Source organism: Sciurus vulgaris (assembly GCF_902686455.1).
Source record: "Sciurus vulgaris genome assembly, chromosome: 4".
Classification (NCBI taxonomy): Eukaryota; Metazoa; Chordata; class Mammalia; order Rodentia; family Sciuridae; genus Sciurus; species Sciurus vulgaris.
The window spans coordinates 138,414,043-138,474,990 of NC_136464.1; the positions used below are offsets into that span (position 1 = coordinate 138,414,043).

The 60,948-nt window shown below is 40.7% G+C and overlaps 1 protein-coding gene across 1 annotated transcript; it reads left to right on the forward strand.

The window, feature by feature from the left end:
• Nucleotides 1–31,804: 31,804 nt before the first annotated feature.
• Nucleotides 31,805–57,977, forward strand: CNMD (chondromodulin). The gene is made up of 7 exons (XM_079136864.1): nucleotides 31,805–32,028; nucleotides 32,490–32,630; nucleotides 38,630–38,770; nucleotides 44,863–44,976; nucleotides 48,496–48,649; nucleotides 53,434–53,600; nucleotides 57,032–57,977. The coding sequence occupies exons 1-7, from the start codon at nucleotides 31,876–31,878 to the stop codon at nucleotides 57,245–57,247; spliced, it is 1,086 nt and encodes a 361-aa protein (XP_078992990.1). The 5' UTR covers nucleotides 31,805–31,875; the 3' UTR covers nucleotides 57,248–57,977.
• Nucleotides 57,978–60,948: the final 2,971 nt, after the last annotated feature.

Here is a 60,948-nt window from a genome sequence, read left to right on the forward strand (position 1 = left end):
ATGTCTCCTCCCTTAGTCCCCAACACCTAAAAATATCCTAAAGAGCTTTGGGAAAATAAACAATCTCTAAGGTCCCTCTAGTTCTAATGTTCTGAAATATTCTGATTAAAGTTACTTAAAAATAACTTTACAAAGCCTGTTCAGAGGTGAATTGTCCTTCTGTTTCTCAGCCTTGACTCTACTCTCTGCCCTTACCATGTGCTAGGCAAGGCTGGCCTCCTGCCAGGACTGGGGAGAAGACAGTCTATCCAGGCATCACAGTTGGGATGTCTCAGGGACCCACTCTCTGCTTCTGTCCCTCTCATGCCTCAGATCCATGGGTCTATGTCTCAGGCTTCCTCCAGAGGTGAAGACACCATCTGTGAAAATTTGGCATGTTCCTTTAAAAAAGAGAGATTTTTTTCTAGGTTTTTTTCTCAGTTTGCATATTTGATTTTTGTTTTCCAGCTGTATATTTGATTTTTTATTTTCCACCTTTTTATAGTCCTCTCTTTATTGTGTTCAAAAAGAGAACCGTAAGAGCTGGGGGTGTAGTTCAGTGGTAGAGCATTTGCCTAGCACATGCAAGGCCTTTGGATTCAATCCCCAGTACTGAAAGAAAAAAAAAAGTTTGGGGGAGAACTCTGGTCTGAGTCTGTGGAAAACTGAAAGACAGAAACCAATCAAGTCTAATATCACACCTGTTTGTAATGAAGAAAAGAAAGAAGTTCCAGCAACTCAGGGGCGCTGAGGTAGGAGGATTGCAAGTTCAAAGCCAGCATCGGCAACTTAGCAAGACTCTCGAAATGAAAAATTTTAAATTTTAAGAGAAAATGGGCTGGGGATGTAATTCAGTGGCAAAGTATCTCTGGTTTCAGTCCCCAGTGCTGTGGGGAAAAAAAAAAGAAAAAGAAAAAGAAAAAAGAATAGGACAAATCCTTAGCCAAGAAACTTGAACAGTCCCTCCAGACAAATGGGCTGTCTTTAAAGAAGTCACAGACTGACAAAGAGTCAGCCCCAACCGACGTGGCCATCATCGTTCTCTCTCGGAGCCCAGTGCTGTGAAGGCTTCCTTTGGGTGGAAAAAAAATTACACTGGCCTTGGTTCAAGCCTCCTCACTCTCTTTTAGCTGACAAGTCTTAAAAAGAAATCAAGAACCAGAAAGAATTAGAGGTTTGCCTATTTTTCCTCAGTCAGAAGCTGTACGGCTTCTAGAATTCATCTTGAAGTCCCATTTTCAATCTCTTTCTCACTGCACAAACATATCAATGACTGTCCCATTATACACACACCTGAACTATATTTACAAAATGTGAGTATAAATTATCCTGCAAATTATATTAACACTGTGAATAAATTTAAAGATGTTTGTGTGAGATAGCAAACCAGCCTGTTTCTAAACACCAAGGCCAACATGATATCAATGCCAAGTTAGTTCAGCCGGGAGCCTGGCACTGTGCTAGGCGCTGAGGAAAAGCCAGCCTGACTCTGTGCAACTGCTGCTGCTGCTTTTGGAGGCAGAAAAAGAGCAGATGCTAGCAATTTAATATGGCTCACCTCACACAAAAATGAATCACACAGACCCTGGGTTCAAGGAGTTTACAGTTCAGGAGAGAGAACTAATACGTTAACCAACCAAGGTGAAACAAGGACTTGAAAAGGTACCAGCAGTGTGTTGAGGAGGTTAGGGTATTAGGGTCAGATGCTATAAGGAAGTAGTTTCTGTCTTTTGTTAAAAAACAAAATAAACAATTACAAAAGCATTTTTTAAGTCCCTCCTATTTCTACCCTCCAAAAACAACATTAATGGTTAAGTGTATTTTAGATTTTTCTATGCATCTTCTTTTTTTCTTATTTGATTTAAAGAAAATTTAGTCATCAAGCCTCTATTGTTTTACAACATTTTTTTCTCACTTAAGCTTATATACTTATGCATCACTCAAAGTTGGGGATATGTTCTGAGAAATAATCAGAATTTCATCATTGTTCCAATATCAAATTTCATCATTGTTCAAATATCGAAGAGTGTACTTGCACAAATTAAGATGACAATGATGTCACTAGGCAATGTAATCTTAGGGGACCATAATAATATATGCAACCTCTCATTAACCAAAACATTGTTCTTCAGTGCATACCTGTATCTTGAACATCTTCCTGTGCTTTATCAATCTCATTTTTTTCAAACTTCTACGGACTATTCCACTGTGAGAAGGCATCATAATTTCTTTTACCATCCCCTCTGAGTGGGCATTTAGGTTGCTTCCTCTTCTGGACATTTCAAATAAAATTGCAGTGAATATCCTTGAATTTAGATCTCTCATATCCTTATCTCTTTTTTACTACTTTAAAGATCCTAAGAGTGGAATTGTTCAATGAAAAGATACAAACATTTAACATCTAACATATATTGCCAGATTTGAGGAAATAAATTTTAAACTGGTCCTTGGAAATCAGAAGGAAAGAAGAAAACAGGATTTTTCAGAGAAGGAATATGGAATTGGAAGAGCAGGTGGCAAGCTTATTCCTACCACCTGCAATTTAAGACAGTGGCAGATGAGGTAAAAACTGTAGTGTGGGGACTGTGTTAGGAAGCATCAGACCCTCACAATTCCTCACTGCAACTATTTCCCACCCCTGTATTCTCTCTTCAAACTCACCCTCATCACTAAGTAACTGAGCTATGATCAGGCCAAGGACAATGGCTGGGTTACCTAGTGTGTCTACTTGAGAGAAAATAGAAGAGAGGGGACTTCTCCATTCCTTCTGCCTAACTCAGAGCCACCATCTGGAGGACTGGCCCTTGGCTACCTATCTAGAATCAAACAGCCAGCCCTTGACTCCAATTCCAAACTTCCTACCACTAGGTGACCTCAGGCATGCATCCAGGATTAGTAGGGATCCTGACAATACCGCTGTTCCTTAGAGTGTCTTGAGGATGAATGAGATTGAATAACCTTTCAAAGCCTGATGCACACAAGAGATCCAGGCTTGTCTGTTCGTGTGGTTTTGATTATTCTGTGGCAGGCTGTCTTCAACCCCTCTCCCTTCCAATGACAGTGATCCAACACCTCTCAGTGGAGGGACAAACAGAGGCCTCAGCATTCTGGCTTAAATGTAAAATGGAGATGCTACTGTTTAATTAAAAAGGTATTGTATAGATTCAAGGTGAGATAACTGAAGGACCTGACCCCCAGCTAGGACTCACTAGCTATTAGCTGGGACTCACTAGTACATTAATACTGTTGATATTGTCATAAATGTCCCTCTGCTGACACAGTTGCATGCACGTGTCTCTTCCATATTTTCAAAGGACATTAATTCCCCGGGCCTATTTAAGGGTAGCAGATAGAACCAAAATCCATATTAGATAAACATTTAACAACAGTAGAGCAGAAGGTGCTGAAGGAGGTGACAGTAGTTTGGAAATCAAGCAGGTTGTATGGAAACGTAAGAGCAGGTGGTAGAGGTTTTGGCTATGGTGATCAAGAATAGGGACAGGTGGAGGCTTACTTAAGCCCTGTCTTTTTGATTGGGGACTGTCCCTTAAATATGGAGGCAGAGGAAGTGTTAAGAGGCAATGTCCTCAATGCAGGGGAGATTTTGAGAGTGTGGAAAGCAGCAATATTCAAACTTGGGAACCCAAACCCTGAGGGTATGCAAAGGCTTCCCAAAGGACATGTGGGTACAGATGGTTTGGGGAGGGAATTAAGGTCCAAGACCTCAATTTTTGCACATTAATCTGCCTAAGGATGAATCTAAAACCAAATGTCTTGGAGATTGGCCTTTCCTACCTCCCCCCTTATGAGTTCCCAAACCCCATTGTTAGTTACTATTTTGCTGCTGAGGTTGTTAACCATTTCCTCAATGCATATGTTTTCTTTATTGGAACACAGTTTTGCCGAAAGGAGAATTTTGCAAAACTCTAGTAGGGAAGAAAAGGAAAAAATATGATCTGCAAATGTCAAGAAGCAGAGAGGTTTTCTGACACTCCGTATGTGATGAGAGATAGCCAGATCAGGACTTTTATTACACTCTGTCTGATCAGTGTATCAGAAGGAATTCTACCATGCACTGGACCATATTCTGTAATCGATGATAAGTTGTCAAGAAAGGTTTTTTAAATGAATTGCTTGGACTAGATTGTGCCTTGAGAAAAATAGCCCTGCATTCAGAAAATCTCATTTTTTTAGAGAGGCAATTTTAGTAGCTAAATATTTGAATGTAGTTAAATATTTATAGATTCACAGTGTTAAAAATTCAGGTTACCTCTGGTAGGCAGATGTTTCTTATCACATAGACTTACAGATCCACATATCTCTCATTACCTGCTTCTTCAGTTACTCTTATATGTCCTTTCAATTCACCTAATTTCCAGCAACCAAGGGATTTTTATCAATTCTTGTTAGTTAAAAGGTTCAACCTCTAGTGCACCATGTCTAAAACTGGAATAAATCGAGAACTCCAGGCTTTCCTTAATCTTGGTCATTCACCACCTTTTCCTTGCTTCCACCATTGTGACCAATCACCTTCTACTCCAGCCCTGAGCTCTCTGCTGTTTGTTCCTTCTGATCCTCCTTGTCTTAGTTCATTCAGGATCTTAGAACAAAACGTCATAAATGGGTAGCTTAAAAAGAATATAAATTTATTTCTTACAGTTCTAGAAGCCAAAAAGTCCAAGGTCACAGTGCCCACTGATATAGTGTCTTGTGAGAGACTTTCCTGGTTCATGGTTGGTGCCTTCTCACTTTATCCTCAAATGGTAGAAGGGGAAAAATGGCTCTCTGAGTTCTCTTTTATATGGGTACTAATCCCATTTCTGAGAGCTCTATCTTTATGACCTACTGACCTTCAAATGGCCCACCTCCTAATCTTATCACTTGGGTTAAGGGTTTTAACATGAATTTTGGAGACACACAAACATTCAGACCACAATTCTCCTGTTTTCCTATCCATCTGCAGAAGAAAGAGACAGAGACTGGCTCTGTAGGAGCCAGAAGACCTGATTAGGGACTCTGGAGTTGCCTTAAATAAATCTTGTAGTTGGGACCAAAAGGAATAGGGCTAAGACTGATCATCCATTAAACACCCTATGTGATTATATATGATCCAAATGAGCCCACCCCCTACCCCTTCTTCCTTCTCACTGCTCATCCCCCACCCTTACCTTAAAGTTAACTCCCAGAAAGGAATCAAGATGATATGAATATAGGGTCTGTACAACATGGAAAACTGCTGGCTCTAGTCTCTACGGCCCCTGAAACTACCCTGGTTCCTTCATCTTTTTCTTCAGTTCTGCAAACCCATGTCCTTCCAATCAGTCTAATTGTTGATTAACCTCGCTGGAGTTGAATTTCTGTTCATACATCACTCAGTGTGACGTCAGTGAACAGGAATGCAATATGTGAACTTCTGTTGCTTTATCACCACACTGGTAGAAGATCTGAAGGATCTCAGTTCTATTTTTCTGCCAAACAATATGATTCCTATGATAAGTACTACCTGCTAGAAATGCACAAATTGGTGAGTCACTCCATTGCCAGAGTCAACAGAGGATTTTTTTTTTTGAGTGCTTGACCTAAGTCACTATTATGAACTTGCTAGCCCAAGAAGTCACGCCTTACTAATTATGACAACTGTCATAAGAAAGAGACAAAATACTTGTTTTTATGCTCAAGGTGGGAACAATGATGTCCTACTGCCAGAGCAGAGAAGGCTTATGACTAAGGGTGCATTTTGTGGTCATCCAAAGTCCAGCAGACCAAGATCAGAAGGACCATTTCTGCCAGAAGGCCAGGAGAAACAAAAACAGACAAGCAACAAGATACAAGGCAAGCTTGCAGAACAGTGATGCCCAAGTTGGCTGTAAGGTCAGGTGTGTGGATGTGAGCTGCTAGAGAAAATGTGGGAAGGAAAGGTGTGACTACGCAGTGGAGGGGGCCTGCTTTGTGCTTGGCCAAAAGAGGGTTCCCATAATTCAGCAGACAATGGGAACATGTCATAATAGGTGATACGCGAGCCAGGGAATGACTCGATCTGAGCTACACTTTAAGAAGATTAATCCAGCAGCTTTCTGTGGGATGATTTTAAAGACAGAGAGAATGGGGGCAGAGAATCTAGTAAGAAAACAGACATAATAATCTTGGGAGATAATGCAGGACTGAATTAGCACAGTCAAGATAGGAAGGAGGAAATTGATGGATGGGAAAGATACTGCAGAGGTAGAAAACTGACGTTATTTGACAATTCTAAATATGAAATCTTTGGCAAACGTGTGTATCATTCTTATTTGGTGTTACTTAGAGTAGTCGAGATTGGAAGACCATCTGTCATTAATGTTAATGAGCAAATAAGATTTTCTCCCCATTTAAAGCAAGCTGTCAGAATTCAGAGACCCCACACTCACAAGATAGCACAATAAGGGAACATCAAAGGACCAAGATTTATCAGAACCAGTCACCTACTCAGTGTCACATGAGACAAAAACAGTCTCCTATACCCCAATACATCCCAAACAGAACACCCAGCAGGATGTGAATCATCACTGTGTTCAAGAGTTATCCCAGGGTGCAGTAGGGCAGCATTGTACCAGGAGGCAAACCTGTTTCAGAAGTGGGCCAGGAAGTGGGCCCAGGGATCAGGGTAGGGACAGAGAATGATCTTTAAAGGACTAGAAGTGCTGTCCATTTCACACCTGCATCCCACCACCCAGCAGAGAGCCTGGCATATGGTAAATGTACTGTAAATAAATGGTTCAACAATTGCATATGTTACAGGATTTCTAGAATGTTCAAGCACTCTATTGAGGCTACAGCAGCTGTCACCCTCCCTCCAGCCTCATGTTCCTGCACATCTTCTGAAGCAACTAAAAGGCTGTGGTCTCTATGGCTTCAGCTGCAACCTGAGAGGTGGTGAAGGAAGACTCAGAAGAAGCACAGGCCAGGGAAGAAAGGTGAATGAGGAGCGCCTTCCAGAGACAGGAATCCAAGCCTGCTCCTCCCCCACTGGCGGGGAAGGATGTAATGCTTGTTCTCTCAAGGGCAGACAAAAGAGCTGAATGTATTAAATAATCATTTTTTAATTTAAGTGGGGAAAGCATTTGGGAATATCAACAGCGTGAGCAACTCTCATAACCAAATAACATTCAAGGCGCCCACCGCAGTGACTGCTTATATCTCAACACTAGTTTCCTTCTTTATCATTCCAGTATTGCTTCTAGCCACGATTTGATGAATCTCGGTGCCAGAAAAAAACAAAACTTATTAAAATTATGCTGTCAAACTCTTGTAATTTCACTTCATGGTGCTTCCAGCTCTTTAAAAACAATGTTCCCCGCAACCCTTGGTCCCAAGCTTGGAAGTGACACTTGACTCAGGTCTCTCTGCTTCTTTCTTATGCAAACAAGTGTCTCCTATAACATCTGTGGAGTCCATAAAGATCTAAAGGAAGAAGTTCCTTTTTGTCACCCGCTCCCTGACTACATGTGGATTGTCCTTACATATGTGTGAAGCATTCTGAAATCGAAAATTATACATTTTTCTCACAGACAGAAAAATAAAATTATAGCAGTCTGATTTCTTCTACACCACACCTTCTTGGGAGTCCCTGAAGCCCCTGGAAAAATGAGGAGAATAGATATAGATATAGATATAGATATAGATATAGATATAGACATACAGTGTACATATGTTGTATATATTTTCAAGCAAAAGGTCATATTGGGTTATGGCTATGTAGATGATCTTGGCCCATCAGATGAGCTGAATGGAAGAAATTGAGGAACTTCCAAGGTGGACCTGTGCAATGTTAGACAATGGAAGGTATATGGCCTCCCAGAAGAAAGTAGGACATTATGAAAGGGTAATGGTGCCCTCCCTGGATGCGATGTCCACTTGTGAGCCTTCACCTTGTGGCTGATTAAACTAAACCTACCCAAGGGTGAAACCAGCCTCAAGAATGAGCACAAAAGTGTGCCTCTGGGAAACAGTGCCAGGCAATGCTGGGGAAAGAAACAAGAGGCTTAGGAGCCTGGCAACAGCATCAGATAATGGTTGGTGGCAGAATTTTAGTGAAACCATGACAGGGAATCCCTCTGTGATCACATTTATTTCCTCCCTCTGGGTTTCCATGTTGTTCAGTTTGAATTTATTATTTCAATGCATTTTCTAGTAAGTTTCCTGTGGAAAAAGTCCAACCTTGCTTCAGCTGAACCAAAGTAACCGACAGAGATCAGGCCACCCCGATCCCAGCCCAGATACTTGGAGGAGTGGGGGCATGGCAGAAACTCAGGTGAAACAGGGGAAAGCAGGTAGAAGCAGGGTGGGATAGGCAGGAGAGAGCGCCATGTGACAGCCAGATGTTAAGGCCTTCCTGGGACTTATCTGGGGGTGATCCCTCTCTCCACATTTTGTTCCTCAAGTCTCTAACTTTTTGACCATAAGGAAGACTATGCACTGTGACTGGGAACAGAGGAGAAGGTTAAGAGCAGAGAGTTTTCACTCAGAACTGGGCTCAGGGACTCACTCTGCCACACTTGGGTGTGTGACCTTATACACAACATTGACAATCTCTAAGGTTCTATTTTTTTCATTTGTTAGAAGAGAGAAACAGTACTCCCCACCTCATGGTAGGTTGCTGTGGATGATGTAAGTAACAGTTGAGTGGAATGAGGTTATTCAGACAGCCTATCACCCTCTTCTTTCAGGGAACTACCTTCTCTTCCACACCTTCACCATGACATCCAAATGGGACTTGTTACATTTACACATGACCTTGATGACACTGACTGGTCAAAAGGTAATCACTGATTCCAAGTTACGCCAGGCACAGAAGACACCCCATGAAGACTATCATTGGTCCAAAGATGGGTATGTGTCCTAAGCAAGTCACTGGGATTCCTCAAAAAAGGCACAAGGAATACAGATGTTGAATCCCCACCTCTAACCACCCTGTGCTTCTATGATTTAGCTCTCTGCTAATTTAAATTGTGGTCTTATCACATGCAACTAAAGAATACTATATGAGAAAGAAGTGTGATATATGAAGTAACTGAATAAGTTAAGGTTAGTATAGGAGTTTTACCACGTTTGCAAATTCTCTGACACTCCTTCCTCAAAAGGTAACATCTCTGTTCCTTCCTTTCGAAATTGGGCAGGACTTGGCAACAGACTAGATGAAGAGAATGTGGCAGAAATGTATGTGGAAAAACCCATGGAACTTTTTCCAGTTTCTCTTAGGACTCTCACTCTGGGAACCTTCAGTCATCAAATAAAAATTCAGAAACCTGAGTTTGCCAAATGGAGAAACCATGTGGACAGAGTCAGCTGTTGGAGTCATCCTAATCCAGGTGCCCTTCCCAGGATGAAGAAACCTTTGAGAGGGCCCCAGCCCCAGCTTCCATCTGACACCATGAATGAGAACAGCCTGGCTGAGCCCAGTCAACCCCCAGCAGCATGAGCAAAGTCCATGATTGCCAAGGGTTTAGCCCGGTGTGGAGTGCTTTGTTGTGAGGCAATAGATGATCAGAAGAGTAAAAGTAAGGCAGCCGGGTCCCTTAATCTAATAGCAATCTTTGGGAAGAATCAGTTAAGCTGTTTGATAAATGATCAAATACCATGTCTGAGGACTTAACACACCAAGACTGAATCTTTAGGGACTTGGGCAAGTTGAGAACAATTTAATGTATCATTGTTATGGTTTAGATGTGGTGTCCCCCAAAAGCTTACATGTGAGACAATGCAATAAGGTTCAAAGGAGGAATGATTGGGTTTTAAGACTCTTAAGTCAATCAGTGAATTAATCCCCTAATAGGTAACTGGATAGGTACCAGGATTAATCCCCTGAATGGTAACTGAAGTAGTAGCATGTGGTTGGAGGAGGTGGGAATTGGGGTGTGGCTTTGAGGCATATATTTGTATCTGGAGAGTGGAGTCTCTGCTTCCTGATCCCCATGTGAGCTGTTTCTCTCTGTCACACTCTTCCACCGTGATTTTTAGCTTCACCTCAAACCCCGAGGAATGGAGCTGGCCTTCTATGGACTAAGACCTCTGAAACTATGAGTCTTTAAATAAACATTTCCTCCTCTACAATTGTTCTCGTCAGATCTTTTAGTCATAGCAGTGAAAGAGCTGATCAAAACAATCATATTGCCTATAAGTTGCAAAACCTTAAGAAGCTACTTATGGAACTGATGAAAAGAAATGGACATTGCCAAAGACATAGACCAGAATATAGTAGTTGAACATGATTTTAGAGCATTTCAAAATACTGAAGAGATAAGAATGTGTGATTTTTCTATGGGATGTTTGCATTAAATTAGATGAGACGTTTCTAGGAGTGTATGCACCTTGGAAGGAGTGTGTGTGGGGTGGGTAAGTGTGTGTGTACATTCACACCCAGGCAGTGAAAAACCAAAAGTGTGGACTGTGATGGATTTGTTTTGCTCATTACCCAGTACTCTTCCCTTCATCTGAAAACAGCCCTTTCCCCCTCCTCTCTGTGGGTTCTCCCTTAGGAGACCCCTGACTCCCCTTGATCCTTCACTGTAAGATCTGAAGCTGCCATCATCTTACTACATCCTGCCTCACCAGGAGAGTGAGGAGGTTAAAACCCGGCCCACCGGAGGCCACTCAAGGTCCTTCCCAGCACTGTGCAGGTGGAGCGGGGATGTAAATAGTGGTGTGGGAGGGAGAAACCTTCCTTTCTAGAGTTGAATCTGCAAGGAGACAAGACTGAATTTGAGAGAGGAAATGGTTCTAGCCTCATGAAGAATAAAGCCAACATACAGAGAAAAGAATTGGTGAGAGACCAGGAAAGCCCATATGGAGCTTGAGTTCCTGCCTTTTCACCATTTAATTACACAGCCAAAAATTCACAGCCCAAGCTGTTTGGTTCCATCCTCTACAATTGAAAGAATCTTTTAACACAGTTCCAGGGCTGTAGAGAGTGCCCAATAAATACTTTTCACACCTGTTTCTCGCTGCTGTACTTCCAGCAAGAAGGAGAAGGGACACCTCTGCAAGAGAAAAGCACTCACAGCCACACTGACTTGGGACTCAGTGGGCCACAAAGCTGGTTCACTTCATTGACCTCCTGGGAAATCTTTAAGACATAGGAAGGGAAAGATTCCACCCAAAACCCCTTTAGGGATGGAATCTGGTGACTATAAATTATTAAAATTCCATGGGTGAGTCTCTGATTACATAAAAACAAGTGTTTGTCTCTCTTTCTTCCTAAAATTCATTAAGATGACAGCAAAAGAATTAAGGAGCTAAAAATACCCCAAAGCAAAAAGAACAGGAATAGAGCCAACAGCAGATGAAAAATGTCCATAACATTCTGTAATAGTCAAAGAGTTGAAAAAGAACACCAAATCTAAATGGCTGCAGGGGAAGGCGTTTTTCACATCAGGGCACTGAATGGTCAAGGGCGTGGACTGTGATGGATTTATCTTTCTCATTATCCAGCGCTCCTCCCTTTGTCTGAAAACAACCTTTTCTCTCTTCCCTCCTTCGGTTCTTATTAGGAGACTCATCCATCCTTCTGCTGCTTCACTGTGACATTCAAAGCTGCCATCATCTTGCAGTGCTCCTGAAGGCAGAAGTACAAGGTAGGGCCGAAAACAGGTTGGTCAAAAGTCCATTAAGAATCAGTTTGTGTCCAGATGAATGTCTTAGCTGTGTAGCCAGGCAACAGCCCTTCCCTCAACAGGCCAAAGATGAAGTTCACTCTCTTCACAGAATCAACATGCCAGGTGATGGAATCTGGGACTTAGGCAAGAGTGAGGTCAAGATGACTGCCTTTAAAGCAGAGAATCAGGAAAATACTGCAGGTTGCACGGAAAGAACTTCTTGCCCTCTTCTCTTCCAGCTCCCTGAGTGTTTAAAACCTCAAGACAGGAGTTTATAAAGGACTGTTACTAGAATCCTTGGGTGAAGGTCCCAGCCCAGGTGGTCCCAACAGACCAGGCTCTGCCACCCAACCCAGTAATACCAATCAAATAGAAGAGCAGTGGTGAAGGGCAGGAAAGGAAGAGCGGATAAAGCCGTAGAGTGAGCAAAGATCTGTCTTCAAATACTAACAGAAGCTTTGACATTTTATAGAAAAGGGAAACAAAGGCAAGGGTCAGAGGATTGCATGGTTGGGGATTACTAGCTGGTAAAGTAAGTTGTCCTGATCAGGCATGGTCTGGTTGATCATTTTCTCAGAACTGACTCTGTGAAGCTCTGGGAAGGTCATCATCAAGATCATTGCTTGAAGGGACTATCTGGTTCCCATCATGAGATGATTATTCCTGCTCAAGGGAACAGCCTCAGTTCCATAATGGGATAATTGCCCCCACTTACAGGGGCCATCTCCTGGAGTAATCTGTTCTGCAAGGCTTCCTGCCCCTTGGGAGTAGTTTTCGTCCCTGTGAGAAAGATGCTTATCTTCCAAGCCTATAGTTCCTGGAATCCAAGGTAACTGCAGAAGAAAGTGGCTCAGAAAGAAAATCATTTTAAAAAGGAAAATGGAAAGCCAGGCACAGTGGCACCCACCTATAATCTCAGCAAATGAGGAGGCTGAGGCAGGAGGATTCCAAGTTCAAAGCCAGCCTTGACAACTTAGCAAGGTCCTACGCAATTTAGTAAGACTCTGTCTCAAAATAAAAAGTAAAAAAGGGCTGGGGATGAAGCTCAGTGGTTAAACAGCCCTGGATTCAATCCCTGGTACCCAGAAAAAAAAGGTAAATGGAGTCATAAAGGGACAAAATGGAATTGGTTGGGCCAATGACTGGATCATCCTCAATTTTCTCAGAGAAAACTAAGAAAACTTTCTCGGGGAAAGATAATTGAATGTCACCAACAGAAAGTCAAATCCCCATCCCTTGACCAAATTTGTTCATAGGTCTACCCGTGTACACTGAGCTTGGGTTCACCTTTTAAGGAGCTCACAGTTAAATATGAGTGACAGCTAATTGTCCCTAACATGGCAGAGAAGCTACTTCAGGAAAAGAGAGATCTGAACCAATGCACAGGACAAAGAAGTCTGGAAGAAATAAAGACAATGCAGAGAGTAGAAGAAAACTTCTTTAAAAGCCATAATTAAGATCCTCCCAGATACAAGAAGCTATTATACCAATAAAATAAAATAAAATGCTGTTTCTAAAAACCATTTGAGAACAAGAAATATTACAGTAGAATAAAAGAAGAAGTAGAAGATAAAGGTGTTGAAAAGCCCAAAGAAATTAGAATTTTTTTAAACAGGGAATAAAAGATAAAAGATGAATAGCCATTCAAAAAATATTCCAAAAGGTAAAAGCATAGGGAAAGAAATTGACCAAAGCACAAAGTACAAGAAAAATTCTTAGAACAGAGGACATGCATTTCCCTTTTATGATAGTAAGAAGTAGAAACCCCAATCTTAAAGTCCCCAAACCACTGTGTAACTGTTCATTTTATCTTTAAAATACTTACATTCACAGGAAATGTGTGGGAATAATAAAATAGCTGCTACTTGCTGAGGGGTTGCTCTATGTCAGGTATTTGCTATGCTTTACATACTTTATATTTCTGATCTTCATGATTATCTTACAAAGTGGGTACTATTTCCTACTTGGAGAGGAAAAAACTGAGAATCAAAGAAGTTAAGTATCTGAAGACTATGATTTCAACACAAAACTGTCTGTCCTCTTAACCATTATGCTCTTCTGTCTCTTATAGGCTAACACAAACTACATATATGTATGTACATGTACAAGCATGCGTGCACACACACACACACACATACACACAGATCTTTTTACCTGTGCTCTTCCTTGCTCTTACTTGTTGGGTCACAGCTAATGAGTTCTGTTATTTGTGTTTTTTATTGTTATTTTTTACTTTTCGGAAAGACTTAGTCCTTTGTGCCACTTCATATTTTCAATTCTTAAATAAATTGGTTATTTTCTGCTTTTCATTTGGAAGTTCAGCACATGAAAATATGAAAAATAGACCAATTCTATAAGTATATCAGATCAGTTCCTATGGCCCTTTACCCTCCTGTTCATTCTTTGGAAGTTGGAATTCTCCAGGAAAGAAGAATCTTCTTTTTGTCCCTATCTGATGAGAGAAAGGACTGGTAAGGAAGGACTGTGCAGAGATATAGGGAAGTTCACATCCCCCTCAGAAAACAAAGACCAGCCGGGAGCCAAAGTAGATGCACCTTTTGACAGGAACAAGACTGCCTTTCACCAAGGAATGATTTATTTGAAATTGGAAAGATAATGTCAACAGTGTCTGTCTTTGGGCTGCTCTCTAAAGAAAGGATATGTATTCAGCTGGGCTCAGCCAACCCTCTACAAATATAGACAATGACAGAAATTTTCAAGGCATGTTGGCTCTTCTCTGAACATTATGGTTCAATGGCACCAAAAAGCTCATTAAATGCCTCAAAGACTTCAGTGTTGCTGCACAGCAAGAAGAGGCCTTTCTTCAAAAGTTCACTTATGCAGTATCTGAAGTTCCATCTGTCTGTCTAGGTATTCTTAATGAGTCTGTTTCCATAGTTTGTCTGAGGCTCCCTTCAGCTTTGCAAAGACTGTGTATAACCAATACCCACCTTCTAGCAAAGACCATCCCTTTCAGATTTGTGACAGGTGAAAGGGGCAATGAGGGAACTAGGGTTGACCTGGGCCAGTACGTGTCAGACCTGTATCATGAAAGCCGACAGTAGAAAGTTTAGAGAAGATGTCAACCACCAAAAGCAGAAAAGGTCCATACAATGTCACCTTTCAAGAAGAGGTTGTTCTATGAAGTAATTGAAAACAATTCTATGGTAGCATGAGAACATTATCTTTTTAAGCCACCAAATTATAGTTATGTCTTTAACTATTAAAAGAATTATTTGACTCTTGTAAATCACCTGTAGTTCAGATTAAATGAATGGCAGTATTCAATTAGATATAGAAGTCATTAAACCATCCCAGAGTGGATAGTACTCAAGATAGTCCACTTGAATATTTTTAAATTAATATAAAACATTTACTAAAATAATATTGTGCAAACAAGTTTCTCATTTAATTCCTTTTGGGGTTTGGAGATGGCTTTATGAAATTGGATAGGCCTGTCATTTCTTTCCCCAATTTACAGAGAAGGAAATTAAATTCTGGAAAGCTAAGAGATTTGTCTAAGGTTACACAATTATTAGCAAGAACAGTGGCTAAATTACTATAGTACTTGCCATAGTAAGGAACTGGAGTAGCCCCAAAGACCCATGTGTGGCACCATTGGAAAGTGGTGGAACGTTTAGAAGATGGAACCTAGTGGGAGGAAGTTAGGTCACTGGGGGGAGGTCTGTCCTTGAAAGGGATATTGGGTTCTTGGTCCCTTCCCATCTCTTTCTTCTCAGTCACTAAAGGCAAGCAGACCTCCTCCACCGCATGCTTCTACCATGATGTGCTGTGCCACCACAGACCCAAAGCAATGGGGCCAAGCAACCATGGAATGAAATTATGGGCCAAAATGAATCTTCCCTCCTTATAAATTGATTTTCTCAGGTATATTATCACAGTCATGAAAAGCTGACATAGTACTTTTTAAGATATAAAGCACTTTTGAATACATTATATCCTATAAAACCCTCCCAACTGTCCTGAAAGAATGACGTTACTCATAAGCTCAATTCTCAGAAGTAAACTCAGGCTCTGAGAGGTGAAAATTTCCCTCACATTTGCTAAGTTTGGCCTATACAGTACCCATGTACTGATTTTTAAATTTCACCCTTTCTATTAGAATTCAAACCCAGATATACTGGCTATAAATCCTCTGTACTTTCTACTAAATCACATGCCCTTGAAGAATATGGAGAAATAAAACTTCCTCTTTGAGTGGCATTTTTTGAGTCACGTATTTGGAAAGCCTTAGTGTCTTTGGGCTCTATGTTGATTCTTTCAGTTCAGTGGGTATTGAAGGAATAGTCTACCCAGACACCAATTTAAATTGATTTACAATACAAGATTCCTTAGGAACTAGAAAAGTCTAGGGCTGGGGGTGTAGTCCAGTGACAGAGGACTAGAGGACTTGCCTAAAGGTACCAGGCCCAGGGTTGATCCCTAGCACTGAAGGGGGGAATAAAAAAGGAAAACAGAAACTAAGTCTTAACATGTCTCTATTTAGCTTAATATTTGAAATTTTGGATCCAATCAAGAAAGGCCATGGTTTTAAAAACCCTAAGTGTGCCTCAGTGTGCCACCCTGAAGCCCCGCTCCAGGCCAGCGTACTGATATGAAACACACGGGTAAGATAGCAGCATCAAGTAATGCAACACTCAAGTTGTGTATGGTTGGATGTGAGGTGTCTCCCAAAAGCTCACATGTGAGACAATGCAAGAAGGTTCAGAGGAGAAATGATTGGGTTGTGAGAGTCTTATCCCAATCAGTGACTTAATTCCCTGCTGGGATTAATTGAGTGGTAACTGAAGGTGGGTAGGGTGTGGCTAGAGGAGGCGGGCACTGGGGGCGTGCCTTTGGGGTATATATTTGTATCTGGAGAGTGGAGTTTCTCTCTCTGTTTTCTATTTTTTTAAATTTTATATATATCTTTAGTTGTTGATGGACCTTTTTATTTTAGTCATTTATTTATATGCAGTGCTGAGAATCCGACGCAGTGCTTCACATGTTCAAGGCAAGTGCTCCACTCCGTGTGACCACTGAGTCACAGCCAGCCCCGTGTTTTCTGATCATCATGTGAGCTGCTTCCCTCCACCACATTCTTCAGCCATGATGTTCTGCCTTACTTCAAGCTCCAAGGAATGGAGCCTGCTGTCTATGGACTGAGTGAGACCTCTGAAACCATGAGCCCTCAATAAACTTTTCCTCCTCTACAGTTGTTCTGGTCAGGTCTTTTAGTCAGAGCAGTGAAAAATCTGACTAAAACAAGAGGCCATCTACAAAATACCCAGTACTCACATACCCTAAACATACCCCTCAGATCATCTAAATCGGGATCCAATGCCAGAGATGAGAAGGCGTCTATTAACAAAACCCAAAGGTTATTAGTCTGAACTTGGCATTCTGTCACTTCGTTTTTTATTCAAAGTTAACTTTATTTTGGCATTGATTTTGATGTCTAGTATAATTTCATTTTTCAAGCAAAATTTAAAGACTGTCATTTCCACATACTTGCATCCAATGAGAAACAGCTTTGGCGACAACTTTTTTTATTAAAGTTCCTCATGACCAAACAATAGTGCTTCATTCATCTGAATTGAAAGACAAGGTTGTCAGAAAATCTGTAAGCTGTTTCCACACAAATCCCCTAGTGCTGTGAATAGTGCCTCTGTCCAATCCTTTTCACAGATTTGGCTTCAGCACAAAACTTGGCTCAGTAGGTTTTATAAAACCAATCTTCAGATGCCATAAATGCCCAGTGGGTTTTCTGTTGACTCTAAAAATACCATATACTGTATTCAATCTTTTCATGTGACATGCTCATTAGTTTCTACATTCCTGAAATATTAGGTTCTTGTGTGCTCAGGGTGTACTTTTTTCTTTTTCTTTCTTTTTTTTCTTTGAGTGCTAGAGATTGAACCCAGGTCCTAGAACATGCTAGGCAAGTTCTCTGCCCCTGAATTACATCCCCAGCTGTAGGGGGTACTTTTAAGAAATCAAAATGGCTTGTTGTTTTTTAAGTTTTATATAAAATAAGAAGTAATCCTTTTTACTTTCAACATTTTTATTTTCCTAAACAAAAGGAAGGCAGGGGTGAGAAGGAAAAATAAATAAATAAAATCTTTACATTGTGATACCAAAACCAGTCTTTCTCTTTTAATTTATCTAATTCTTATGTAACTGGTTTTGAATTAATACTGAATATACTGAATTCAATGCTCAATGTCAATAAAAATCTTAGTCTTAAGAGAATATCCAGGGATTTAAAACAGAAGAGAGCTCACATGATGTATGGAGCTGGCATTATGAAATGCAGGGTGGAAAGCTGACCTAGTCACTGCAGGCAAGCTCTTGACGTAGAGAAGGTATAGCAGGTGGCTCTGGTGATTTTCAGATTATGTATTTGATTTTTTTGGCAATTAAATTTAAAAAGTTAGGAGCCTCTTGATTGCTCACGTTTGTTTTTGTTGCAGCTGCTCCCTGGAGAAACAGTATTTTTGCCATCTGTAAATTGGCAGTAACTTCCAGCCTTTTCTTTATGTTGTAGCATATGTTAGCAGCAGTTTTCTGTTTCTCATGCACTTGATATGCTCCTCGAATCCCTACTTAAAACTCACTCTTCCTGGGCTTCTGGTGCTAAGGCCCAGCTGCTTGCTTTGGTCCATCACTGTTGTAGGTCTGCATTCAATTCAGCACCTACTACATGCCTGCCACTCGAACTGGGCATCGCAATGCACTCATTCATTTCTGTGCTCTCCACAAAATTCAGGGATAGGTCTTGATGTCCCAGTTCTACAGATGGTTGAACTGAGATTCGGAGAGCGAAAAGGCAACTCATCCACAGTAACAGAGCTTGTTCGTGAGACAACTGGGATTTGACCCCCATGCTACCTGACTCCAGAGCCGGGCTTGTCCATTCCAGTGTGATGCTCCTTAAATGATGTGTCATGTCTGCCAGGAGTGATAAAGGGGCTGTGAAAGACCAAGAGCCTCAAGACTACATGAGTAAAGGTCATGCAGATCATGAATTCGACTTGGCAGGTCTTTGAGGTTATCCAGTTCCAACTTCTACCCTGATAAACAATTCTCTCTACAATAATCCAAGTAAATGGTTTCTCAGCCTGTGCTTGAGATGGAAAGAAAGAAAGAAAGAAAGAAAGAAAGAAAGAAAGAAAGAAAGAAAGAAAGAAAGAAAGAAAGGAAGGAAGGAAGGAAGGAAGGAAGGAAGGAAGGAAGGAAGGAAGGAAGGAAGGAAGGAAGGAAGGAAGGAAGGAAGGAAGGAAGGAAGGAAGGAAGGAAGGAAGGAAAAACGTAGTAAATGTTTGTGAATATAATCATATTTAAGTATAAATATTCATTCCATAGTTGAGTTTCTACAACAATGTTCTATTTGGAAACAGTTGTGCAAACAGCAGATCTCAGGTTGGATCAGAGAATTCCCACCAGCAGAGCCAGGTACCCAGGAGAGACTCAACAGTGAGGTGTAATCAGAAATCGCAGTCCTTGGTGTTGTTTATGTGCCTTCCTGGGGCCGACAATCTTGAAAGTGGTACCTAAAAGGGTTGAATGGAATCCTTTAAAAGCTACACAAACAACATGATAAACAGAACACAAATTCAAAGAGAAGAATCCCTCACAAACCCACCAGAAGAACTAATCATCTGTTTTCATCATTCTTGTTTCCTGCTAGTCCTTGCCCACATATAAACATGATTTCTAGAGTTGTAATCAAGCATACGTGCAATTTGCTATGCCTAACATTATATCATAAGCATTTTATGTTCCTACAAAGTCTGCATAATTATAATTTTTAGTGACTGTATGATAGTCCATCAAAATGACACAACGTAATTTACTTAACTACTCCCTTGTAAATTGTTTCTGGTTCTTCTTTATTATAAATTACTTCACAATGATCATCTTAATTTTTACTGATTTTCCCCTTCTTTTAGATTATTTCCTTGGAGTCAAAGATTGGTATACCCTTTAAAAAGTAAATTTAAATGGAATCTACTTTACTTTTATAACATGCAAAAAATCTAAGCCTTAACAGAATTGATATCACATGTGGTTATTCTTTCATATGTTATTTAGTATTAAGGTGTCTAACAAGTTTGTGTCATAAATCAGTAAAAGCCTGCTTTCTGACTCAAGAGACTGAGGCAGGAGGATCACAAGTTCAAGGCCAGCCTCAACAACTTAGTGAGGCCCTAAGCAACTTAGTGAGACCCTGTTTCAAAATTCAAAATTGAAAGGTTTGGGAATGTGGGTCAATGATAAAATACCTCTGGGTTTAATTCCTCATACCAAAAGAAAAAAAAAAAATCCGGGTACAGTGGCCCACGCCTGTAATCCTAGTGGCTCGGAGGCTGAGCAGGAGGCTCTCGAGTTCAAAGCCAGCCTCAGCAAAAGTGAGGTGCTAAGCAACTTATTGAGACCCTGTCTCTAAATAAAATACAAAATAGGGCTGGGGATGTGGCTCACTGGTCGAGTGCCCCTGAGTTCAATCCCTGGTACCAAAAAAAAAAAGCCTGTTCGCACTGTGCTAACAGTCTAAAAGAAATTAAAAGAATTTTTTAATGGCAAAATACCTTTCAAGTCTTCCCCAAAGAAAGGTTTTTCTTAGTTTTGTCATCTTGTGTTTTTGTTGTTGTTGTCGTTGTTGTTTTTTTTTGTTTTGTTTTGTTTTTTTTTCTTGTCTTGGGTTTTTTGGTTGGTTGGTTTTGTTTTGCTGCCCAGACTAGTCTCCAACTCATAGGTTCAAGTGATCCTTCCACCTCAGCCTCCCAAGTGGCCAGGACCATGTTTTCCTTTTTAAAGTCTGCCCACACTCACTTCTTACACTTCTTCTAGCTTCTGTTTTTGTTTTGTTTTATTTTTTGGTACTAGGGGTTGAACCCAGGGGCACTTAACCTCTGAGTCACATCCCAGCACTGCCCACCACCCCCTTTCTTTAAATTTAGAGACAGGGTCTTGCTGAGTTGCTTAGGGCCTCACTCAGTTGCTGATGCTGGCTTTGAACTTGTGATCTTCCTGCCTCAGCCTCCCAAACTGCTGGATTATGAGTGCACCATCACACCCGGATTCAAGCACTTGTTTTTAACCTGGTGTTTGGCATCACTGAATTTGTTACCAGGCAGATCACTTGGGACATGGAAGGTGATCTGGAAGGGAACTTGTAGCAGGGGTACAGTTAGGAGACCACAGAAATAGTTCAGAAAGACAGACTGAGGCTCTGGAGATGTGGTTTGGGGAATAGGGATAGTCAGAAGAGTACAAGCATAGGTGACATTTCTTGGAACAACTAGGGTTTGAAGATCAATTTGTCCAATGTGTAGATTAGACAAGTACTCTTGTTTGGCAGCTCTTTGGAGGTTTTCAGAAGAATGATCCTGCCCAGGCTTAGGTGGAGGAAAGACACCATGCCAGCTCAGCTTCACTAGAGGTACTCCAAAATCCCTGAGTTCACATGCCAAAAATACCATTGAGGAAAGTCATTCACTTAGGCCGACATCCCACCTCCCGTCAGCCACTAATTGCAGTGCAATCTTTCTCTTGAATGAATGACACATTATATCATCCACAAGGTGGCACTGAGGAAGGGGCACTGGGTTAAGGAGTCAGAGAACCTAAGTTCTAGTCTTTGCTGTGTGGTCATGGTAAGTCACTTGATCTTCCCAAGACTAGTTTATTATACTGTGAAATGGGAATCATAATGACTCTCCTGCCTGTTTTACAAGTTGGTTTGGAGCATCATATGAAGTCATGCATGTGGACTTTCTTCGTCAACTCTGATGTACCTACACAAGTGTTGGAGGGCTGAGGGAGCAGAAAGGGGAGCAGCAAGCTGATCATATCACCAGCTGATGCTGAAGAGCAAACAGTAGAGCCCTAAGTGAGTGGGAAATGGGAAAAGAAAATGTTCATGAGTGAGCCCGAAGGGCTATCCTAGTCTGCTCCAGCTGCTACAACAAAACACCACAGCAGGTGGCTTAAAAAACAGACATTTATTTCTCACAGTTCTGGAATATGAGAAGTCCAATGTCAAGCTGCCAGAAGCTTCAGTTCTTGAAGATTCTCTTCCCAGCTTGCAAATAGTCACCTTCTTGCTGTGTCCTCACAGTAGAAAGGAAGCTCTGGTGTCTCTTCTCACAAAGACAAGAATTCCACCATGGGGGTCCCACTCCCATGACCTCATCTAAACCTAATTACTTCCCAAAGTTCCACCACCACATTGGGGGTTAGGGCTTTGATATATGAACTGTAGGGGGACAGGAACATTCAACCTTTATTAAGAGTTAATTCTGGCGTTCAGGACACTGGCAGGAACAGATCTGAATGGCAGGCTGATGGGGCTGTAAACTCTGGGGATAAGAGGATGCCTGAGGGTGGAAAATGAGCTTGTGAATCCTGGCTTGTCACTTTCTAAAGCCATACAACCTGGACAGGTTATTGACTTGGCCATACCCCAACCATCTCATCTCAAATGGAGACTGATTTATTCAATTCACCAAATATTTTATTGACTAGCTACTGTGTATCAGAACTGTTCTAAAGTGCTGGAGATAAAAAGGCAAATAAGACAGAGCAAGCCCCTGTCTTTGTGAAGTTGACAGTGCCTCAGGGGGACAGCTCAGAGGAGTACATGGTATACGCCACATGGTACAGCGGCTGTGCAAAATAAGTGCCCTAGAATTCTTAGCTGCTGTATCATCTGTTTCCCCATTTTTTCCTAGGCCTGGTCTTGTTAAGATGCTATATGAGAGAACAAATGAATAGAAATCAGGGGCATTAACCCAGAGGTCCGTTCATACATCGCATCTGTTTGTATTTGCTTTGTGGATAGAACTTCCAGGGTCACCCCCACACTGCTCATTTCACTGGATAGCCAATATCTGTCCTGTTTAACTATTCTCTGGTCTTACTTCTCCAATGAGTCCAGAAGGGCATTGCTTATTTAGGAAATGACATGTTCCGAGTTATTAATACATTCCAAATATTAAAATTTCAGTCGAAGCTCTGGGAAAATCATGGCAGGATCATAATTTAGGGAGGCCAGGTGGCTAATGAATGCTTAGTGCCCAGGAATATCTTGATTCCTCTGCCCCTCTCTCCCAATTAACAAAAGCGCTGATGATCTCAGGGCTGTTTCTGGCCAGCTGGGATAAATCAGCCCTCTGGCAGCTGCCCAAATGATGTATTTTAAGGGCACAGGCCATGTGGCTCTCTATTGCAAAGCAATTGGGGTCACTGTGTTTGCATATGGATTAACTCGCTGTTCAGGGATCCTACCCACTCACTGTGCCCACTGTGAGTTGACACTCAGTAGCTCTTCAGCAATGATAAAGAGGAGGCAGACCTAATGACTCTTCAGAATGCTCCCCATCTTCATTTCTCTCCATTCCTATTTTTATTACTTTCAGCAAAGAGGATTCAGTCCACTTTCCCTATCTATTTTCACTGTCCCTGTTCTTCTTAGAAGGGGTTTCCTAAAATTGACAGGAAAAGGTACTGGGTGAGTGAAGTTGAAGAAAACCACAAAGATCCATCCAGATGGGGCTTGAAAATTATCAGCTTGGACCATTCTTAATGATTCCAAGGCAAGACACATTAAAGCTAGAGTCATTTTGAATAAACTATTAGTTGGATGTACTGTTCTCTGGGGAAACCCAGTGTAAATCCCAGTGATGGGCTCAGGTGGTAATTGTTCTGTTGTGAACAGTGTCTAGAAGCTCCTGAATATTCTGTCTCCATTCCCCTGAGCAATCATCTGTGACTCCGAGGAGGTAACTGACTTAGTCCCTATTCAGCCACTCAATAAACATTTACCAATAGCCTACCATGCTCAACACACTGTATTAAACATAGAAAGGATCCAAAGATGTACAAGACAGTTCCCAGCAAGTGAGGAGCTTGCTGTTTTTTAAGCATGACTGGGAGCCAGTGTGGTTATGCACACCTGCAATCCCAGAGGTTTGGGAGCCTGAGGCCAGAGGATCACAGCTTCAAGGCCAGCCTGCACAACTTAGCAAGACCTTGTCTCAAAATAAAATACAAAAGGAACAGAGATCTAGCTCAGTAGTACGGTGCCCTGGGTTGAATCCTCAGTACTAAAAAAAAAAAAATTTAAAAGAGAGAGATTAGGATTTCACAAAAGAACTATAATATGACTATAATACAAGGTCTATAGTTGAGGTGCCAACTGTTCTGAAATCATGGTGATCTATGATCATCAGTTCTGAATTTCTGGGCTTGTTCAAATACTTTCTATGCCGTCGTCTCCATAAATTATTAGAGTATCCCAAAGGTTCCAATAGTCAAGAATCCAAATTACACTTCTCAGGCCACCTCTTCTGCCTAGAAGCAGGACAAAAATACTCTGTCAAACTCTGATCTTTGATTTTTGGCTAAAAATGATGGCCACTGACCTCATGAGCAGTTCATACCACTAGGCAACTGACCATTCATAATTCTGCAAGGGCAATGAAGAAGGGCCATGAGTTTTCTTGCAGGACTTTCTGTCCTGTGACTCAGCACATGCTTCCAGTGGCCCTTGCCCTATTTCTCTTCGTATTAATTAACTTACCATTCACCTGCCCAATGAACAATAGTGAATATGGCACAATCCTGAGCCCCCAGGAGCTTATATGATAGTTGGGGAAACAGACAAATAAATAGCAAACAGGCAACCAGGGTAGTATCCAGAGACTCGTATGTAACTAAGACTTTGGCCTTTGCTCTGGTAGCTTGGGAAGGCAGGGCCAGGTCTTAAGTATAGTGTGAGAGGTTGTGAGTGTACTTTAGAAAAGTCAATGTAGCTACAGTGCAAAGCAATGAAAAAGGACTGGGGTTGTGGCTCAGTGGTGAAGCATTTGCCTGGCACATGTGAGGTACTAGGTTCAATCCTTGGCACCACATATAAATAAATCAAGTGAAGATATTGTATCCATCTACTGCTAGAAATATTTTTTAAAAAGAGAGATGAAAAGGGTCAAGACTAGAGTGAGACAGACAAGGAAGTTTACCTATCACCCCAGAGATCACAGTCACATCAAGCTCCATGGGCAAGGGATTTGAGTTCTGGAGAGTGGAAAGGTGAGATGACCCATAAGCCAAAACACAGTCACTGTCAGGGATGCTGGGGAGAGTAAGTTAAAGATAACTTAGAAATTAACCTATTTGTGTGGACCCACATAAATTAATATGACTCAAAATTGGCTGAAATAAAGGGAAGAAGACCTGCTTTGATGATTTCAAAAGACAGATAATAAACAAATCCCTAGTATTTAGCTTTGGAATGCAATGTTTTGTTTTTCTGGAGCACATCTGCAATCAATGCAATATTTTTTATTTTGCCAATGTAAAAATGTTCCCTGTACTAACTCCAAACTGGCTGAGCAGCAAGAAATGGGAAAGGAAAATCCAATAGAACCCAGGAGCCAGCTCATGAGCACAGGGATATAGGGACTCTGGAATGATGCATAGAAAGCTAATTGCCTATGATAGTCATTTATCGATGCCCCCTAAGTTCCCCTAGATTATAGATATGTGTCATCATTAGAAAATTCTAGAGTTGCTTCAACTGCTTGAGTTGAGCAATGTATTTAGTGACATTGTGGAATTCCCCTCAAAAGTTCTCCTTTGTCTTTTACCACATGTCCCCAAGTTAGCCTTCTTCTCATCTGAATGCCAGAGTGATAGAAAGCAGTAGTGATGGGAGACTGTGTAAAGGTAGCTACAATGATAGTACCAATCACTGGGGCTGTCCACTGCTCTCCAACTCTCACCTGGCAGAGGGAAGATCTGTTTGGTTTCCCTAGGGGCAAGAAGTCATTTCTGGTTCTCTAGCAGTCATCCTAGGACTTTGTCCTGCCACCTGCTGTCAGAAAAATCTCTTCTTCTGAAGTTCCTATATCCATTTGTACTGGTTCTTCTTGCCCTCACCTATGGCTAGGACATTCCAGGCAGAACTTTCTCCCACTCTCCTAATTTCTGTAACTTCACAGTTTTTCTCTCCATCACATCTCTATCATGCCCACAATAGCTGTTGTAGTCTGCAGGTTTGTGTCTCCCTTCAAATTCATGTGTTGAAACTTAATCCCTAATGCAATTGATATTGAGAGGTGGGATCTTTGATGGAGGATGGTTAGATGGAATTAGTGCCTAATAAAAGAGGCTGGGGGAGTTCATTTGCTCCTTCCACCACATCAGGCTGTGGTGAAAAGGTGCCATCTACAAAGCTGAAGGTGATTCCTCACCAGACATGGAATCTGCTGGTGCCTTGATCTTGGATTTCGCAGCCTCTAGAATTGTAAGCAATAATTTTCTGTTGTTTTTGAGTTAGCCAGTCTATGATATTTTTTTTAATAACTGAACAAATCAACAAATCCACACTGATTCTGACACCTGACCTCAATATCCCCAACTCTTAAAAGTGTTGTTACCTCCAATCCCCTTCATTAGTGAATCCACACTTATAGACCATGCTTCTGTGCAAAACCAACTCACCTCTGAGATCTCGAATTCTGAGTTCTCCTGCTCTGATTACAATCTTCATAGTTTTGCCCTCTCCCGCTGATCCTTCCCTGCTCTTGGAGTTCATTAGCCCCTTCTCATTTCACAGACCTCCCTTCCAAGGTCATCTTGAATCACCCAGACCCTGACTTTCTACCCTTCTCAAAATCCTCTTCAATACCAACTACCACCAACACCATGATGTAGTGTTTGTTCAGTGATCACAAGCCCTCATGTTCTCCAGCCCTAACCGGACACTTCTCCTGTAATTCCATACTATATTCCTCATGCCACTGTTATCCACTTGGCCCACACTCCACAAGCCCTTATCAATTCCCAGCCTCCCCATCTCAGTATATGATCTTCTCTGCTTCTTTCCTGATACCATTAGTATGACCACTTGAATTTTTTTAGCTGTTCAACTTAATAGGCCCAAAAGAGCTAAAGCGCTCCATATGTATCCATTGTTTGTGCTTGTGTGTGTGTGTGGAGGGTCGTTATTCTGACTTCTCCCTCCCTCACATATCTCATACTCAATCTCCAGAACTTGTTATTTCTACCTTCAACATTGGTCTCAGATCCATTCATTCCTTCCCATCTCTGTAATTTTTATTAATCTAGTTCTGACCACCATCACCTCTCACCTGGACCACTGCCAGAGCCTCCTAAAAAATCTATCTCTTTCACTCTTGTCTCCTCTTCCATTTGGTCATTCTACCTCACAGTGGCCTAAACATCGTTGTTTAAATGCAATCCTGATTGTGTCATTTCACTGTTTTGAACCCCAGATAGCTTCTCAATATTAGGAGGAACATTTTCAAAATTCTTAACATAGCCTATTAGTTGAGGTAACTTCCCCTCTCCAGAGTCTCAGTTCTTGCCATCCTTTCTTCTATTCTCTAAAAGGCTCATGGCCTTTGAACATGCTGTCCCTCCACATTTCCCATGTCTCCCACCACTCCCCACCTGGGAAAGTTCTCTTTCTCTTTCAGTCCTCAGCCTAAATGCTATTTCCTTGGGTGCTATCCCCCTTCCCCAACCAGTGCAGATTAGATGTCATAGGACCTTAAGGTTCTTATACTCTTCCCTCACTTTGTGCATCTCAAATACAATGACATTGTTATTTTGAGATTACCTGCTTAGTGATTCTTTTCCACTCTCAGTGAATCTCATTTGCTCATTGCTGTGCACCCAGACCTGGCCAGTGCCTGATAAGAGGGCAGAGTTGGTTTCTAACCTCCAGGGAATGTGCCAGTGTAGGGAGTCCAGCAGCAGGGCTGTGGGAAGTAAACCTTTGAAATGGGGGCAGCTCTGATCCCATTCTCCATCAGCCTCCCAGTCTGGCTTCCTTGCTACTTTTTCCGCTGCCTTTTATCACTTTTAACCATCATCCTATAAACATATTACCTTGGGGTGGTTGACAGTATCCTACTTTGGCAGTGGGTCTCCCTGCACAGTCCCCTACCCTCATGCCCCAGACAGTTACTTTCTGGGTATGATTTGTTGAGAAAATATGAATGAGACAAGGTCCTGCATTCCTGCCCACCCCAACTCCTCACCCTCTCCTCAAGGTTCATGTGCACCCAGGGCATCCATTCTTCACTTGCTCTCTCCAATTCCTTCTCTCCTTCTCAAAGTTCATCCTGCTTGCTTTGGGTCATTCCATCCTTCCCCATCTTTCTGTCACCTTGCACCTTTCCCTGTAGCCTTCAAACATCTTCCCAGCCCTGAGGGGATAGAGGACCCTCTCAGTCCTCTAACTACCTCAATCTATCCTCCTGACTTCTTTTCTTCTTCCTCTTGATGCCCAAGTTTTTGAAAGAATTATTCCATTTGGAACATTCATTTCCTGCTACCCACCCACAGTAACTGATTATTTTATTTACTCATTTAAAAATAGTTTTAGTTGTAGATGGACACAATACCTTTATTATTATTGTTGTTGTTGTTGTTTAAGAAACTGGTGTTTCTTTTGCATAACCTTATTTTTCTCTTTTACTTAATAAGTGTCTGCAGAACAGCTCAAGATCACTTGGTGGTTGTTCCTACCCACTCAGTGGCCTGAGCAGTGGGAGCTGCAGGGCAGTCTTCAGTGGCCAGCTGGGCACTCCAGTCTTCAGTAGGGAACTGCTGGTTAGCCACAGGGGGCACCTGCATACCTCAGACCCGTCTGCAGCCTCAGGTTGAGTAGCAGTGAACTCAGGAACTGGAGCAGTCCATTCACACTGAAATTCCTCCTTGTCACAGCTTTTTCAGCAGCTCTTCCTTTTCAATCTCTTCAGGATCTCTGTAGAAGTAGAGATCAGGCATGACCTCCCATGGGTGTTCATGGGAAATGGTGCCAGGCATGCGCAGAACTTCTAGGGCCAGCAGCCACCACCTCAGACCCACAGAATGAGCTCCCTTATTCTTGCACAGAATGGCGATGTCCACTTGGTCACACAGAGCAATGGTAGGCAGATTGACATAAGATGCTTCTCTAAGAGGCTGGTGTTCAGCCCTGGGATCAGTAACCACCAGAAGTCGTGGCTCCCAGAAGGCTGCCCAGATCTGGTTAGTGAAGGTTCCAGGAGTGAAGCGGCCAGTAATACGAGTGGCTCTGGTGGCAGCAGCAAACTTCCGCACAGCTCACTGGCCAGTATTCCTAGAGAATATGACACTGACATCCGCAGGGTTTTCGATGGCAACAATGGCACTAGCTGCCAGCAGAAGCTTTTCCCAGGTCCTCTTCAGATGTATGCTGTATACACCATCACTTTTCCTTTTGTAGACCTATTATTCCATCTGAAAACCAAGGTTGGTACCACCTACATGGGTTCCTGCTGCAAGGAATTTGAGGACATCCTACTCCTTCTTTGCAGGATGTCAAGGGCTCTGGACATCGTGGTGGTTTCCTTTTGAGTTATGATGGGAATCAAGAACAATGCCGTGTGGACCCCTCCCTGGGTAGCACGGAAAGGCTTATTTATTTATTTTTATGTGGTGATGAAGAATCGAACCCAGTGCCTCACACATGCAAGGCAAGCACTCTACCACTGAGCCACAACTCCAACCCTATCCACTCATTTTTTGAATAGTTGACAAGTGCTTGCAATTCAAAATTCAAAACATTCCACACACAAAACATCCACAGTGAAGTAACTTCCTTCCCCCCATCTCCTAAGTCCTACATTCTCCTCAGCAGCAACCCCCACTTCCAAAATCTTGTTTATCTTTCCAGAGAGCATACGCATACATGTATTATTTGTATTTTTCTACAAATGGAAAAATTTATACACATTTTCTATCCTTTGCTTTTTTCACCTAAAGTACCTTTGAGGTTTTTCTACACCAGTAGACCTAAAGCTGCCTCATTCTTTTAAATGGCTGCCAAGAACCCACTGTGGGGACATACCATGAATTTTCTACTCTGGACATTGAGGATATTTCTAGTCCTTTATTCTAACAAACATACTGAAGTGAGCATCCTTATACATATAAGATTTGTCCACCCTTGTGAGTGCATCTGTAGGATAAATCCACAGAAATGAAATTGCATTTTGCTGTTTGGGATTAAATTGCTCTCCATAGAAGTCGTACCAATTCATCCACCCACAGCAAGATATGAGAAGGCCTCCTTTCCCCTCACGCTCCCCAACAGATTTTTGTAACAAATGTTTTTATTTTTGCCAGCCTGATAGGTGAAAAAGTATACTTTTAATTTGCATTTCCTTTTATGAATGCAGTCAAGCATTTTTCTTAAGCTTAAGAGCCATTTGTGTTTCTTCTTCTGTGAATTGTCTGTCCCTATCCTTTGCCCATTTTTTAAAAATCTTATAATGATTCCTAGGAACACTCTATATTAGAAAATTAGTTCCTTGCTAACACATGTTGCAAATATTTTTAGTCGCTCTGTGACCCTTTGCAACATGTCTTCTGTGCCTATTAAAACAAATGCAACTATCATCCTATTGGTTGCCTCCCCACAATGCAAGTCAAAGGCCTCTCTGCATGTTCATTTGACACTGCTGCCCCATCCTTCCCTAATGCTTTTTTTTTAAATTATCTGCACCACTTTGTCTTTGGTCATCTCCCACTTATTACTTCTGTTACTCCTTCACTAAGATTCCTGTGACACATGTCCTTGCAAAAGGAGACCTTTGAACCCTGGCTCAGGATATGTGCCCAAGGGGAGCCCTGACTGGGGTTCTACTGGAGGCTTCCCTGATACACTTAAACCTAGTAGGGTGTGCACACAAGTATTGCAGGACCAGTACTTTCCCCAAAGTCCTCCTTTGCAGTGCTAGGGATCGAACCCAGGGCCTTGTGCTTTCAAGGCAAGCCCTCTACCAACTGAGCCATATCCCCAGCCTGGCTCTTCTTTTCCCATAACCCATAATCAACCTCATCAACTGAGAAGCACTCCTCCCAACTTATCTTTAATTGGGCTCCTAATCCACTTAGATCTGAAACCTGTCTCTCCCAGTCTAGAAGTTGCCAAGTCTTACCAATTCCTCCATGGAAGTCTCTTGCACTCCTGTCCTTTCTAGCCCCATGTCACCATGATTGTCGCCATGTCCTCACTCATTAGCATACCCTCATAAAAATCTTCCTTAGTACTTTCTCCAATCCCCCCTGCTCTGAGAAAATTCAGTTTATTCCCTATACCAGTCCCCACATTCCTCAGAGAGGGCTCTGCATACAGCTAGAACCCAATATGAATTAAGGAAGTCTCCATCCAAATGAGATGTCATGTCATCCTAGTATTAGGGCAAAAGTGAAGGGGGAAAACAATAACCTCCCATCCTGTTCCACATAAGAAAACCAAGTCCTTTTATATATATACAGATATTTTCCTCATTCCTTTGGGCACATCAGTGTTGGTGGAGGAGAGGGAATGGTGTTTGCCACTATTGTGTTTTTCTTGTTGGTTTAACTTAACCCACCAGAATGCATTTGGGCAGGGGTGTACTAGGGATTGAACCCATTGGTACTTAACCAATGAACCACATACCTAGCCCTTTATTATATTTTATTAAGAGACAGGGTCTTGCTGAGTTGCTCAAGGCTTCACTAAGTTGCTGAGACTGGCTTTGAACTGGTACTTCTCCTGCCTCAGCCTCCCCAGATGCTGATTACAGGCGTGCACCACCACACCAGGCCCAGAATGCACTTTTATTCTGGTCTCCCAGGCCCCTTCCCTCCAGTACCCTCTGGCCTCACTTTTGCAACAATAACACCCAGAGCCTAGAGAAGGCGATCCAAGACCCTGCACTATATTCTAGTCCCAGGAGCCATTCAGCAACTTCAGGCCATTGGAAAGGCTTTCTCACCTTGACACTGTTAGGCCAGTGATCCCTATCCACCTGCACAGCCCTGTTCTCCTCTAGGTCCCCTTCCACCTGCATCACAACATGCATGAAATGAAGGAAGACCCAGTGGAAAATGGCTTCAGATGTCATGGCAGAGCCCTCTGACATTTTAAGAGATCCTTGGGTAGGCGGCTAATTGCCCTGGTATTTCTTGGGATCGCAGGACTCAGCATCCCTGCTCTGGAGGATACACTCACCCTCATTCAGATTTATTTGGGTGTTACTTGGTGGCCATTGCATAGAAGAGAGTGAGAAAAGGGGGCATCTGAGAATGTAGGACGAGTTCATACTGCTGCCCCAGGGCGGGAGAGAGAAGGGAGGAGAAAGGTGAGGCGCTGAAGGGGTGGGGAACGCTGAGCTGGCCCGCGACTGTGCGCTGTGTGTGAGCGCGCTGTGTTGAAATGCCTGGCACATCGGTGCAGAGCGACAGAGCCCAGAGTGCGCTCAGAGTTTCCAAGAGTCTTGGTCTTCCCGCCGCAGCCATGGCAGAGAACTCCGACAAAGTTCCTATCACCCTGGTGGGGCCTGACGATATCGAGTTTTGCAGTCCCCCGGTGAGTACTGCCCGGAATCCTCAGTCCTGCTGGCGGGTTAGTCTTAGGGCCCGGGCTGCTCCTGAGTGTGGATCCACAGAGGGATCGGGGATTGATGCCGTTTAATGTGGTGTGTGTGGAGGGGGAAGGGATTTGGATGCCCAAATGTGTGCATGGGGTGGTGCCCCACGCGTGTGAGTATGCAAGGGGCTAGTGATCCACAGACAGGAGTGAAGAGGTCATCCCGTGGCTCTGGATAATGCAGTTCCTCGGGGCAGTGACTGCAGCGCAAAGTTTGATTATGGCACTTCCAAGCCTGAGGACAAGGGACCCTTAGAGGGCATGAGGGCAAAAGGACCCTTGAAGGAGCTCAGGACGGGCATTTTCCTACCCACTCCCCCTAATTTCCTGGGTACTAGACGCAGGGGTGGCGAGGGGTGAACCAAGCAGACACGATCTGTCCTTCTCCGCCCCTCCCGCAGGCGTACACCACAGTGACCGTGAAGCCTTCCAGCCCCGCGAGACTGCTTAAGGTCGGAGCCGTGGTCCTCATTTCGGGGGCGGTATTGCTGCTCGTCGGTGCCATCGGGGCCTTCTACTTCTGGAAGGGTAGTGACAGTCATGTAAGTCCAAAGAGCGGCAAGCCAAGCGCAGGCCGGAGTCGAGGTGCGCAGGGCCAGGAGGCGCGCGGGGTGGTGGGGTCCTCTCTGTTACTCTCAAATTTCCCGCTAGGTGGAGCTAGAGCACTGGTCCGTGAGGGGCCAACTCAGTGGCCCGCGGGCCCTCTCGCCCCAGCTGGTGCCTCTGTTTAAGGATACCTTCTCCCTTCTTCCATCCAACTCGCTATGCTGCTTTCTACTCATAGGTAGCATCATAGCAAGTCAAGGTGTTAAGAAAGAATATTGAAACGAAGAGCCACGGATACTGCAGTGGACCGTCGGAGGAAAGCTGTTGGACTCCCTTGGCCTGGGGCTTGCACTAGGCAGTTGTGTGATCTGGGTAGGGGATCTCACCTCCCTGAGCTTGCTTTTCTCGTTCGTAAAGGAAGAAATGGAACTAAATGACCTCTAAGACCTCTTCCAGCTGAGAAAGACTAGAAATTAAAGACCTAGGACAAAGGGAGGGGAGGAACAGTCAACTAGTACTTGTGTGAATTTGATCTTTCAGGAGGATTTTGTGTGTGTGACCTATTTTCTCCCCCTCTCTCTCTCCCCCTCACTCCCTCTCTCAAAAAAAAAAAAAAAAAAAAGAGAGAGAGAGAGAGAAAGAAAGAAAAAAAGTGTAACTTCCTTAATAGTGGCAAATCTCTTTTAAGAATCTATTCTGGCCTAGTCACATGTGATTTAATGGTAAATGTTTCACTAACTACTGTCCTGCCTTCTTTGTATGCAACTATTTATGTTAAAGCTCCATGGGCTCTCAAGGAATATAAAAGCTACTTCTAACTTGACTAGGCAGAGTTCCAGTGTGTTCTCTAAATACCTGAATGTGTTCACCTATGTAAAAGGGGGCATTTTATCTTGATGACCATTGCCAGGTCTGGTATAAGCTTCTTTCGACTAATGGAAAAGAATTCCATCTCCAGGGTATGCACAAAGGGCTCTTTCTTAATCACTGTCCTCCTAGGATCTGTGACTGCTGTTTCCCCCTTCTCCCACCATGAAATTCAAAGCATGAACGAATTCCAGTACTTAGAGAAAATGGTGCTGAAAGCAATTCAACCATTTTACACATCACATCTTCTGCAGTCACTGCATAATTTGTATTTTTAACTCAAATGCCTAATGTAGATAAGCATGCCATTTAGCACTGAGTCTGTTTTAGAGACTATATCAAATTTACAAGCATCAATTTGTAAGATCAGAATTGCACTGTATTTTGTGTGGATTTGAAAAGTGCCTTAATGTATTTGTATTTTAAATATAGAAGCTGGGCCAGATGCTCATGTTCTGAAAGCAGCAAATCTGAACCTGAGAATGTTTTCAATATCTACATCTCCATTAGTGGCAGGGTTTAGATTGTCATCCCTTTGGGAAATCTGATGGTATTAGAATATAAATGGTTTCTTTTGATAGCCAAACCTCAATAGTATAGGTCATTTGAGAATAAAAATAGCTTTGATTTTTAATTTTTTTAGTAAATAGTTTGGTCATGATTTATATAAAAGGAGTAGCATTTGGCATTTAATTATTCAAGACTAACATGGTTGATTGACAAGATTCTTAGAGAGTTTGAACAATCATACTGAATAAGCGAGTCTCTCTTTTTTCCTATCTTACACTTTACTGCAAGATGTTTGGTCATCTGGTTCAAGAGAGCAGTATTAAATTCTAAGAATACAGAGGAACAGCGAATCATATTTTATTGCCCATGATCAAAGTTATTTCTATTTCCTACACAGACAGAAGGATGAAGAAAATCATGGTAGTTTTTTTTTTTTTTTTTTTTTTTTTAATTCTCAAAATGCCTGATGCCAATCCATATTACTTGTCTGACAAACAAACCACAAAATTCAGAACAGAGTAAGCTTGGCTCCATGTAGGCATAGCACGTGCACAGGTCTGCCTTCCCTGAATACAAATCTAATCACCCAAACAAAACATAATCAAAAAAGGTAAGTCTTTGTCAAAAAGAAAGACGTATCAAACTAAATGGATTGCCCCTCTTTGGGGATTAGCTATACCTCAGCTGCTCTATGTCAGTTTTCAGAGGAAAATCAGCTGTAATTCACTTCTTCTCCCTTTTATGTGGGTAAGTCCCTGAAGACAGGTCTGAAATTTGACTGGAGGATCATGAAGCATGGGGTACTAATAATCAGGGGATAACTGACTGGGCTCAAATATTGAGGCCATTTTTCATCCACATTATTGTAAACGGAACAAGTCATTGAGATAGGGGAAATTCCCACCAATGGGAACTGACAGCCCCACCCAGTGGGATGAGGGGAGAATACCATTGCTTGAGGCCTTTCTTCTCAGACTAATTTTTCTAGACATTTTCCCAAACATTATGTAATTAATCTTATAGAACCTAGGCCTTATTAAAAACTCATTAGCAAATATCCTTGGCTGTAAAAGGCACCATATTGAGCAGAATTTTGGCAAATAATATACTTCATTGTACTGGGATAGAAATAGCCTTAGGTGCCAACAACTCCCTGAGCTTAGAGCAGATAATGTAATTGCTTGCTCCAGTAGCCCAGCTTTCTCCCCAGCTCAGAGCCCAGAACTATGGATCCACAGACTGGCTCCTGCCCTGTGATACCCTGTTCCGGAGGGCTTCAGGAAGGCTGAGACTTCTCACTGCTGATGCCATGAGGGATAGTACACTGTGCATACAAGAGGGGCTGATGCTGTTTTCCAAAGGATACCATCCCTAGTTAGGCAGCATTTGTTGTGGGGTAGGAGGGGATGAAATTAGAATCACAGGCCAGTCTTCTGTGTTACAATCCTGCCTCCCAAAGAACTGTGAAGAATTTGAAAATGGTTAAGTTCTTAAATATTGCATTGCTTAACAGTAAATGCTTATGGGCAATGCTGAAAAGAAGGGGGGGAAAAAGTCTCTTGTCACCTGAGTGGAGGACATTCTTGCCAGCAGGAAATCACAAGGGTCTTGTCTGCCAGGCTCCTTTCCACAGTCATCATTCCAGCCATGTGAACAGTGGCTGCTCAGAGAGCACCGGACAGAACAGAGTCTGCTTTCTCAGCCTGATCTGCAGAAAGCACTGGCTTAGCCAAAGAAAACAGGTTTTCCAAACCTGGCTGTGCATAAGGACCACCTGAGGGACAAAGCAAAAATAGATTGGTGGACTTTGCTCCAGCTCTACTAAATCAGAACTCCTAGAAGTGGCTCCTCTGATCAGGTCAGTGTGGGAGACAATGAACTGCAGGCATCAGAGTTCCTTAGAAGGAGGGAAGCGGGTGGTGAGATGGTTAGGCTAAGCTAGATACTGATGTTTTCTGTCCTGCTGAATGAATGCTGCTACCTGAAAGAGTGGAGGGATGGCAAAGCCATTTCTATATCTCTGATGATAAGGTAGTACTCTATGGGTCTGGTATTAGTGACTTTTCTCCAAGTAATGATCCTGTAACAACAGATAGGTTTTCCAGTGCTTCTCCATGTGGCAGTCACTCTTCATAATGAGGGAGAAAAGTCAGACTTGAATTGAGTGGGAGCTATTTGCAGTTTTGACTAGCTGACCTGACATCAGGTAGAAACTGTCCTTCATCAGTTCTCAGTCCATCCTCTTTGAAGATGTATACATATGCATATATGTCTGTGCACATAATATAGTATATATGTGTGTGTATATATATTATATATATATGTGTGTGTATATATATATATATATAATAGATAGATTTGTAGCTATAGACACGACTCTAAGTCCAAAAAAGAAAGAAGAGAAACTCCACTACTTCCTCTGCTGCACACAGGTCTAGCAGGACAGCAGCACACTGAGCAGGAGCAGCATATAAATTTTTTTGAGCCAACATCGTTATAAGATATCTAAATTAAGAGCCAGTGCAGTGGCACATGCCTGTAATCCCAGTGGCTCAGGAGGCTGAGGCAGGAGGATCACAAGTTCAAAGCCACCCCCAGCATCTTAGTAAGGCCCTAAGGAACTCAGTGAGACCTTGTCTCTAAATAAAATATAAGAAAGGGCTGGGGATGTGGGGATGTGGGGATGTGGTTAAGTGCTCCTGGGTTCAATCCTCAGTACCAAAAAAAAAAAAAAAAAAAAAAGTCTAAGTTAAGGAAGCCCTTTGGATCATTTAATTTAGTGGCAAACAAAAAACATATTTTTAAGTGGTGAAATTTTTCTAATGAAATCTTACTCAGAAATGTAACACACACACACACACACACACACACAAACACACACACACACACCAGAGAAAAAGCAGAACTACTCTGGCTAGACTGTGGATAGATAGGAAAGGAGCATCACAGTTCCACCTGCTTTATCACCCTCAGCTCTGGGCCATGCCTATGAAGAGTCAGAGCTCTAGGGACATAGATGAAAACCACCAATGAGATCCAACTTCTTCATTCTATACATGGCTGGTTATTTTTCCAGTTCCTGGGCCAGTCCTCTTCTGAGCCTCTCCTCTCTCATACATGCCATAGGTCTCATCCAACACAATGCACTACAACACCATAAGCCCATCCCATAGGGTGGAGTATTTCTCTTCTGAATGGGAATAGATATACACCTTGACCATGCTCTTTTCAAGTGCTGCTCTATGTAGGTATATTCTAGTTCTGTCTCTGGTCCAATATCTGCCATACTCCATGCCTCATCTTGACCAAAGGATTTAAAAGGTCACTTTTTAAACAGGTGCCACTACAGACAGACTTCTTCAGCTGAAAGCCCAGTTGACTTACTTCTCAATTTCCATTTATCCGTCATTGATTCTCAACCCAGCTGCATGATAGAATAAGCTTTAGAAAAGAGAGATCGTTGCTCAAACCCCATCCCCACAAGTTCTGATTTGATTGGTCCTGGGTGAAACCCAGGCATCATACCTGGAAAGTCTACCCAGGTGCTCCTGATGTGCAGCCAGGATTGCAAATACTGGAGCTATTTGAATAAGTATCAGAGACTATCAAAGATTTCAATTGTGATATAATTATTTATTTGTTCTAATTAGTTGTATGTGACAGTAGAATGCATTTACACATTTTGATCATATATAAATGGAGTGTAATTTCTCATTTTTCTGATTGTACATATTGTAGGATCACATCAGTCATGCAGTCATGTATGTACATGAGGTAATAATGTCTGTTTCACTCTCTTATCCTTCCTACCCCCATACCCTTTTCCCTCCCTTCACTCCCCTCTACCTAATATAAAGTAACTCTATTCTTCCCTATCCACCCCCACCGCCCTTATTGTGAATTAGCATCCACATATCAGAGAAAACATTCAGCCTCTGGTTTTTTGGGTTTGGCTTATTTTGCTTAGCATGATTTTCTCCAACTCCATCCATTTACCAGAAAATGCCATAATTTCATTCTTCTTTAAAGCTGAGTAATATTCTATCATATGTATATACCACATTTTCTTTATCCATTCATCTGTTGAAGGGCACCTAGGTTGGTTCCATAGTTTAACTGTTGTGAGTTGAGCTGCTATAATCATTGATGTGGCTGCGTCACTGTAGTATGCTGATTTAAAGTCCTTTGGATATAAACAGAGGAGTGGGATAACTGGGTCAAATGGTGGTTCCATTCCAAGTTTTCTGAGGAATCTCCACACTGCTTCCCATAATGATTGCATCATTTTGCATTCCCACTAGCAATGTATGAGTGTACCTTTTCTCCCACATCCTCGCCAACATTTATTGTTGCTTGTATTCTTGATAACTGCCATTCTGACTGGAGTGAGATGAAATGTTAGTTTTTATTTGTATTTCTCTAGTTGTAAGTTGTTTTTAAAGAAATCATTATATTGAGTGGTGTATGGATGAAGTCCTATATATTAATTCATTACTACTAAGGATGATTCCATATATCTCTGAAAAGTCTGAAAGCTATCTCACATACTGCAGTTCTAAAGACAAGCCCTGCATTGCTAGAAAAAGAAAGCACTACTAACTCTTATGTTCATTTCCAGATTTACAATGTCCATTATACCATGAGTATCAATGGGAAATTACAAGATGGGTCAATGGAAATAGATACTGGGAACAACTTGGAGACCTTTAAAATGGGAAGTGGAGCTGAAGAAGCAATTGAAGTTAATGATTTCCAGAATGTAAGTATATTTCATGCATTTAGAGAGTTTAACCAGGAAAGCCTACAGGACTTTTCCAATTCAAGGAGATGCAGCATCTCTCTCACACACCCACATGCTAACTGTTCTTTACGGTAGTAGAAGTGCCACTAATCAGCATGTGTCATGTAGCATATTCTTTCTGAGAAAGAATCACGCTTTGTCCTTCAGATTTTCAAAAGGAAAGGACAATACCCCCCATGGAAATATAATAATAATATGAAACAACAATAACAATACCTTTGGGCACAGTGGTGAGTATCTTTGGTCCCTGTGACTCAGGAGACTGAGGAGAAGGATTACTTGAGCTCAGGAGTTGGAGGCCACTATAGGAAGATTCTGTCTCCAAAGGAAAAAAGAAAGAAAACCAAAAACTAAATAAATAAACACCTTCAAATTCATAAATTTGTGCACTTAGAAAAACTAGCTTGAAAAAACAGATTTTTCTTATTCTGGGAAATAAAAGATATGGGCCTATAAGTCAAAATAAAACTGATTTTAAAAAATCACAATTGAAAAGAGAAAGTTCTTAGAATTATGTAAAGTCTTGGCAGAAAGAGTTGAAACAACTATTTCCAAGTAGTCTTCCGTAGCATAATAAATAAAATGTATCCTAGAATGTTGCTAGGTCTGAAATCTGAATTTCTAGAGAGGAGGGCAATTTTAAGGATCTCATAATCCCATCAACAACAGGTTGAATCTACTTACATATTTTTCCATTTAATCTACAAAATGAGCATGGGCAAATTTCTATATTGTAGTCTTAAGTTTTCTGATTATGACCTATTACAGCTAAACTGTTCAAGTTCCCTTTGAAAAAGAACGCTGTTTTGTTTTACCACACACAAAAAATTAATTTACAGGCTATTTGAGATGCTTTAGTATACATCTGCTACAAACCAGTGTCACTCCAGGACTACTTTCCCATTGGCCAACATAAATATCTTATTCTGTTTCATATTCTGCAATGAGGACGAGGCATTGGTATTTGAATTCTCCTATTAAATCCAAAGATGGAGTAGGTGAAACTTCATAATGAAAAAGGGCTCTTGAAAATAATGTCTCCTCTGATAGTTTATTGGTCCACAAACATCTCATTGACCCATCTTCCTCTGATTGATGAGAAAAACTAAAGATGTTTCTCATTTAAATGAAAACACTCATCTTGCTGGTACCAAAACACACTTTACAAGTCCTTTTGAAAATAACCAGCAGATGCTAACATTAGAGCCCTGCAATGTTGCATATTATTCGATGGTGACAAGGACAGGCCTTGTTCAGAGTGGTCTCTGCCCTGTGATAGGTTTTGCAGCTCCAACTGAGCCCAGTTGTACTTTGTGTGGTCATAGTTTTGCAAATGGTTCTGGTCAGTGCACAAGTATAATTTCTCTGGACCTATTACAGGCTTTTACTGCAAGACCCAGGACAGGGTAAGAGCATTTTTTCTTTGTACTACTCAATATAAACGAATAAAATGTGACTCCTCCATGTACATCATTCAATCCAAAGCAAAATTGAATGCCTATGATGTGCCACAATATCAAGATATGCAAAGGGAGCTACAAAGATAAGAAAAGATCTATCTCTCTCAAGATGTTCATGTGTCCTTTGAAAATATTTTAATCCCAAACCTATATATCTGTTTTATAATCCTTTGGTTCTTTCTAATAATGGTATTGATTGTGTTTTGTTCTCATAGACCAATAGGGCCACAAATATTTTATAAACTGATCAATTTTCTTTGATAGCTTCCACACCTCTCTAAGCCAGAACTGGTGAATAGAACATTTTTTTGATGGATAGTACCTGTTATGGGTTTAAACAAGCCTGGACTTTTGAAGACACATGAATCAGCCTCTATGGTCACACACTATTAGTTTCTTCTCTATTTTAGACCATCAGTCAAATTCAGGAAGTATTGACTGAGGCTCACTGTATGTGAGGGATGTTGCTAAACAGGGGGATGCAAAGATGACTGACACTTGTCCCTCAAGGACCATCCAGTCCAGTCTGGGAGGCAAACACACACACACATAGAAACTATGTCGGGTCTGTTCAGGAAATTGTTTAGATGAGCTGTGATTGGAGTACCCAGAGCACATATTGGCATTGCTGCCCATTAGGAGCTTTGAGCAGGTTTGACAGGGATGAGGACAATTGAATCAGGTCCTGAGGAACAATTTGGATTTCCACAGAGAGGTAGGGGCAGGGCTTTGGAGGCCCAGGGAAGAATGACCAATAGGAATGTGGGTTACAAAGGGGAAAGGAGACCTGTGGAGACATAGGTGGGGCCAGAGTATGACAGGATCTGAATTATAAGTGAATGATCCCCCCTGTTCACCCAGGACCCCACCAAGGATTTAATAGATCCTAACAAAGAAAAAAGAACCCCCAAAGGGGAACAGCACTGAAAAAAAGTACTTTGGGCTCTGTAACCTCAGAGATAAAAACATTGGGTTAATTCATAGTGCATGAGTTATGGTTCAAGGAGATTATAACCTCACGAGCATCTGTGCTATTGGTTTGAGCCCCTCAGACCAAATATCCCATTTAAATAACAAAAATCCTGTCTGGAAATTAAAAGATAGAATACACCGATGGGTGTATGGATGTCCATTGTACATTTCTTTTAACTTGTGAATATTTGAAATTTATAATTAGAAAGCTGGGAGGAGAAAAGGATAATATAACTTACCTAGGCAGGTAGGTTATTGATTTCAAAAAAATCAATATAGTCCTCAACTGTGACCTAAAGAACAAATAAAATGAAAGTAATTTGTAGTAAAATATGAATCTCATATGTAAATGTTTAGCCTGGTGCATTAAAGATATAATAAAGTCAAATGCATGTACTGATAGTTGAATGACTATCAATGCAGATGGACACAAGTGTGCTTTGGTAATGAAATGTTATATAATTTTCTCAAACAGTGGACATAAGTACCAATTTCTCTCCATTTCCACTGTAATTGCTTTTGTAGAGAATTCATTGCATATTAAAACCATGCCAAAAATCACTCTGTATTTATATATAAAACATTGTTGGGTTCTAGGCACAGATGCCTACAGATAGGTTTTTCTCTTAGAGCCAGGACAGTTAGTTCTTTGGGACTACCTCTGGCTCTGTGGGACCCAGTCTCCCTGGGCACTGCCCAGGAAGGTCAGGAGTATCCTGATCTTTGTGACAACAAAAAACTCCTCCAAAAATTTCTAAAATTCCCTTTGGGATTTAGTACTTTGGGGCCAGGACTCCCTGCCTTCCTGAAAGTCTTCTGGGAGTCACAGAAATAGATAAAATGCCCTAGAAGGAAAAAAAAATGTACAGCTAAGGTGACTTTTCTGATAAAAGAACGTCCGACTTTGGAAATCTTCACTCATTGCCTTTGTTAGCAAATTTCTTCATTATCACCAGCTTCTAAGGTCTTGATTGTTTGCAAAAGCAGCAGATTTGCTTGACTTTCTTGTGCTTCTTTTAGTTCCCTCTGTTTAATCTCCTAAGATATCTGGCCGCTTGATGCGGATTTGTAGCTAGACATGGTGGTTAATATGTGTGAATTCTTTCCTGCTGGTCCTGTCCCTGTGGGGTTTCAGTTCTCTGCAATGTGTAGACTGTCAGAACTAACGCAGTGCTAGATTCACATTTGGTGCTGTTAATATTTCAGCAGAATCAGCTCTTTCCTTGGGGGGTATGGTGTTTCCTCCCACACAGCTCACATTCAGAGGACACGAGTGTTTGAAGTTAAAAGAACATATTACATAGGAAGCCAGGCGTATCCCTCCCTGGCCTTCTGTAGTTTTGAACTGTCAGTCCTAGATTTACATACAGAATAAGAGAGCAGAACTTTGGGTGATAGCAAAGAGCAGTGGTTCTCTAAGTGTGTTCCTTAAGTCACCAGCAGGGTAGTATCCAAGAGCTTGCTGGAATGCAAATTTTAAATTCTGGGGGAGGTACCCAAAGCATTGTGTCTTATTTAACAAGTCCTCCAAATAATTCTGATGCAAGAGAAAGTTTATGAGACATTGGTACAGAAGAAACATTGGGTCCAAAGGCTATTGCGGTCATTTCGAAATTTAGTTTCCTAAACAAGTTCCTTTTGCTCTCAATTGGTAGTCCTCAACTTGGGCTGCATATTATAGATACCTGGGGAACTTTTAAGACTGCCAGTGCCAGACCAAACAAATGGGAATCTCTGGGGAGGGCCTAGCCATCTGTGTTCTTAAATCTCTCCAGGGGATTCTGGTGCCTAAAGTCAGACCTCCACAATCAGCCTTGAAGTTCCTCTTTGAAGCAGGAGATGGTGCCCATGCCTTGTCTGAATGAGAGTTGGGGCCAGAAGAAGGCAAAATGGGTCATGTATGTACACATGACCAATCAGGTCTCAAGGCAAAAAAACAAGGTATTTTGGGAAGAATGCGCTTTTCCTACTCCATTCGCTGGGTGCTACCCACCAGTTTCTGTAGGGTTCCTGGTGCTAAACTCAAATAAGGCAGAACTTTCCATGAATCTCCTCCAAAGTTGACAAAGTTAACAATTAACTTTGTTCTTCATCTAAAGGAACTGAGTCCTGAGCTAGGATCCCTGGATTTCTAAGTGCTTTTCTTCCCCCATTCCTTAGAACCGACTCTGCAACCAGTCTGGTTATCATCCTGACATCTGTCTCAACACAACCAAAGATTGTCAAAGTTCAGATTGGGGTAGTGTCTACATTGTTATGGAATAAAATTTATGACCTTTAGGACTATTTTTGGCTAATCACTTGTCCTGAGACCAAAACCAGCAGAGCAAAAGTAAATACTCCTGGGACAGAATATACAGTTACTCCTTGTGTCCTCTGCGGGTAGAAGCAGTGCTGAGCTTCAGTCAAGATGGTGCCTGAGCCAGTGCTTCCCTTGAGGCTGGTCCCCAGGCAGATGAGGAAGAGACACTGTTTATGATTCACGGGGGACAAAAACAAAACATCCAGGTTCATGGGTAAAGTTTGGAGCAGAGTTCAGCTCCTGATGACACGGTAAGCTTTCTGTTTACTCTGGGCTCAAGTAGCTTAGGCCAATTTGGAATTAGCAGAATTAATTTGGCCAATATCTTTCTTTGTGTGTGTGGTACTGAGGAATAAACCCAGAGGCTCTTTACCACTGAACTACATCCTCAGCCATATATATCTATATTGATATAGATATATATTTTTGAGGCAGGATCTTCCTACTCTTGAATTTGCAATCCTACTGCTTCAGCCTCCTGAGTCACTGGAATTACAGGTGTGTGCCACTGTGCCTGGCATTGACCAACATCTTTTGAGAATTTTTTTTGGAGCACCAAAAAGAAAAGAAAGAAAAAAAAAAAAAAAAAAAAGGACTCAGATACTGAAGTCGAGCCTGTAACTACATAAACAGTGTAGACTAAATGCCAAATGGGAGAGAGAGACAAGAGGACTCACCTAAACTGAAGTTCAGAGAGGTTTTGTGGAAAAGCTAGCAATTCATCTGAGCTTGTGGTCATAGGTGGAGTCACCAACATACTGATCCACTCAAATATTACCCCCCTGTAGTCACCTCCTATGCTGCCTAAAGTACTGTTCCCTGCCATTTCTATCCTTTGGTTTATTTTCTTTATAACTCTTCTCCTTCTCCTTCCTTCTCCCTCTCCTCCCCCAACCTCCTCCTTCTCCCTTTTTTTTTTTTTTATTTTGGCTACCGGGTATTGAACCCAGGGGTGCTTAACCACTGACCACATCTCCAGCCCTTTTTTATATTTTATTTAGAGACAGGGTCTCACTGAGTTCCTTAGGGTCTCACTAAGTTGCTGAGGCTGACTTTGAACTTGTGATCCTCCTGCCTCAGTCTCCCGAGCTGCTGGGATTACAGGTGTGCATCACCACACCTGGCCATAACACTTATTTCCACCTGACTTTCCATTTTTATTTTTAGTAAATAATGCTAAAAGGTAAATTCTATGAGAGAAGGGATTTTGTTTTGTTCATCCCCTATACCCAGCACCTGGAATAGTGCCTGGAGCATAATAAACAGTTAATAAATGAATAGATGGATAGATGGATGGAAACGCTTTTATCTCCTAGGGCATCACAGGAATCCGTTTTGCTGGAGGAGAGAAGTGCTACATCAAAGCGCAGGTGAAGGCTCGTCTTCCTGAGGTGGGCACCATGACCAAGCAAAGCATCTCCTCGGAATTGGTGGGTACCTGCGCTCAGACAGTGAGAGCTTTGGAAGCCGTTGTTTGAAGGCATAACCCCTTCCATCTCCAGGGACAGTTCATGACCAGAGTCTGAGTTTTATTTCTTCTCTACCAAAGCAATTTAAACTATTTTTGTCCTACTGGTTCTAAAAGATCATTCTGACGTGATGTGTTCAAGATTTGCGGAAGTTGCATTTTAAAGTGCAGAAAGGGGTGTGGTCCTGTATGATCCTTACTTGCCTGATCAGTGATTAAGACTCCACAGTAAAGATAAAGGGTCCCACAAGATAGAATATTCATTAAGGGGACCTCAGAAGCTAAGTTAACTCCACACAATGTAGGAATTCCTCCTGAATATTCTGGATAGTTGATCACCTAGTCTGTGTTAGGAAGCTGTGATAGGGGGCACCCACCAGTGGGCCAGCAGCTTTCTCAGGGGAAGTTCTAAATTGTTTTGCCCAACATTGAGCTGAGAAGGCTTCTCTACAATTTCTTCCTTTTAAAGGTCACATAATGAAACTATGTAACATCTATTTAATTCCTTTTCTGTGTGTCAATTTATGAGTTCTTTTGACATAGTTCCTCCATTTATTATTAGTAACTTGCCTTTAAGTTTGATCCTTTTAAAATTCACTAAGAATTGCTCAGAGTTATAAAGACACATCTAACAATCGTACCTTGTTTTTATGTTATGTTAGGTGTTACAAAGTGGTCACACCCATTATGGTGTACCATTTAAGTTGTTGCAAGTATGGAAAGAAAATGGGCTTTGGAATCGGAAGAATGGATTCGAATCCCATTGCTGTGGATGTGGCTTTAATTCCCTGAGTCTGTTTTGTCATCTGAAAATTAGGGGGTACACACACTATGCCCATGACCCTAAAGAATCTACTAGATGGTGAATGGTGTATGAAAGGTTGCTGCTCATTATTGCTAATTTTATTATGATCATCTCTGAGCCTTCTAGTATCCCTGAGAGGGAAGTGAAGCAAGTGTCAGCTCCCTGAAGGTGAAAGAGGGAAAATATGGGTAAGCGAAGATGCCTGGAAACTGCCTGATTGTTTGCCCCCAAAGGAGCAGCAGCAGGCGTTGTCTCAAAACAAAACAAAACACAAGCTAAAAAACAGTGTTGAAAGTGGCCCACGATGAGCTGCTTACTCCCAGTTTCCCCAGCATTCATCCTGTGAGATGTTTTCCAGACTCCATTGGTCCAACCATTCTCTTCTGATCATGTTCCACTGTTCCTCTCGAGCTGAACTGCTCAGAATGAAGCCCATGCTCTAAGCATGACCCACTGATGCCAATCTAAAAATGGGACCCAGGCCTCCTTGCTCAGACCACTGAACTTCCCTTATTGCATCATCACTTTTTCTTTATACATTTGTACCACTCCACTTCCAACTACAAAGACTTGTGAACTATCATCATCCTTGCCATCCTCCCCAGACAAGGACATGGAACTCATTCTCTGGGCCTTCCATAAGGACAAGCTCCTCAACCACAGCTGACCCAGATCTACTCATAAGCTTGCAGTGTATTTTATATGCGTTCTTTAAAAATGTTTTTTTCCCTGATTTTTAAAAATGATATTGTTACTGTAGAAAATTTGGGAAATACATACAAATGTAAAGAAGAAAACAACCCACAATGGCATAATACACAGATGACTGATGTTAACATTTTGGTGGATTTTCTGTGTATGTATGCAGGTGTGTATTTCATATTCTTTTCATAAGTGAGGTTGGACTGCTATACATTCTTTTCACTTTAGTTCTTTTACAATGTAGATTATATGACTATAATTTTCAAAGTCTTTTATTCTTGCATACTTCAGTGAATCTTCCATTTTTCACTATTTCAAAAAATAATAATTAAAAATAACCATTTTCGAATAAAAAAGAATTCACCATGTAAATATTTCTGTATTTCAATTTTTGCACCTGATTCTTAGGCCATAGAGGTAGAATATTTGTCCTGTGTTTTAGTTGTTTATCTCATGCATGGTAGGCCCTCTGATGGACAAAAGCCAATTCAGCCAATATGCTGTGTGAATTAGGCATGTGCTTGGCTGTCAGTAGCGGATAACTACACTTAGAATAACTTAAATAGGGACTTTTCTCCCACAGTGCAGAGGTAGGCAGCTGTGGCACTGCTCAATGGCCAGCTTCTCTACGATTTTTTAATTATTTATTTTTATCTTTCCTTCCAGCTCCAAACACGGTGGCACTGCACCACCTCTTCCTTAGTCAAAAAGAGGTTGAACAGGGCTAACTGTGATTTAATAGGTAAAAACAGGCCTCATCCCCCAACATACTTCAGCCTGAATTTCAGTAGTTGGCACTGACAGTCAGGCACTGTAGGCCACCGGAGAGTATGAGAAAGCAAGTGTCTGTCCTGGCAGGGGCCACTCTGCTGCCTCCAAGGAAGTAGGATTGTATTGTGAGGAAGGGGCAGGAGGAAGGAATGGGTAAGAAACTGCAATATGTGCCCCAAGATTTATTTAATATTTTTACCTTATAGAGTGCATCCATATGCACTATTCGAACCATTCCATTCTTCCCCACATTAGATTGTGGTGGGGCAGATTTATGCATCCCTTGCTCTCATACATTTTTCATCAGTTTGGTATAACTTTAAAAAGCTACTGTACTCAAAGAGCATTCGTTTCCTGGATGGAGCCATTTAATTTAAGGTAAATAACTGGATTACTTGAATGTTAGCTTCCTCCAATAACTTTAAGTTGTTTTAATGCAACCATAAGCCTGAGGGAGAAAGCATAAATGAAGTGCTGCTTTTAACTGAAAGCAAGGAGAAAACATTTTAATTTCTCCCACCTATTGCAAACTAATAAATACATGAAAGGAACAACCTGGAAAAATAAATTTGTCTCCTGGGTTATCAAACCATCCTCAGCATCTTGCGGTAGAAGAAAATCTAGGGTTTAGCTTTGAAATCCCAGTGGTGTGCTTGATGTGAGGAACATCTGAAAAATGTTTTGTTATAGCTGAGAAATGGAGAAATGGTTTATGTTAAATACGACTTTGAACTGGAGACATTAAAGAACCAATCACTTGCTTTTTCCATTGTTGTTAGGAAACTGCAGAACAAAACCCCAAAAGATTTTTCACTTCAAATGAAGGGTTCCTCTCTCCTTTATAGGATTTCAGAGTCTGTTCAATTGCTTTTCCACAAAAAACATCTTTGATCGAAAACATCAGATTAACCTAAATCTCAAAGTTGGTATCAAGTAATTTTCACTTCAACGCAGAACACTTCCATTCACACATCACAGCTATCCAGAGGCAGGGTAACAGGAGGTGTGCTGAATACTGTGAAGAGAGCTGCAAAGAGACTGAAACCTGAAAGTGGGCACGAGTGGCCCACACACTCATATGCGCACACACACACACAGAATTCTGTTTTTACAAGGCAAAATCATCTCTTAGCAACCCACGACTTGATCTGAAGCATGTCCCGCCATCTTCTTTGCTCAAGTGCATTTTGTTTTTACTTACAGGAAGGCAAGATCATGCCCGTTAAATATGAAGAAAATTCTCTTACCTGGGTGGCTGTTGACCAACCAGTGAAGGACATCAGCTTCTTGAGTTCTAAAGTCTTAGAACTCTGTGGCAACCTCCCTATTTTCTGGCTTAAACCTACATATCCAAAAGGTATCATTTTAAGTTCTTTTATATATATATATATATATATATATATATACACATACATACACATATATATATACATATATGTTTGTCTCAAAGTTTCTTTTTTCTTTTTGAAGGATACTTTTGCTGCATATAGAATTCTAGGTTGGCATATTCAATTTTGATATGAGCACAGTAAATTTTTAATTTATACTTCTCATTTTTTTTTGCTTTTTTAAAAAAATTTTTTTAAATTTATTTTCTCTTACTGTTGCTTGGAATTCTCCCTGGTCCTGTGAGGTTCCTCCCTGCCTTTCCACAGGCCTGTGCACGTAACAAGAAAGAGAACATCAGGATGCATGTGATGATGTCTCGGTATTTAGCATGAGATAAAAGACAAAATGACAGCTGTGACTGCCATGTGGAAGGGAAGGAGCATCAGGGTTAACAGGAAGCAGAGCAGGAAGACGGAACACTACTGCATTACCTGCGACTTTTATTTATGACACTCCCACTTCTTGCTGCTCTGCCCCTTAATCTCAGCTGTTTGCACCTTCTGATTTTACATTTTTTAAAATTTCTAAGGCATAGAATCAAGGGACTAAGAAACTGTCATGCCACTGAATCTTTATTATGTTCAAACCTAGAATTATGGGACAGCCAAAAGCTGCTGTGGGGATAGGTTGAGATTCCTCAAATTCTAGGCTTGAGCATCAGCTTCCAAGTCTGGAGAAAATAAATTCCAGGTCCCTGGGGTTCAGAGCTAGGTTGGAGCATATCTTTGAGCTATTTCCAGGTGACAAAAGGCAGGTGAGCCCAGCAGGCCTGGCTCTTTCCCCTTAATTTTTCCTATCCCTAGAGGGCCTCTCACTTCACTTCTACTGCAGTCACTGACTTCCCCAAGGCCTACTTTGTAACTCTGGTTCAAGTAGGTGGGGGGAGAAAGCCTTTCTCCTCACACAGCTGATATGGCTACGTTTTCTCAAAGATTCTACTGAACACCAGGAAATAGTAGCATGGAAATGAAGAAAATAGAGGCATTAGAGTCACTAGGCTTGGTGGAAGACTTGGTATGGGTAGTTAGCGTTTAACAGGTAGTTTCAGCCATTTTCAAGATGAGAGTTCTAGAGATGGATGGTGGTGATTTTTGTAGAGCAACGTGAATGCACCTAATATCAGTGGATTGCACACTTTAAAGTGGTTAAAATGAAAAATTTTTGTTCCTGTTTTACCACAATTAAAACAATACCCTACCAGGCTGATAAAGTATAGGTTTCTGGTTCTTCCATGACTATCTTATTCTTAGTTCCCAGTCTGTTTCAAAGCCTGGAGGAGATGGCTACTCTCTAGGCTAGGACAAGCTGGCAGAATCCAATACATAAGCCACTGACAGTGGCTGCCAGACATACTTGGTCCAGGAGGATCCTCAGGCCAGATGTAGGATACCATGTCAGTAAGTAGTGTCTGTCACAAAGGGCTAGAGAAAGGGCTGACAAATGGTCTGTGTTTTTCTCATCTATGTTCTTGCTCAGGTCAGTGGTTGTAACACAATTCTATGGCCATTTGCCAAAATCCTGCTTTCTAATCCCCACCTGCCTTCACCTAGGTTGGTGTGTTAGTCAACTTTTTGTTGCCGTGACAAATACCTGAGGAAAACAACATAGAGGAGGAAAGATTTATTTTTCGCTCATGGTTTCAGTTCATGGTTGGTGGGCTACATTGTTCTGGGCCTGAGAAGAAGCAGAACATCATGGCATGGGAAAACGGCTCAGCCTGTGGCACCTGGGAAGCAGAGGCTGGTAGGGAAGGAGCTGAAGACAAGATATACCTTTACATGGCACATTCCCAATGATCTACTTCCTCCAACCATGTCTCACTTACCTACAGTTTCCTCTCAGCAGTCCATTCAGCTACCAATGAATTAATCCATTGCAGAAGTTAGAACCTTCATGATCTAATCACATCCCAAAATTCCACCTTTGAACACTGCTGCATTAGGGGCTAATCTGTGAACACATGACCCTTTGGGGGAACATTACAGACCCAAACAATAGTAGTGGGTCTTCTTGCTTTCTACTATCCAGGAACCACCTTTTCCAGTCAAGGACAAGAGTCCCCACACTCTTATCATGTACAGCTCTCTCTAATCACATTCTGTCTGAAGACAAGTCTCTTACCTAGAGTTCATTCACTCATTTGACAAACTTTTATGAAGGCCTATCATGTACCACATAACTTGTTTTAGGCTTTTGAGGTGCATCAGTGAACACAATAGACAATATTCCATCCCCTCAAGGAGTTGGACACTGTAGCAAGAGGATATAATGAATGCTAAATTAAAATAAGAAAATTATATATTATGATACAAGTTGCTATGCAAAAATAACAGTGCAGGACAAGGGGGTAAGGAGTGGGGATGGGAAGACAGTATGATGAGCAGTGCTAAGATGACAGACACACTGAGTAACTTCACCATTGAGAAAGAGCTTGTTCCATTCATCCAAGATGTTCTTTGGTCCCTCACAGTCCAATAGCATCCTAAGTATTCAGTCATCACAACATCCATACAAGAATGACACATAACAGGTTGGGGTTGTAGCTTAGTGGTAGAGTGCTTGCCTAGCATGTGTGAGACACTGGGTTTGATTCTCAGCACCACATATAAATACATGAATAAAATAAAAGGTCCATCAACTAAAAAAAAAAAAAAAAAATGACACATAAGAGGCTGGGAATATAGCTCAGTGTTAGAGTACTTGCCCTCTGCCACTGAATGTACAAGGCCCTGGGTGCAAGCAATCACTAGAATGTAAACAATAATAAATTAAAAAATAAAAAGAATCACACATATTCTATGCATGAGAACAGTAGAAACCAGCCAAATACCCCAAGATTAGAAAATTAAAGATATTTATCCTTTATATATTTGTTTATATATATTTTTTATATATTTAATATATATATAATGAAATATCTTTAACATTAAAAATAAAGAAAATGAAGGGTTAAGCTGGGCACAGTGGTAAATACCCGTAATCCCAGCCATCTGGGAGTCAGAGGCAAGAGGATCACAAGTTTGAGACAACCTAGAACTCATCTAAAAGTGGGGGGGATTTTCTCAATCTTTTGTAAGTACAGTTTTATTTTACAATAAAATCAAGAAAATAAATCTCCCTCCAAATAGTGTCTGGTTCCCCATCTAATTCTAGTAAAAGTCTTCAACTCCAGGGTCCAGCAGCCCCTCTCTGCAAACTGGAAGTCTGTAGGTCACTGGGGTCATTTATCAAAGGTACTGTGAATGGTGTGTGGGCACAGGTAAGGGAGGCAGAGAGCAGATGTCCTCACAACTCTGACTTTGTGCCAGGAACTGTCCTTCCTTGAGCATTATATTTTGTCCTTATTTAATCTTCACTAAACTGTTGAGATGACTCTTCATATTCCTATTCTGCAGATGAAAAAAACCAAGGTTCACAGGATCAAGTAATTTGCCTGAGGTCATTCACCTAGTGAAAGAAAGAGTTGTGAACTGAATCCAGGTCTCCCTGATGTTTATCCAAAGTTATCTATGGCTTTAAAGCATATCTAAGTGTTCGTAAATAACAAAGCATGATATAATCATCATCATCTGGCATTTGAGTGCTTATATTCCAAATACTTGTGCTAAATCCTTTAGATACTTACATTAACCACATCCCTATTCTATGAAGTAGATATCATACCCATTTTACAGAGGAAGAAACTGAGGCTCAGGGAGACACCAAAGTGCAGGCTGTATGGTACTTTTCATTTGTTACTCAGTCATCAGTGGCACTGCAGGATAAATGAGGCAGTGTGATTAACTAGAAGAGGGGTTGGAAGTCAGAGTTCACATCTGTCATTGTGGCCAGGCCACTTGGTCTTTCCATGATTTTATGCTCATGATATGAAAGTAGCTGCTTTTTCTGTCCCATAGAATTTTTTGTAAGAATCAACTAAGATAATGTCCCTTGCAAACTGTAAAGCTTTATACTACATCCCAGTTCATTAGGAATAGTTATGGCTATTGGGTTATTAGGCCATTACTTAGCATGTGAGAGGCCCTTGGTTCAATTCCCAAAAGCACTAAATAAAATGTTTTGAGGAATGCTTAGGGCTGTAAGAAACAATACAGAACAGCAGTGGTTTCAACAAATATGGCTTTGTTTTTAATTTTTTTTTTTAATAGCCAGAAGCCTGAAGGTATGAGGCTTGTAGCATTATCAGTTCCTCTGTGATACAATCAGGTTTCTTTCTAGCTTACCATTTTGCTATCTGTAGCATGCTGGCTTACCATTTTTGTGCCTAACATTTAATAGTCATAAATTGGCTTTTAAAACCCCAGATATCACATCTGCATTCAAGAAGGGTAAATAAGACAGAGAGAGCCATATCTGTCCTGTTGTACCAATAAAACCAAGCTTTCCCACAAACTGTTCAAACTGCACTAGCATATTCTGCTAGTGCAGTAATGGTCATCTGTCCACTCCTAATTGCAGAGGTAGAGAAAATATTTATTTACTCAGTCGCACAGTGAAGGGGGCAAAGAAAAAAGGTGTTGAGAATGGAGATTTGTCAAACGTTTTTCAACGTCTGCTTCAATTAGTATTATAAAACCAAAATGAGTTATCTGTTAACCCAACACTCTAAAGCACTCTTTCATAAATCAATCAGTACAAAAAGTTATGTCTACTCATGTTTATATTTTGATATCCTTATGTTTTTCACCCTGAAAAATGAAGATCTAACTTCCTTAATCAAATAAAAGGATTAACACACATCAATTTTTGCAGAAATTCAGAGAGAAAGAAGAGAAGTGGCAAGAAAAATTGTTCCAACTACCACAAGAAGACCACGCAGTGGGTCACGGGGCAGCCTAGGCCCTGGAAGACTGAGTAATGAAACCAGACCTAGTGTTCAAGAGGACGCTGAACCCTTCAATCCTGATAATCCTTACCACGTGCGTACTGGTGTTTTGGTGACATGCCCAGAGGAATACATTCAACGGAACACTGAAATGGTGTTTCTACTTAAATTTCATACAAGCAGTTAGTATTCAACTGAGAATTTTACTCAATTATTTTAAAAATAATCATCTATTTGGCACAAGGTTTACAATTAAGGTATAAGACGACTTAAGCGTTGCCTACGTAGTGTAAAATCCTGATTGGTTGTTAACTCTATTCAGTTATTTTCTGTGCTCTCCCTTTATATATATATATATATCTTTATATATATATATATATATATATATATTAGTTGTCGATGGACCTTTATTTATTTGTGTTGCTAAGGATCAAACCCAATGTCTCACACAAGCTAGGCAAGCGCTCTTTCCACTGAGCCACAACCCATCTTGTGCTCTCCCTTGAGCACAAGGAAAATCCACAAAAACAAATTCATATCAATCAGAAATTTGATTACTTAAAAATGTTTCCAAGTGTGTGCGTGTGCCCTGGAGGCAACACACAATATGAAAGTATGCTCTTTTCTGCTTTAAATCTACTTTATTCATCCATTAAAGACATTTGTGGAGAACCTGTTCTTCCTCAGGTGTTGTGACCACAATCATTCAGAAGCAACTTCTGCCCTCAGAGCTCTCAGGCCAGTCAAAGGGTAGACTCAAACACAGATGAAAACACCATAGCCTGCAACCTGAGAATTGATGCTTGTGAGGATGGCACTAAGGTGCTAAAAATTCAGATCTTCAAAGAAATACTTTTTACCATTACTGTTTTGCAGGCAGCAACATACACATTTGCAACTAGTTACTAAAATTAAAAAAATGCATGCAGATTTTTTTAAAAACCTGTACAAAATGAAAAGCATGTTTCCCTTTCACCCCAGACACTGCCCCCAACAACCTATTAACAATTACTATTTGCCCAGTTTCTTTGCAGAAATGTACACACATGTGCAAACACCGTAACACAAAAATTCTATGCCTTGGTTTCTGGCTTATGGGATTTTTTTTTTTTTTTTTTTTTCCTCAGTGCTGGGAATTGAATTCAAGCACTCTACCACTGAGCCACATACTCAGCCTGTGTTGTTTTCTTTCCTTCCAGTTAAAATATAGTATTTTGGAACTGTTTCCTATCTCCCACATAGTTCTACATCATTTACTTTTCATTTTCAAGATTGTCCTATAACTTGTATATACCATTAATTCTATTCTCTTTTCATTTAGTAGTATTCCAACATATGAATGTACATAAAGGTAAATAGTTCTGCTTTGGTAGCCTTATAAATCATTTCTGTATGGCAAATTCCTTGTACAGAATTCACAGGGATATGAGTAGTAAATGAGGTAATGCAGGTGAAGTCTTAGCACAGGGATTAGTACATAGCATTAACTTGCTCATTGTTAGCTGTTACTATTTTTTGTACACACATGAAATGTCTTTAGCATACTGAAGCATAGGTCTGCTGCATAGAAATAGATGGGACTCTTACATTTTAAAGGAGGGTACCAAATTGCTAAGGAATTAGACCAGCTACATGTATGTAAATGGTAATGGAAGGAGATCCATTTACTACCAGAAGGAAAAAAAAATTATTTTCCTTTTTCCCTTGTGACACTGGGGGTAAACAAAGGCCTCGGGACACATGCTGAGCACACACTCTACCACTTAGCTACTCACCCATCAAACTCCAAATTTTTACAGTCTTTTGGGTGTTTTTTTTTTTTTTTTTTTTGCCCGTCTTTTATTATATGTAAGGTTGAGCATCTTTTCATATGCTTTGTATGTGTGTAAAGCATTCAGTCCTACACTGCTGCTTCATGTGTTACATTTTCTAGTTTATCATTTTTGGCTAATGTTTTAGGAAGATTTAAAGCAAATAGTATCCTCTAAATAATCCAAGTCTTTTCAGAAAATTCAGGATGCCATAGTACTTCCCTAAGCACATACGACTAATAAATGAAATCTGAAGAGGCAAACAAATTTTAATGAGTTTATCCTGGAGGTGGCTGGATGGGCTGAACCGGTTCCACGGATGAGGGTATCAGCCCCTTTACAGGATGACTTTGCCCTGGGTCCAGATTTGAGAGATCCATATTCTTTGAGAAACTCCCGTTATATTTCTCTTTATGTGTTTTGCCATTATCTGTCCTTCACATACACCCTTAAGGAGAAAAATTCTGCAGTATCATGAGATTTCCTCCTCACTTTTTAATCCTGACAAGTCTTGCTGAACCCAGAGATGAGGAAAGGCCTCAACCAGCAGAGCTTTTGACACCCCTTGCCCAGAAATCAGCTACAATTTGTCAGTGGGTTGTCGTCGCAGATGTACCTAATCTCAAGAGATGAGAGAGAAAAAAAATCTAAAGAATAAAAAGAGAAAGATAGGAGATATTGAGGACAATATTTGAACATAGGTTGTATCGGTGTTAAGGAATTGTTAATTTTGTTAGGTGCAATAATGGCAGTGTGGTTGTGTAGGAAAATTTATGTATTTATAGGTGAAATGTCACAATGCCTTCAATTCCCTTCAAATTCATCTCAGAATTTACTTTTGTCTAATAGAGGTATTTATGTTCAGTATGTTTTCTCCATTTTTCAGTTAATTTGAAAATCTTAATACCTGTTCACCCAATTAAAATTACACCCCCCCAACACCAGAATCAGTTACTTTCAAGGAAAGAAAGTTAAATTGAAAGTTTCTTGGAAATATAATTCAATATATTAAGAACATACAGAATCTTGATCCATAAGTATCCTTCAAATGGTATACCAGATATGCAAATTGAGCAGAGGGCAGATTCTTCCAAGCTTTGTAATCCCAGCAATGAAAATAGACATTTTTACATCAACATGATTTTGTTTGGCAAAGCTGTCTTGAGTATTATAGACCCTTTATGTCTCCATGGAGACAACATTCCCATTTTGCTGCTGAAATGAAGGCAGGAGAAATTAAATGACTTGACCATGTTCTGGAAGCAAGTGGAACTGGAATTAAAACCTGTTCTTAGCTTAGACCAATGGTTTTCAAAATGCACACCCAAGAGCCCTGGAAAAAATGTAGTAAAGAGGGCACCAGTGTCCCACTGACTTAAAATTAGCAGTGGCAGAAATGCCACTTTTGATTATAGTACTTCCTTTTTGTTTTCTAATTTGAAACTAGCTGAGTCATTATTCAGCGGTAACCACAGCTCATTAAAGGCAAGGAGGTATTTCAGAGTATCATTAAAAATCCCCACAACTTTCTGCCAATAACAGATTACGTAGGAGAAGATTCCTTGATGTTGGAAGAAATTAAATGATGGCAGTTACAAGTAGATTTTACTGATTTCTTGTGGCATAACTCAGTCAAAAACTCAGGATCTTACTTTAAAATAATATGCTGTAACCTCATTATGAAGAAAATACAAATAATTCTTTTATTTCACAGCAGCAGGAAGGAGAAAGCATGACATTTGACCCTAGACTGGATCACGAAGGAATCTGCTGCATAGAATGTAGGCGGAGCTACACCCATTGCCAGAAGATCTGTGAACCTCTGGGGGGATATTATCCATGGCCTTATAATTATCAAGGCTGTCGTTTGGCTTGCAGAGTTGTCATGCCATGTAGCTGGTGGGTTGCCCGTATCTTGGGCATGGTGTAAAATCATTTCATGTATCAGGTGATGTCAAATAAAAATTAACTTGTGAGTTGACAACCAAAGAAGCATAAAGCATGCGGATGCTGAGGGACCATAAAGTATTTCATTCTCAACCAGAGCACTGGTATCCTAGACAAAAACAACTTCTCAACTGCTTTCCAGAACTTTATCTAGTATGTGCAAGTACACTGAAAAGACAGTATAAGTCTACAATGCCATGATATATTATTTGCTTTGCTTTAATAAGGCCTACTGTAATTCTTCCCAAGCTATTAATAAACATGAAAATTTTACAATGTGTCAAAGACCTCCAACACTTTTTTTCACCAAGCCACGAATCATTTCAAGTCACTCTGTTATTTGTAAAAAATTCCCCAATTAATCTTTATTGTTCTTCCCAGTCTTGCAAAAATGCCTGGAGTTCCTAGATTAAAAACACAAAAATAGGACCAATAATGGAATCTACCTGAAAGTAAACAATGCAAGTCTCACTCTGGTAGCTTATGAGGAACTCTTTATCTATAGTTTGTGCTGGCATGTGACTAACAGGTGGCTGTCTTATGTAGTCACCTCTAGGCAGGGTATTACAATAAAGAAAAACATAATAGAAGGTAAACTAGACTTGTGGGGAAGGACATTATTGACATTCTGAAAAGCAGGTCTTCATACACTTTTCAATCTTTTTTCAATAAGTGGTTGTTGAGTAAGAAGCAGCATAATGATTTTTACCTTTGTAGTAGCCCAATTACCAATAATTTACTGTCCCAGTAATAGGGCTGCCAGTGTTGCTTGGCAGTTACAGCTAAGGAAGAATAGTTTATTTATTTATAATGACATAAAGGAAATCTCCCAGGAACAAGTATTGTCTTTAGCAATTGAAATATAAGATTAGGAAGAAGATGAGCAGCTAATTTCGTCTTTTTGACATTTTAGTTTTGAATCCCACGGTTCAGATATTAAGAACAATTTTCCAGAGGAAAATAAAAGTTACCCAAAACATAGGATTCTAAGATGACAGAAAGTCCTTACTTAACACACTGATCTTTCTACCATATTTTGAATTCACCCGATTACTTTGTCTCATGTTTGCCAACTGAAGTCTGTAAAAAGATACAAAATTTTTAAAAATCTAGTTATCAGATCTCTCCATTTAACAGAACACACATATAAACTTGGTCTCTGAAAAAAAAAAAAGATGAAATATACACACTAGAACATGTAATAACCACACTATCCTCAGGCAGTAGCTACTTTCTGCAGTTGAATTTTACATGCTCTTTAAAATGCTTGCTACTCTATTAACTAAATAAAATATATGCCAAGAGTTCTGTATACCATCATCTCCCATTCCCATGGCTCGGCAACCTGTACTGGGTTCTAGAACTGAAATAAGAAAAAGCTCACATAACAAAATTTTCAGAGTTCAGGATACCAAAGTTTTGACAAAGATGGGAAGCAATGGCTTCCTGAAGAATGCCTACTTGAGACCTACATGGACAAGCAGGAGTTGGCCAAATGGAGTAAGATGATGGGCATTCCAAACAGAGGGACTAGTTTTGAGTAAATCCAGATGGTGTGAGGCTGTGTAGTAGAAGCAAAGAAACAAGAGCATTGGCTAAGGAAGGAAATATGAAAATGGAAAAGAAGGTTGAAGTTATACTTTATACAACATGTTAACTTGGAATTTTTTTTTCCCCCTTTTTTTGGTAGACAAGGAAGAGGGAACCAATGAAAAATTCCAGGCAAGGGGCTGCATGGTTAAGTTTCATTTTAAATGGATCACCTTAGTAGCTTTCCATGCGAGAATATAGCAGGTTCCAGACAGGTCAAAGGGGCATCTCAGCAAGGAGAGCACATCATAAAGGAAGGCTTGCCTCATGGAATGATGTTCTCTTGAAAGCTCCCATAACTGAATAAAAATGTGGGAGGCAAATAATTTAACACATAAAAGGAATCTGGATGTTTTAAGGGCAGAGGAAAAACTCAAGACTAGATTAAGGGTAGGATAATAAGAGACCCAAATTGTGTTTAAAGAAGAAAACTACGGTCTACTTTGAAAAAGTAGCAGCAAGTGGACAGAGAAAGAACAGAGTGAACAGAGGACACTGTTGAAGAATATAAAGTTCTTCACAACTTTGTACTAAAGGTACTAAATTACCTTTAACCAGGTTAGTCCAAAAGTTGCAAACACACTATAATTTGCTGTGCTAAATCTTGACTTATAGGTCACAGTACATGTGTATAGGCATATGTATTAGTGACACTTCATTATTTATGTATTTATTTCTTAGTGGAGATGTCAATCGATCCTTATGGAATATTTCAGGTTAGTTTTCAAGGTCCTAGTTTGACTTCAATTGGAAGGGGGCTCCAACAGTCTTACAAGTGGTAGCTGCCACTGGGCTTAAGAAAAACAAAAAGATTGCTGGATTTTAATACATATAATTGTTCTGTCATATTAACATATGTCACTAAAAAATACCAACGAGCTTATAGTTCAACAGGTTTAAAAACACATTAACTGTATCCCTATAACCTCCCTTCTACCACCATCTCAAATAAATATGTTAAAAAGGCAAATATACTGGAGTTTGGAGTTGTGGTTCAGTGGTAGAGTACTTGCATAGCATATGTGAGGCACTGGGTTCAATTCTCGGTACCACATATAAATAAATGATTAAAAAATAAAGGTTTATTAACATCTAAAAAAAAATTTAAGGGCTGGGGATATAGCTCAGTTGATAAAGTGCTTGCCTTACAAGCACAGGGTCCTGGGTTCGATCCCCAGCACCAAAAAAAAAAAAAAAAAAAAATTTAAAAAGGCAAATATACTAATAATAGTCTTTTAGCTCATTTAACCACTTATTTTCTTCATGAGATTTTATTATACTCCAAAACTAACTCACATTTCTAAAAAATACAAATTCCTTGTGGGTGGAATGATTTAATTATGTCTATATAAATTGAATATACTGATTTAATGAAGAAGTTTATAGAAATGGTCACAAATTTTTTTAATTAACTGATTTATTCAGGGGACAAGAGGGAAGTGACAAAAATCTACATGCATAGATAGTCCCAACAGTGAATCTCGAACATGAAGGTGTAAATTTGAGTCAATGATACAAACTGCAGCAAAAACATTTTACAGGCAGTGTGTGTTTTAGTGTTTATAAAAGCTGAACTCCTTTTAAAAAGAGCTTTTGTACACACACACACACACATATATATATATATATATATGCATGCTTGTGTGTCATATGCACATACAGGTGTGCTCCACTGGAAAAAGTCCTATATAATATTAGAATCAAATTTACAAAATAAGTTAGTGTTGGCTGATGGACTCATCACACAGGTTTTACTTAAACTACTTACATTTAAAAGTATTCAATTTACATAGTACTGTGTAAAGTTAAGTACATCTATATATAAAACTCACATATACATATAATCTAAACTTAGCAAATAGGCAATGCTATTTTTCAAGATGTTTGGCTTACCGAACCCTTTTTCATGTTTTAAGAATTTTAAAGCCAAACATATCAGAGTCAGTCTATTAGGGTATATGTTATCATCTGAGATGGATAAAAATCATAATGGGGCTGAAAGCAATTATACTCATGCTAAGCTAAAGCGAGTCACTAGTTATAACATAAAATTATTTAAAACAATTTAAATGGCATACCTCAAATCAATTTCCA

Excerpts from the sequence above, each read along its gene's own strand:
- CNMD (XM_079136864.1), top strand. The coding sequence starts at position 31,876 with ATGCCTGGCACATCGGTGCAGAGCGACAGAGCCCAGAGTGCGCTCAGA. Across the intron at positions 32,029-32,489 it reads TCGAGTTTTGCAGTCCCCCG|GCGTACACCACAGTGACCGT; the intron begins GTGAGTACTGCC and ends CCCCTCCCGCAG. Across the intron at positions 53,601-57,031 it reads ATCCTGATAATCCTTACCAC|CAGCAGGAAGGAGAAAGCAT; the intron begins GTGCGTACTGGT and ends TTTATTTCACAG.